Source organism: Mustela erminea, chromosome 7 (assembly GCF_009829155.1).
Source record: "Mustela erminea isolate mMusErm1 chromosome 7, mMusErm1.Pri, whole genome shotgun sequence".
Lineage (NCBI taxonomy): Eukaryota > Metazoa > Chordata > Mammalia > Carnivora > Mustelidae > Mustela > Mustela erminea.
In genome coordinates, this window is record NC_045620.1 from 16,362,723 (window position 1) to 16,434,811 (window position 72,089).

General features: G+C 46.3%; 1 long non-coding RNA gene across 2 annotated transcripts; it reads left to right on the forward strand.

Moving 5' to 3' along the window:
• Positions 1-544: 544 nt before the first annotated feature.
• Positions 545-36,160, forward strand: LOC116594943. Of its 2 annotated transcripts, XR_004287469.1 has the most exons (5): positions 545-650; positions 8,159-8,338; positions 31,300-31,418; positions 33,965-34,151; positions 36,081-36,160. It is a non-coding gene; the product is annotated as an uncharacterized LOC116594943 (long non-coding RNA). The 2 variants fall into 2 exon arrangements; XR_004287470.1 differs by lacking the exon at positions 8,159-8,338.
• The last annotated feature ends 35,929 nt before the right edge of the window (positions 36,161-72,089 follow it).

The window sequence follows — 72,089 nt, forward strand, 5'->3', positions numbered from 1 at the left end:
TTTTAAGTATTATTTATTTATTTGACAGAGAGCCAGATAGAGGGGGAACACAAGCAGGGGGAGTGGGAGAGGAAGAAGCAGATTTTCTGCAGAGCAGGGAACCCAACATGGGACTCAGTCCCAGGACTCCAGGATCATGACCTGAGCTGAAGGCAGACGTTAACGGACCGAGCCACCCAGGCGCCTCTCCATTTGTTTTCTTGTATTTCTTGGCTTCTTTGGGGTTAGGTAGAGCCAGGTGACTAGTTCTGGCCAATAAAATATGAGTGGGAGTCATGCGTGTCACTTCTGAGGTAGTGGTCTAGTTCTTCCCTTGCCATACGAATACAGACGCCCATGTCCCAGATGGTGCAGCTACAAGATGGTAGAGACTCTGTCAGTCTGCGTGACTGTGTTGAGCAGAGCTCCTCACAGGCTTATCTTGGCTATTATGAACAAGAAATAAAATTGTCTGGTGTAAAGGTATTGATTTTTGAGCGTTTTGTTTCTTACGCAGCAAAGCTTCGTGGATCATGACTAATATACTCCCATTTTTTTCAGGTAAGAAAACTGAGCCTCAGAGAGGGGAGGTGACATGCTCAAAGTCATTGGAGCTACGGTGAGAGCTGGGATTCCGCCCCTGATGGTCTCATGGGGTCATGCGGACGAAGGTAAAAGTCCATTGAAAATTGTAAACTGCTGGGTAAGAAGAGATATCTGAGGGTTTGTTTTTTTCCCAAAGGTCTGGTCTAGGGGTTCCATGGCCCACATTGCAGGGTGGAAGTTGGGGTACAGAGATACTACCAGGACCTGCTGGTCTGGAGAATCTTGTGCTCCCTTGTGAGTCTGGGGTTCTTGCTTCCTAGAGACTCGTGAGTGGCAGTTGATAGTTATCAACATTTAGGGTGAATGCTAGCCTACTTCCCAGCCCTCCTTTCTGTTTCCACCGTGGGGCTCTTTTCTCCCAAATGACATAAGATCTAAGTTTTTTGGGTCAGTTAGTCCTGCTCTTTACTAGCCGTTATGTCCACTGGACCTGATGCTCAGGGGTCACCCAGTCTACATGGGAGCACATTCTGCATTTCCAAACCAGACCAGAGGTGAGTCAGACTGTCCAAACTGGACCTCACACCCCTTTTGCCTCCACTCCCCCCACTCCCATAACATAGATGCCAGTCCAACCAAATCTCAAAAGTGATGTGCCTTTTAGGCAGAGGAAATAGCTTGAGCAAAGGCAGGGAGATATCAGAAAACTTGGTGTAGCAGAGATAATGGTTATGAGCCAGTAATTTTTTAAAAATATTTTATTTATTTATTTATTTGACAGAGATCACATGTAGGCAAGAGAGGCAGACAGGGAGAGAGGAGGAAGCAGGCTCCCTGCTGAGCAGAGAGCCTGATACGGGGCTCGATCCCAGGACCCTGGGATCATGACCTGAGCCGAAGGCAGAGGCTTTAACCCACTGAGCCACCCAGGTGCCCCGAGCCAGTAATTTTTAACTTTCCTTGATTTTACAGGGAAGAATTCTGGCCTGCTTGGTCAGCTCCTGAGTTCACCTTTGTTGTTTAGAATCCAGGTGAAGTAGGAAATGGACAGAAGCCACTAAAGCTGTGAGAGGGTTAAGGTGGTTGACTCAGTAAAGAGCTAATATGGGAACACATGGAAGGGGCAAGAAATAGAAAACCCTCACGGTCTGGAGGTTGAGAGTGAGTGAAGGAAAGAGAGTTTCAGGGAGATGCTACGTGGGAGATATTGAAAGCGGCAGTAAAGAGGAGGTTTTGAAGATGTTGGTTATCTATTAAGAATACATGTCTCCTTTTGAAGTTCTTAGAGAGGCTGAGTAAATACTTGAAGTACTTTACATTACTTTTTGGGTTGCTGGACTGTTTCTTTCACTAGGACACTGCGGAGAGTGGACCAGATAGCCCACATCTGTACTTGGGTTACATGGCACGTGGGATTGGACCTGTGAGCAGCCAATGTCAGGATCATGGATGGGGGCGGTGCTCAGGACAGAGAATGTCAGTATGTGAAGCTGTAGGGGGTGCCAGAACTCTTCAGAGCAGCACTAAACCTATTTGTATTCCTGCAGGCCTCTAGGTCACCCAGGTTCTGCCTGCTGCTGTATGCTTGACCATTGTATGTGGTAGTCATAGTAATAATATTTGCTCATATTTGCCATGAACTTACCACATACCCGTAAGATTTCTAAAAGCTTTACCCATGTTTTCTCTGTAATCCTCACAACTACCCAATGAAGCAGGTATTATTATCATCTGCATTTTATAAATGAAGGAATCGAGGCATGGAGAGGCTAAGTGATTTACCCCAGGTTACACCACTTGGAATTGGTGGAGCCTGTGTTTGAGTCCAGGTAGTTTAACTCTTAATAATTATGATAAGGTTCAAAGCAATTGTTTTTAGAGGGAGGCAGGCTTTGGAAGTCTCTGCAGTATATTTCCTATCTTTTATCCTCTTCCTTCCTCTCCCCTCCCCTCTCTCTCTTTTGTAAAGGACTTACCATAGCATTATGTGAATTTATTGGATTTATAATATGGTTTACAGAGGCAACAGTTTTAGTTAAAGAAAATTGGCTTCCTTTTCAAAATGTCATGTTTCTCATTTTCTCTCAGGATCTTGGGCTTTTTTCAAGCTCCCCTCAGCTCCTAAGTCATTCAGAAGCCTGCTTCACAATTAGAATGCTAGAAACCCTCCACCGGCCAATTTAGGTTTTGCGATTTGTTCAATAGGACACTTAAAATCAACCCAGGAGTTGATTGTGAAGGAGAGGAATGAGTGGGAGCTGGGGGGGGGGGAGAGGAAAAGAAGCAAGTGTGAGGTAGCTGGGTGTCCACAGAGATGAGGGCCTCCATTCTTTGTCCATAAATGATTCAGCCATCTATTTACATACCCTTCCAGAGGTACAGACATCCTCATTTAGCTGTCTGTCCACTCCTCCATCCCTCCATCCGTCCGTCCATCAGTGAGATCCTGGTATATCCTTCACCCATCCATCCTGGCTTTGGGCTCATTCTGTAGCACCTCGGTTGAGTGATGCTCATACTAGTTCTCAGGAATCTATTTGGAATGGCTGATCCACTACCATTTGTTGAACACCCTCCACATGCTGAGAATTGTCCTAGAGAGCGTTTAAGCAGGAAGGTGTGTTTGTGTTCCCGGCATTCCCAACAACCCTACAGAAGTGAAGCTCAGCAGAATTAAATATTTTTCACAAGCTCACACAGCTAATGAGAATCAAAACAGAAACAGAGAAGGTGGAGGCGGGAGGACTGGGAACTGGCCCAAGCTTTGCTTCTGCCATGGGCTGGGTTTTGGGGAGCTGACTTAGAGAGGATGGGAACGTAGGAAGTTCCGCCAAGTGGGTTATGCACTAGTATCCAGAGGTATGTCAGTCAGCTGTTGCCGCATAACAAATCACCCCCCAGTTCTCACTCCTGTCTCTCAGGAAATTTTGAGGATTTGAAGGTTATTTTCTAGGAGCCAGGAACAGAGGCCAGGATCTCTCCTTGGGCAAAGCTAAATTCTTTACCACATGAGACTGAAGTTTGAGAAGTGTGTAGGAAGAAGGGTCGAAGGGAGGTGGCATCTTGTTGCTTTGATCCTGAGATGTCTTTTTCTTTGGGTAAACTCAGGAAAAGATGGCATATTAACAGCTTCTCCATCCAGGGTTCGTACACTTTCCCCTCCTGTTCCTTATTCTCCTCCTCCAAAGCAGAGTTCCAAGACTTGTTCTTTGCTCTGGACCTCTCCCGGGCAACAGTCAGGTGAGACCTATGGACCTCTGCTCAGTAAAAAAGAGTTTTTAAATGCATAACAAATACACAGGATTCCAAAGGAAACCAATTATATTGAAAGATAGTTATCTAGGGGCGCCTGGGTGGTTCAGTCAGCTAAGTATCTGACTCTTGATCTCAGCTTGGGTCATGATCTCAGGGCTGTAAATTTAAGCTCCACATTAAGCTCCACGCTGGGTGTGGAGCCTACTTAGAAAGAAAGATAGTTACCTAATTATTAAGAAAACCATTTTTTGATAAGCATTCTCTATTAACACTTCACCTATCAACCTAGTGGAGAGTTTAAAGTAGTGTTGGATGTAAGTATTTCAAAATACCTGAAATACATAGCAACTGTTAGGTGATATGAAAAAAATCCATGGTTTTAATTGGTGAAATCCCAGGTTCTTCTAATACTACTATGGCTTGTTGCCTATATTCATAAATGGAAGAAAATATTAAACTTCAGAGGTTAGTGGGAGAAAAAGTAATAAGTTCATAAATCACTGAATTCTCTCCATCGACCTGTAGAACCCAGGCAAAGAATTCCTGCTTCAAAGTCATGCATGATATGAGCTTATTTTTAATTGGATACTGAATGAAAATTCAATTCATTTTGAGAAACTTTTGAGAAGTTTGCAAGAGTCATTGAGATGATGAGAGGTACCCTGGAGTTGTGCACAACTTGAACTGGGACTTGGTGTATTGGTGCCTGGTGGATTTATCGATAAGTAGGATGGGGGGTGTTAATGGTCTATCATCCCCTCTTCTGGAAAGCTGTATTGTGTGACATGGCTCAAAGGTGGGCATGATTTTCCTATTATCAGTAATGACATTTAAATTTATTCAACCCAAAAGCACTGGCCCAATGCCAGGGTGAGGATGGAAGAAAAATAAATGAAAATTAAGAAAAGCTGAAAGAAAACCAACTGTGCACAGCCTTTGGGAAATCCATTTGTAGCCACCCAGAGTTCGTGAGTCCATCTGGACAAAGCCGAAATTTCCACACTTTTCAAGACAGAAAAAGAATGGACGAGACCCAAGAGCAAGGCTAATGTTTTAAGAAAAGGCATTTCCAGCATGACCCACAAAGATTTTGATTATGATAATCATTTTTTTTTGCATAATTTTCACTGGCACTGTCAAGCTTCCACTCACAGAAGGGCTTTCCTCTATGTTCCTTTTTAGGGGATAGGAAGGCAGACGTTGGCTGTCAGTTGGATGCCAGTGCTGCCAGAGCAGAGCGTTTCCTCAGGAGCTCAGGGGCCAGGAACCCTTTCGATATTTTTATGTAATTGGCACCAACCCCTGTCCTGCAGATGATGGACAGGGTCCTTAGGGACCCAGTCAGGATGGAAGCCTAGTGGTGAAGTTGGGGAACATTCTTAAGGGACCACTTTAAATTGTCGGAAGTTTGACAATGCAGAGGTGAGAGGGAGAGACCTTCCTCTCTCTCTGCTTAGGCCAACTTGCCGCCCAACTTGTTGCCCATCTGACTGCCTGCACACTAACATTTGAGTCACTGGAGGCTTCCTGAAAACCCAGAAATGGATGGCAGGGAGCCCTCTGGGGCATCAAGCCAATTTACACTGCCCTGCTGCAGGGCTGAGCCCACCACCCTCCAGTTCAACTGGAGGAGAACTGAAAGTGCATGGTACCCTTTGAAGGTTGGGTTGCTCCTTGAATGCATTGTGTCCAAGATGGAACTCAGCCCCATAAATATTCCATCTGTGCATCCTACCAGTTTTTCCTCCTAATCATCTTTGAAATCTGCTTCTCTCTGTGTCCACTAACCACTCCCTGATTCCAGCCGCCATCATCCCTCTCCAAGTGTTTAGATTCTGAGTAACTGCAGTGAGCTTGTCACTGATCTCTGTCCCCCTCTGCCCATTGTACTGATTTTCCCATGACCCTTTATAAGCAAAGGAGAGAAAAATGCAATGTTGAGTAGCCACTACAGTTTAATTCTTGAATTAATCAATTCACTTAATATTTGTTGAATACCTTCAATGTCCTACAAGCTCTTTTTGGAGCCTGTCCTCCTGGGACATATGGTCACCCTGTCTCTGGTGGCATTAAGTGTTAATCTGCAGCCATCACAAATTTCAGTGCCTCCGTTCTTAGTAAAGGGTGATAATCAAAGCATAAATCATTTTACTTTCTCAGTGTAGTGATGAAATATTTAAAACAGGATGAAGGATTTGGAAAGTAAGAAAACCAAGAAACTACCACCTCAAACTAACACACTTGAATATTTGATCATTTTATATATACATGTATATATTTTAAGGTTTTTATTTATTTCTTTTGAGAGAGAGAGAGACAGAGTACATGAGTAGAGGGGAGTGGGAGAGGGAGAAGCCGACTCTCCATTGAGCAGGGAGCCTGATGTGGGACTTGATCCCAGGACTCTGGGATCATGACCTGAGCCACCAAGCCACCAAGCCGACACACACACACACACACACACACACACACACACACACACACACATATATATATTTTTTTTTTTTTTGAGAGAGAGCACATGTGCACACAAGTGTGGGGGCCAGAGGTAAAGGGAGAGAGAAAATCCCAAGCAGGCTCCTTGCCCAGCACAGAGCCTGCAGGGCGTGATCTCATGACCCTGAGATCACAATCTGAGCTGAAGAAGAGTCAGAAGCTTAACTGACTGAGCCACCTAGGCGCCCTGCTTTAAATTTTTCTTTTTTAAAAAATTTTATTTATTTATTTATTTATTTGACAGAGAGAGATCACAAGTAGGCAGAGAGGCAGGCAGAGAGAGGGGGAAGCAGGCTCCCCGCTGAGCAGAGAGCCCAATGCGGGGCTCGATCCCAGGACCCTGGGATCATGATCTGAGCCGAAGGCAGAGGCTTTAACCCACTGAGGGACCCAGGCACCCCTTGAATTTTTCTTAAAAAGATAAGTAAAATGCTATGTGCAGTGCCGCAAGTGCCCCTTTGTGCCCCTACTCAATCCTGTTCTCCCGTCCTCCAGGTAATCCTGTCTTCTGTTGACATGTTCTTCCTGTTCATGTTTTAATCTCTCTTTGCCTTTGTGAATTTAAAAAATTAACATGAGTGATACCATGCTGTAAATATTTTGAAGCTTAATTTAAAAATTCAAACATTGGGGGCGTCTGGGTGGCTCAGTCAGTTAAACATCTGCTTTCGGCTCTGGTCATGATCTCAGGGTCCTGGGACTGAGCCCCAGGTCGGGCTCCCTGCTCAGTGGGGAGCCTGCCTCTCCCTCTCCCTTTGCCCCTCCCATTGCTTGTGCTCTCACTCTCAAATGAGTACATAAAATCTTTTAGAAATCTAAACATTTAGTTTTAGAAATTCATCAATGCGGATGACATAGGCCAAGTGCATACATTTTAACGGCGCTGCGGTATCCCAGCCTGTGACTTCGTCACACGTTTCTCTACTGAGGGATATTTAGGTTGTCCATACTTGTGTTTCTGGAGACAAACAAAGCTGCAGTAAACATCTTTATACCTCTCTCCTTGAGCACAGACACAGGATATTTAGGTCTCAGTCTTTACCAGATACTGACAGATGGCTTTCTGAAGAGGCTATCTTGTCATGTGGTAGGGAAGTTCTAAGATTGGGAATCAGGTGAACCTTGTTCTAGTCTAATTCTGGCATCCACTCACAGTGTGACTTCTGGCTTCCCCTCTTTGTTCTCAGTTTCCCCCTCATTAAGATGAAGGTCTAGACTAGCAGATTTCCACAGTTCCTTCTCCTGAGCTGGTTAAAAAAGATGTTTTGTGGAACTATCTGCTCTCCTAGAAACAAATGTCCCAGAGGTGGGTTTGCTCTAAGCCCTAGAGATGGGTTGATTGTGGAAGGCAGTTGACATTTCCGAGCCCCTACCAAGTGTTTTGGGCACTTTAATTTTTCATTTCCTTGACCCAAGAGATTAAATGGTTTGTTTAAGACCACAGAGCTGGGAATGATCAGAACTAGACTTGAACCCAGGACTACGGGATTCCAGAGCCTGAGTTCTGCTTCTGCTCTGCCACAGGGCAAGTTCCTTCCCAATACCCCCATCTGGGTTGTTGGAATGGTGTTCTTCTTGGGGGTCCATGGGCAGGCCATCGATGCCAAGGGGCCCCAGCCTTCCACCCTGCCTCAGGAATGTAGAGCTGAGCCTGTAGTATGAAGAGGGTGCAAGAAAGAGCCCCCCTTTGGAGGGAAGAGAAGAAGAAAGTGGGATTGAGCCAGAGGCTGAGGACCCCACGAAAGCATGAACTCTGAAGGCATTTATCCTCTGACCACAGCCAACGAGCCAGTGAGGAACAGGCATCAATAAGAAGCAAATTAAACACCAGCTCCAGTTAATTAGTAAGCACAGCTGCTTGCTTTCCTGCATTCAATTTCAGACTCACATTATGAATTGCCTCCCTGGAGAAACCACCCCCTCCTTCGCCAAAGAAGGCCTTGATCCAATAAACCAACTTTTAACGGAACAGCATCTTTCAATCGAAGGATGATGGCAACTTATCTCTGGGTCCTAGCTCTGTGGTGACATGAATTCTCTGAGCTGCTCAATCTCACTCAAGGTTAGTAATTAAGGCATAATTGAAATGAAATTAATTGCAATAAATGTGTAATTAGCACAGCCATTGATTAAGGGCATTTGAAATACAGTCTGTGCATGAGACATTGATTGCCATGCTTTTTTTTTTGATAAATGTAACTGCAATGATATCTTTTGTTACTCCAGAAGGTCTTTTTTGTGTAATGAATTTCCACAGGAAGGACTGGCCTTGAAGCCATCTGACTTCCTGAAATTCAGAGATATATAGAGATTATTCCAGGCCCCAGATGTGTTGAGTACAAGCTCTTTTGCCTAGATTTTGTATAGGATCTGTTTCAGGGTGGCCCCCTGGCCCATAGGCATCTTTGTTCAAATTAGAAATAGGCCCTCCATACTTTGGGTAGACCCAGCTTATGCCAGGTACATAGCTTGGCCAATGAAGTATGGGCTGGATTTCAGTGCTCACTGTTCCATTCAGCCGAGCACCTTTGTGCAGTGAACACCTTTTACATCCATACATAGCGGACTTGGTATCCTTATCCATATAGAGGGAGATGACAGGAAGGCAGAACCAGACCTCACTGGCATGAAACGTCTCTTATGAGCAAAGCCTACAGATGCCTTCCTCTCCCAGGCCGCCTTAACTGGTTAGATGTTATGTAGAAATTGCCATCTGAAATTATTTGACTCTAACAGTAGCCAGAGGGAAGATAGTGGGACTGGTCTAGGTAAGGCCTGGGGTTGGGGTGGGGTGGGGTAGAATCTGGGCACAGGACTAAGTTGTGGGCAGGTGGTAGCAGTTTTGGGCAACCTTTCCTAATTACACTATTGGAGGAGACATGTTGACTTGAGGACGATCAGGTTGGACAGTGCAGGGGTCAGATGTGGCAGAGGGATGGACAGGGTCTGCCAGAGGAGTTGGTGAACAATAGGACTGGGTTTCCCTGGGGTCCCACACTGGGTCTGGGATAGTAGGGTCCAGGTCTGAGTTAGTTAGGGAGAATATAGTACATTAGGGCAGCTGATCTACTCCAGGCCCTGCCCTTATATTGGGCTGAACCTAGGCTGGGTGACAAGGAGCTGAAGGTCATGTCTGCAGCTCCGTGATGACCATTCCTCCCCAGCTTTCTGGGTCTGAGGGGGAATGGCTGGTCTTGAGCCATCCTAAGGCCTTCCCTCTGTGACTGAATGTCTGATATTCATATTGAGGAGTTTACTCATTCATTCAGCTTTACTTTTTCATTCACATACTCTGTAAATACTTAGTGGATGACTTCTATGTGCATGTGCTATGCTAGCTGCTAGGAATATAGTTGTGACCTAATCCCTCATGGAGTTCAAGGTTGAATGGGACAGTCAGGTTTTCAATAATCAGATGTACATATCCCCCTAATTATAAGGTGGAACCAGGTGTGCTGGATGCTTTCCATTTGCCTCTCCAGATCCATGCTCCACCTTCTTCCCTCCACCCTCCTCTGTGCCCGGGAGGCTGATCATTGCATTTCTGGCTCTTCTGTTGTCTGCTTTTAGAGGCTCCGCCAACAGGGGCCTGGCTAGAGACTAGAGGGAGGGAAATGAGGTATTTTTTCCCTTACATCTCTGGGACTTGGCTGTGTCATTATTGAATGGCATAGCTCTCCACCCACCTCTCAGGTTCTGGTACAGCTTCCTCCCCAGGAGGCCATGGTGTTGATACTCCACTGTTTTTGGATTTGTAACACTGCATGCACCTCTGTGTTTCCTTCCCCTTGACCTGTCTTTGTCAATGATCTCTTTAAAATCTTGGGTTACCTAGCCCAGCTGTGCCATGTTTCTCCACAGGGACTGACTAGGATGGTAGGAGTACAGGGTAATATGAGAAGGGACTGAGGGGATCACTGGCTTGATCTGGGTTTTGTGTGTGTGTGTGAAGGAATGCTTCTTTGCAATTAAAATTGAAATCGGAAAGAGGAATAAGTGTTAGGCAGATGTAAGAAAGTGGGAGATAAAAGGAATTTCCCTGCAGAAAAAGAGGAGGTGCAAAGGCCCCGAGGTAGGAGGAGAGAGTGAAATGTCTTTGAGGCCTGAGGGGAGGCTGAGTTCCTGTTGTCATTTGTTGCCTCTTCTGGCCAAGATCGGAGGCAGCTGTGATCCCTGAAGCTTGCAACAGCCTTCCAGAAGCCATGGGTCTTTTAGACACAAGAATCTTTCATTTTCAGGGCTATATTCCCCATCTGGGGCTTGGCCTAAGTCCCGGTGGCATGGCCTTGAGGTCTTTCAGCCATTTCCTACAGCAAGAGAGTCTCTCTTTCCTGAAGTTTACTTACACCTTTTGATGTGCCTCTTGGATAGGAGAGGAGCTTCCTGCCTCCCTAAGGAGGCAGTGAACTATGTGTAGTTGACCCCCTGGAACAAGACTTAGCTAGAAATGAATCCTCTCTACTTGACCTGCTGCAAGGTAGATATTTTGCAGCTCATTTTCTCACCTGTAAAATAGGGTTAATGAAACCTGATTAAACAAGGCATCTCTCAGCTCTCCCTTCCACTCCTGGCCCGATTCAGGACTTCAGAACCTGGGTCTCTCTTGGCCCAATATCTCCTACCTTCACCTTTTAGCTTGTATGACTCCCTTTTGCAGTTTTCAGCCAGGTTGCTCCTTCTGAAATGTAGGTTTGATCTCATAACACCCGTAATCATAATCCCTCAGTGTTTCCCCAGGCTCCCAGCAGCTGGCCATCAGATATGCTGGGAAAATTTTTATTTTTTTAAAATTGTGTTAAAAACACATAAGATAAAATTTAACATCTTAACCATTTTTAAGTATACAGTTCATAATGTTAATTATATTTACATTGTTGTGCAGTATAAATACAGAACTTTCTCATCTTGAGAAGCCAAAACTGTGAACATTAAACAACTCTCTAGTCCCCCTACCCAGACCCTAGCAGCCACATTCTGCTTTCTTTCTCTGTGAATCTGATTACTTTTAACTACCTCATATAAGTGGAAATATACCATATTTGTGTTTCTGTGACTGGGTTATGTTACTTATTTTAATAATTTTACTAAGTATGTTACTTATTTTAACATCCTATCCTCCAGATGGATATTTTCATCCATGTTGGAGCCTGTGTCAGAATTTCTTTCCTTTTTAAGGCTGAATAATATTCCACTGTATGTATAGATCATGTTGTCATGATATCCTTCCATTCATTAGTGGACACTTAGGTGGTTTCTGCTTCTTGGGTGTTGTGAATAATGCTATGAGCATGAGTGTGTAAATGCCTCTTTGAGACCCTACATTCAATTGTTTGGGATATATACCCACAAGTAGGATTTTTGGATCACATGGTCATTCTATTTTTAATTTTTTGAGGGATGGCCATACTGTTGGAAAGGCCTGAAGAATTGTGGATGCCTGGGTCCACCCTGGGAGATGCTGGCTCAAAAGGTCTAGAGGTGATATGGGGTGGGGAGAGAGTGGGTTGAGAATCAAGTCTAAATTCCTGAACGTGGCATACAAAATCCTTAATGGTCCATCTCCCAGCCTCTGCCACTGTCTTCTCTTCTTATGTATGCCTGAGAAATACCCATATTCTTGTTTCCTGGACACAGCAAAGCACTTCAATCCCCTAGGCCTTTGCACATGTTCTACCTTCCACCCAGAGTTCCCTCTCTCTCTTCTGTGCCTGGAACACCTCAGATCATCTGGCAAAATTCAGCTTAGCTGTTAGTCACCTCCATTAGGAAAGCCCTTCCCTTCCTGGTCTTGGCTGCTCACAGCTGACAGCCAAGCTAAGTCCCACAGAGGAAGGAGCAGAACCAGCTTGGTTCTGTAAGGTCCACACAAAGAGCCATTTCTCTATCCTCATCAGCAGATTTGGAACAAAGTTTGAAACATACACATATGCCATTGTTGCCATGGTTACTGTAAAGGCATTCTAAATGTAGATGATTACATAATCAGCTGGAATAACTCTTTTGGAGAATAAAAAGTTCTGACCTCCTCTTGCAATGAACCCAAAAACTGTGGGTGGTGACTCTACATAGAGTCCTTAGGGAATGATGCATTTGGTCTGTGGGCAACAAGAAGAATTACCTTCATAGTGCCCCATGCCACCATCCAGGATGAAGCTTTCATTCTGTAGATGGCAAAATTGAGGCCCAGAGAGAAGAAGTGACTTTCTTAGAGTTCCCCAGAGAGCTGGAACATGAGCCGGGAGAAGCTCCAGGTTACTAGGGGCTGGTGCCCATAGGGGCGGGAGTCTTGAACTTGATACGAGGCAGACTTGAATACAAACCATGGTTCTTGGAGCCTCGGTTTTTAAACTTGGGCTATTACTTGTATTAGTAAGTATAATTAATGCTGGTTGCTATAACAAACAACTCCAAAATCTCAGTGACTTTTCAACAATAAAAGTTTTGGTTTTTGCTTATGACATAGAGCAGTTGGGCATTTGATAGGTGAGATCCCATGTGATCATTGAGGAATCCAGGCTCTTTTCATCTCTTGGCTTTTCCATCTCCAGGGATCATAAAGAACAGATGACAAAAGGCCTCCTTCTGCAAGGTGGACAGTTGGTGACAAGAGTGGTGGATGCATAGGAAGGGACAAGGGAAGAAGCTAGTCACTAGCCAGGATTGATACATCCATCTTGAGGTCTGTTTATTACTTCAGCCAAATTTAGCCTAGTTGAATATGAAGACTGACGATCTCTGGAGCAGAGCAAGGGGATGATTACCAAGGACCTATTAAAGCCTTCCACTTCCACATGGCTCCATCTCCGGAGGCCGTGTTAGAATGCATCTTTTAGGGAGGCCACAAGTTATGGGGAAACATCAGAAACCTTGAAATCACACAGACCTGAATTTTATCTTTGTCTCGTGTTTTCTTAGCCTTGGGATCTCCGGCAAGTTATTTACCTTCTCAGAGCCTCTGTTTCTTTTTTAATTAATGACTCCATGCCCAGTGTGGAGCCCAATACAGGACTCGAACTCAGGACCCTGAGATTGAGACCTAGGCTGAGATGAAGAGTTGGCTGCTTAACTGGCTGAGTCACCTAGGTGTCCCTTTGAGCTTCTGTTTCTGTATCAAAACAGGGCATAATTAATAAAGATGCAAAAATTAAATGGGCCATATAGAGAACAGTATTTGTCTATAGTAGGTGCTCAACAAATATGTTCTTTATTAGGACCTATTGGCCCTTCAAAACTGTGACTCCTTATTCCTCCATACTGTGTTCTCATGTCCTGCATCTTCACCATTTCTTACCTTCATCCCGATAGCTGTGCCTTGGGCATATTCCGTAAGAGAAGTTCCACCTTCTTAGCATCTGCCAACACTCCAAGCTCTATTCTAGAATGCTGTCAACCCCAACAGGTCAGAGTTGGATAGGCTAGTGGGCAGCCCTTAGAATCCACACAGCCAAATCATGCAGTGTGTTGGAGGCCATGAGGTGGCTGGATTTTATTCTAAGTGCAGTCCACTGAAGGATGTTACAAGCAGAGGGAAGAATGATTTAACTTATATTTTAAAAGACATGCTTGTGGGTTTGTTTTTGTTTTTCCTCTGCTCCTTAGAGAATGAATTGTAGAGGTACAGGCTAGAAGCAGAGAGATCTGATTGTGTGGGAGTAGTTGGGATGGAGAGAGGTAGACAGATTGAAGAAATATTTAGGAGAGGGAATCAATGGACCTTGAGGCTGGGAAGCCTCCCAGAACACAAGGAGTTGAAAGAGATCAGAGGGCCTATGAAGGATATGGAGGGTATGAAAGAGAGATTGGAAACACAGAACATTGTTATTTTTCAGCAAGACACACAATAGCAGCAGTATCTAAAGGTACAGTTACAGGAAACTCCACAGAGCTAAAGGGAGATTTAAATCTACAGATAGAAAGCCTTCCTATATAAATAAGAAAAAGAAGCCATCCCATAGTCACTGCCAGGAGAGATTTTAAATTTCAAGGATAAAGAAACAATCTTACAAGCATACTTGAAGGTAAACATTTTAAAAAGAAATGAAGGGAGAAAAATCAGACTGACTTGACTGCAAATTTCTTCAAAGCATTACATGCAGGAGAAAAAAATCAGAGTCAAAGCCTTGAAGGAAGTTACCCCAAAATTCTGTGCCCGGGCAAGAGGTCATTTATATTGGAAGACAATTTAGAGATATTGTTAGGTATGCAGGGACAGAGATTATACCGCTTGTATATTTCTTTTCTGGGGGAAAAAAGGCTGGAAAATACATTTCAAAATAGCAAGGTATGAAGCAAACACCTTAAGAATGGAAAATTCAACAGCTAGTAATGGGGTGCCTGGGTGCCCCAGTCGATTAAGCATCTGCCTTTGGCTCAGGCCATGATCCCAGGGTCTTGGGATTGAGCCCCACCTCAGGCGCCCTGCTCAGTGGGGAGCCTGCTTCTCCCTCTCCCTCTGCCTGCTTCTTTGCCTATTTGTGCTCTCTATCTCTCTGTCAAAAAAGAAAATCTTTAAAAAAATGAAAGAATGGAAAGTTCGGGCTCTCAGTGGTGGGCCGTAGGAAAGTTTAAACCTTGCGTAAATCTAAATATACCTTTTAAAAAAGATTTTATTTATTTATTTGAGAGAGAGAGAGAGAGAATGAGTGAGAAGAGGGGGAGAGGGAGAAGCGGACTCTGAGCTGAGTGCAGAGCCTGAATAGGGGTTTGATCCCATGACCCTGAGATCATGTCCTGATGAGCCTATATCAAAAGTGGGATGTTCAGCTGACTAAGCTGACTCAGAAGCCCCTAGATATATCTTTAAATGAAAAGCAAATGTCATAAAGAACTCTAGAAAGAATGAAAATAATAGTTAATGGTAAGTGACCTACTTCCTATATGGCAGGCACTAAATGGTCCCCCATATTAATTCATTTAATTCTCATATCTTTACAAGGTGGGCATTTTTAGAAACTCTATTTCAAAAATGAGGAACATGAATATAGAGAAATTAAGTAATTCTCCCAAGATTATACACACATGAACCCAGGAAACCTGACTCCAGAGCTTGTACTCCTTCCTATATATACTGGAGGGAGAGGGCGATAAAATTAAAAGTAGCTATGGGGTGAATCTTGCAGATCTGTGTAAATAAAGATTTGTATAAGAGGAAGTTCAGGTAGAAGTTCAATCAAGTTATCTTCCTACAACAAATACATAATAATCTTGAAAGAAAAAAATTTTTTTTAAAAGTTTTTATTATTTAACTTAGGAGTTCTGCCTCTATCATCATGTCCTAAGAAATAATCAGTAATATGCCCAAAGGATATTTTGTACAAGGATATTTATTGCAGTGGTATTTAATACAAAGAAAAGTTGGAAAGCAACACAAATGACCCAACAATTTATAATTAGTTCAATTCAGTAACTTTTGTTTTAATTCAATAAATTTTGATGCTGAACATTCCTATGGTAGAAAAACATGCAGCCATTTAAACTATACTGTGGAGGAAGATCTAGAGACATGTGCTAGCATATAGATTCACACCCAAATTAACAGTGCATTAAATAAGATGGAAGTTTCTCTTTCATGTAGTGGTCTGGAGATGATTAGTCCAGGTTTTGCAGTGGCTCTGCTCTGTGAGGCCAGTAAGAGACCCAGCCTTCCTCTATCTTGTTGTTCTGCCCTATCTAGATATGGTCCAAGGCAGTCCACACGTCACCCTTATTCTCTGAGAAGTAGGTCAAAGTGACAAAAGAGAGCAATGGAGGGCATGTCCCTTTCTGTGCTACATTTGGGAATAGTATATGCATCCCTTCCATTGGCTAGAACTCAGTAACATGGCTACCTCTAGCTGCAAGGGAGTCTGGGAAATGTAGTTTAAAAAAATTACTGACTTGGGCGCCTGGGTGGCTCAGTTGGTTGAACAACTGCATTCGGCTCGGGTCATGATCCTGGAGTCCTGGGATTGGGTCCCGCATTGGACTCCCAGCTCCATGGGGAGTCTGCTTCTCCCTCTTTCTCCCCTCTCATGCTCTCTCTCTCTCTCAAATAAATAAATATTTTTAAAATTTTAAAAAATAAAAATAAAAAAATTATTGACAGTCAGGGGCACCTGTGTAGCTTAGTCTGTTAAGGATCTGCCTTTGGCTCAGGTCATGATCCCAGGTCCTGGGTTTGAGCCTTATGTTGGGCTCTCTGCTCAACAGGGAACCTGCTTCTCCATCTGCCTGCTGCCCCCCCTGCATGTGCTCTCTCTCTCTCTGTGTGTCAAGTAAATAAATAAAAACTTAAAACAAATACTGATAATCATTAAAAAGTTTGGAGGACAAAAAAAAAAAAAAAAAAAAAAGGGAGTGCCTGGCTGGCTTAGTTGGAGGAACATGCGACTCTTGATCTCTTGGGGTCATGAGTTTAAGCCCCATGTTGGATGTGAGATTACTTAAGTGAAAATAAAACTTAAAAAAAGCTTGGAGGATTCCATTCATAAAAGGAGAATGGCAGAGTGGATATTGGAGAACACATTGCACCTTTTGACTCAGCACAGAAAACATTTTTACAACATAGAAAATGAGAAAGCAGGAAACAAAACAGGATCAGTGTACTCATACAAACAATTCCTTTCTCCCTCTACGTAAACAGTGGTTATCTTCAAGAGCTGGGATTGTAGATGATTTAAATTTTCTTCTTTGTGCTTTTATTGTATCTCCCAATTTTCTACGAATTAACTTTCCCCCCCATAATCAGAAGAACTCCCCATGTATACCTTAAAAGAAGTAATTTAGGAGACAAAGCAGCGTGTGTTTTGTGTCTGCAGCCACCTCTCCTTTCTTCTCTGACTTTCCTCTGCTGGGCCTTTTTTGTTGATGGATTTCTCATTTCTCAGGCAAAGGGATGGCGTCGTCTATTCTGTGACCCATGTAGGAAAGCCCAGAGTGGGTTGTCAGTGAGTTTATTTTAGTGTGATGCAGGCAGCTTTCTGCCAGGAATACAGGCAGCCTCCAACATGTCTTTCTCCTTCAGGGGGATAAGGAAGAGCATTCTCTGGTTCTCAGAAAGCAAGGGCTTTTGCACGGGGATGGGCAAAAAAGGGAGTGTTCAGCAAAGAGTGGAGGATGGGGCAGGAACCAGGAAGTAGGAAGCGCTAGGAGGCTTCATGGCCTTCCTGCTTCCTGGAGCCTGTGACGTGAGGGGTTTAGGCAAGACCTGCTTCTCCCTGGGGTCTGGCTTCATAGCTGATTTTCCCAAGAGTGGGGACAGTCCTGACTCCTCCTCAAAGCTTTGTTGGATTAGTTGTCAGCTTGGCCTTTGGTTTAATGACCATGTCACAAGACTCCACAAAACCCAGGGAGAGCCTCCTGTGTGCCCGGCGTTGTTCTGGCTGATAGGAGTTTGCCTTTTATGAACTGGTGATTGGAGCCCCATGCTTTGGTTTCCTCACCTGGGAAGTGGGACAGTACAACCTCTCCTTCACAGAATGGATAAGAGGATTAACTGAGCTGAGGCTGAGGAAGTGCCTAGCCTGTGTTTAGTGCAGACGAAGACTCTGGATTAGTTTGCTGGGGCGCCTAAGAAAGGACCACAACTTGGGTGATTTAAATATCAGCGTGTCTCACAGCTCTGAGGGCTGGAAGCCTGAGATCAAGGTGTCAGCAGGATTGGTTTCTTCTGAATCTGTGAGGGAGAATCTATTCCAGGTCTTTCTCCCTTGGTGTGGGGATGCCGCCTTCTCGCTGTGGCTCTTCTGATTGTCTTCCCTCTGTGCCTCTGTGTTCAGATGTCCCCTTCTTAGAAGAACACCGGTCCTACTGGGTTGAGACCCAGCTGAAAGACTGCATCTCACCTGGATTACTTCTGTGAAGACACTATTTCCAAATAAGGTCATATTCTAAGGTAGTTGGGGCTTAGGACTTTGGCATACGAGTTTTGGAGGGAAGGACAGACTCAGTCTGGAGCACGCACCTCTAGCATCTACAGTAGGACGCTGGAAATATTGGTCATTATTATCGCCAGGATCTTTGTGAGCTTTGACAAGTCATCCTGCCCCAGGCCATCTCCAGTTGCCATGGCACTGATGTCCTGGAAAGGGGACAGCGAGGTCTTTCTTGTCTGAGCCACGATGGTGACATTCCTGTCTGTCTCCTAGGGCTCCATCCTAGACACCTCAATGTGACAACAGTCTCTGCAGCGCTGGCCAGCTTCTCCCCTACGGGGCCACTCCTGTTCAGCTCCTTCTCCCTCCTTGTAAGAGTTTGAAAAATTCATTTATTATACCCATTTATTTAACAACCACTACTGGTACACTCATGAAGTGCCAGAATTACTCTGGGCATTTTACAAATATTAACTCATTTAATCCTCCTAACAACCTATTATTACCTCCTAGATGAGGAAACAGAGGCCCAGAGAAGTTACATAACTTGCCGAGATTTCATGATGAGCATGTGGTAGAGCTTGGATTTGAAACTGGGTGGAGCTGTGTTCTGAATAGCTACACTGTGAAAAGGAAGTAACGTGGCAGGACTACAAACTTGAGAAATGTGAACTTGGATCCCAGCTAATAGGTTGTAGAAATTTCCATTGCTGCCTGTTTCATCTGTAACTTTTCTGAGAAGAACAGATTCACTCATCCCCCAGTTTTCTTGATCACATTTGGTTATGTCATTCCAGGCCTCCGCTGATTGGGCTGGGGTGGACATGTGACTTAAGGGTGCCCCGTCTGTCGGCTGGGACCCATGACTTGGATGGCTGGTCATATTGCATTCTCAGACATTTGGCTAAGAGGCTTGAGCAGTGAGGATGGGACCTGAAACCTTTGGTCAAAAGGCATTTTTGGTCTGGAATGGTCCTTTTAGGTCATATACACACCAGAGTTAGAAGGCAGTGGAGGGCACTTGTAGGCAAATGGAGGAATGCTTTCAGAGCCAGAGAGAATGGAATAGGGCAAAGAGAACCTTATACTAGAGTCGAGGTTGTCCCCAAGACAGGGAAGTACGCACACATGTGCGCATGCACACACACACACACACACACACACACACGCAAAGTTGGTGCTTCTTTACATTGGGCAGGCACCCCATACCCTCAAGTTCCTGTGAGTGTTGGTTGCTAATACCTCCTAATTTTTCCCCCTCCAGAGAAACCCTTGACCTAATAGCCATGTTGGTTAGTTCTCCACCCCCAGCCACCAGCTGCCAATGACTGACTTACATGGGGTCAAAAAAGCCAGGTTCCTTTACTCAAGAGGGAACCAACTTTGTGTTTCCATTCATGCTGTTGAGCTCCCTCAGAGATTAGGCTGAAGCTGGTCTCCACCTAAGATGACATCCTTGCTTAGCTTTCTTCTTTATTCTTCCTTGTCCTGCTTCCTTCTCTCTTTTTCTCCTGAGGGCCACCTCAACAAGTCACTTGCACAAAAATCCCCATCTCAAGGGCAAGATGGGTTTCCAAGAAACAAAGACAGATACTCTCGCTCTGAACTGTTGTCCATAAGATTTAGTTTTGGTGTGTTTCCTATCCTAGCATGCTGGGTAATCCACTCTCTTTATAATAACTCCTCTTTGCTTGAGTTAACATGAGGTGTCTGCTTCTTGCAGCAAAACAAGTCCAAATTGTGTGAACTTGGTAAAGTTGCTCAACCATTCTCAATTTCACTCCATCAGGAAAATGATACCCATGATTCTTTTGACTTCTGTGCTTGCTTTGGTGATATAATAAGAGAATGCACATGGCAGCTGCCAACATTGTGATGGGCTTGGAGTGGGCACCCTGTTAATGACTTCCCTTTTCCTTCACAATACTTTCTTCCTCCCTTGTTCACATCAATTCAGGGGGAGCACAAAGAGAAATGATGCCAGACAATATATATCATATATCAGTATGACTTTCAAAGCAACATGGAAATGTGGGACTTCAGAGAGGTATGAGTTTAGAGTCCCAAAGACCCAAGTTTCAGCTCTTTAGCCCATTGCTTTTCAATTATAATGGGATCTAAGTCATCAGGGGATCTTGTTCTTGCACAGACTCTGATTCAGGAGGTCTGGGCAGAGCCCGAGATGCTGCCTTGTAACAGGTCCAGGTAATGCCTGTGCTGCTGGGCTTCGGAATAGCATGACTTTGAGCAGCGGGTCTCTAGTTGGTCCTTTGGTTCCAGAGTGATTTTTTTTTTCCTTCCCCAAACAGAAAACCTGAATGGCAGGCTCTTCCCTTTTTACTTTTATTTTGTACATCCCTTGAGATGTAGTTCCTGCCCATAAGGAGATCTCAGTGGTTGAGGCGGCCAGGAAAGCTGTCAGTTGTGAGGAAGAGCTAAGTGTAGGGCTTGTGGAGGCTGGTGAGGGGCACTCGTTTCTGGAGAGGATGTCAGGGAAGTTTCCTTGGAAGAGATGAGCTGTTAGTCTATCACTCCACATAGATACTTCCTGATTCCTACCTTCCTGCTTTTTTAAGCAAGGACCACGCACTAAAATCCCAGTGCTGTTGTGACAGCTTCCCTCCTGTTGTCTGCTCTCTGGCTTCTACGTAGAGTGCAGGTTCTCCGGTTTCTTCACAAGTCTATCCACAGCTGAGCCTATTGTAGCCCTTAGCCTCATCTTGGGCCTCCTAGCTACCTATGTGTTAGAGATCCTAGCCTTCCTGTCCCTGATCTGGAGCCTGTTTTGACCCCGTGGCTGTAATGAGAGGTTCAGGCAGTTCGAGATACTAGGAAAAAAAATCTGTATTATTTCCACAACATTTAATGCAATTCCTCCTTTCATTATAATCCTGGCCAAGTCCTTACAAACATTCCCCTTTCCAAACTGAGATTGGTTTTCCTTATTCATTGGCTGCCAGCAGCTTAGGTAGGTTTCTTCCATCTGCTCCGTTTGGCTTTTCCATTCGCCTTTCTTTACCCCTCTTTTCCCCTCAGGGATCACAGAGTGAAGGTGTTGTCTCAGGCTGCTGTTGGCCTGAATAGGGGGAGGGAAGTCTGCTGGTTGCTAAGCCATCTTGGGTTGGCATATCTGGGAGATTTCACTTACAGTCTGGAAGTAACGACACAGAACAGTCCCTTAATTGATTAATCCTTTCCTTAACTTATGTTAAGTGCCAGACCCTGTTCTAGGTGCCACACACACAGCACACAGATGGGGGTTGTTGTCCTAACCCGACAGTCTAGCTGGGCCTCTTATCTTTCCTTATCAATGGGGCACCCAACACATACACATTCTTCTCATCTTCAGCCTCCTGAGTGACCCAGTGGCCTTTGTCTCAGGCCCAAGGAAAGTAAAGGAAATTCCTAGAAACACACCTCATGCCTGTTAGCATGGCTACTATAAAAAAGATAAGAAACAAGAAGTGTTGATAAGGATGCGGAAAGAAGGGAACCCTTGTATGTATACTCTTGGTGGGAATGAAAATTGATGAAGCCACCTTGAAAAACAGGGAGGTTCCTCAAAAAAAATTTTTTTTGTAAATATAAGTAGAACCAGCATATGATCCAGTAATCCCACTTCTGGGTATATATCCAAAGGAATTGAAATCAAGATCTCGAAGAGGTAACTGTACTCCCAGATTTATTGTATTATTATTCACAGTAGCCAAGATATGAAAACAGGCTAATATCTGCCAGAGGCTGAATGGATAAAGAAGCTGTGAGATCTCTTTTCTCTCTCTCTCTCTCTCCATTTGTATATACCAAAAGTGTGTGTGTATGTATGCATACATATGTATATAGATATACATATATATTTATGTTTTCAGCCTTAAAAAGGAAGGAGATCATCACAAAAACTGAAATCTTTCCATTTGCAGCAACATGGATAGAACTAGAGGGTATTATGCTGAGTGAAATAAGTCAATCAGAAAAAGACAATTATCATATGATCTCACTGATACGAGGAATTTGAGAAACAAGACAGAGGATCATGGGGAAGGGAGGGAAAAATGAAACAAGATGAAACCAGAGAGGGAGACAAACCGTAAGAGACTCTTACTCTCAGGAAACAAACTGAGGCTTGCTGGAGGGGAGGGGGGTGGGAGGGATAGGGTGACTGGGTGGTGGACATTGGGGAGGGTATGTGCTATGGTGAGTGCTCTGAATTGTGTAAGACTGATGAATCACAGACCTGTACCCCTGAAACAAATAATACGTTATATGTTAATTAAAAAAAGATTTAAGATTTTTTTTTTAAAGATTTTATTTATTTATTTGACAGAGAACGCAAGTAGGCAGAGAGGCAGGCAGAGAGAGAGGAGGAAGCAGGCTCCCTGCTGAGCAGAGAGCCCGATGCGGGACTCGATCCCAGGACCCTGAGATCATGACCTGAGCCGAAGGCAGCGGCTTAACCCACTGAGCCACCCAGGCGCCCAAGATTTTTTTTTTTTAAAGGAAGGAAATCCTGCCATTTTTGACAACATGGATGAACCTGGAGGATATTATGCTAAGTGAAATACACAAGACAGAGAAAGAAATATTGTATGATCTCATTTATATGTGGAATATAAAATAGCCAAATTCTTAGAAGTAAAAAATAGAATGCTAGTTGCCAAGGGTGGGGAAAGGAGGAAATGGGGAGATGTTGGTCAAAGGATACAAAGTTTCAGTCATGCGGGTTCTGGAGATCTAATGTGCAGTACTATGGCAACACTATATTGTGTACTTGAAATTTGTTAAGTAGGTCTTAAGTGGTCTCACCACACACCAAAGAGAAGAAAATGGTAACCCTCTGAAGTGATGTGTATGTAATTAGCTGAATGTGGGGTTGTTCCACAATGTATATGTGTATCGGCACATCAAGTTGTGCACCTTAAATATATACAGTTTTAATTTGTCAATTATACTTCAGTAAAGCTGTTTAAAAAAAGAACTAACCCACTTTGGAAACTTTTAAATCTGGAGACATTTAAAAAAAGATTTTATTTATTTATTTGAGAGAGAGCGAGAGCACAAGTGAGGGGAGAGGGGCAGAGGGGGAGAGAGTAGAAGACTCCCTGATGAGCACTCCCCCCCAACCCCCACCCCTAGGCTTGGTGCCGAGATCCTGGGATCATGACCTGAGCTGAAGGCAGCTGCTTGACCGACTGAGCCACCCAGGCATCCCAAGAGGCATTTTGAGCACAAGTAAAGTGGGAACCACAGGAAGGGTTTAGTACCATTGGTCAAAGAAGCCCAAATGCTGGGGACTTATTTGATGTGGGAGAGGGGACAAGTCTTCTGGAAGATCCGGCCCCTCGGAGAGTGAGCGCCCTTGATAGGTGGCAGTGAATTCGATCTGGGCAGGGCGTGCTGGTAGACAGAATTCCATGCACGGCCAGGAGAGGCTCTTGCCTGCAAACTGATGGTGAATACAGACAATGCTCCAATCCCTGTGGAAAATGACTGCACTCAGCTCCCTAAATTCTGTGTTTCTCCATATTTATATATGCTGTTACCCAGTGAATACCTGATTAAGGAATGCAGCTGCCAAATGAATACATTTGTTGCTCATCAAATGGCACCATAAAGCCAGCGATGATGGGGCTTATTAAAAACCTTCTTTCACTCAGTGAAAAATCCCCCACATGTCCCAGCCAGTCTCCATATCGCAGCTAATGAAATGGGTAACCAATACACAAAGAGATGTATTCAAGAGCAAATTAACTGCCTCAGGAATATGCATCATAAAGATTGCAGCCTGGAAAATAAATAGACAGTGTATTGGACAAATTGGCCTCGTGTTTAAGTGTTGATGGGTTGGAAATATTGGTTTAGCTTCTTGATAGAAGCAGGCAGTATGGGATCCTGGAAGGCAAACATTAGCAGTGAAAAATCAGGCTGGGGACCTTCTAATTAGCTAGAACTGGGAAAGGCATGAGGAGTGTGAAACATTTATTGAGCCATTCTTGAGAACCAGCCAGGCCCCGTGCTGGCCCTTTATGTGTGTTGCCAGTTAGTCCCTTTGTCGCCCAAAAAGGTAGGGGCCTGTATTTTTGGCCTCACCTATCTGTGACCATATAATGAGATTGCATAAAGAGATTTTGTTTTTGCTGTCTGTGCAAACTATTAGCACAAGCTTCTATCAGGTTCTTTAAAAAAACACCCCCTTTAAATTGCCCCTGGGTATTCCCAGCTCCCTGAGCCTTTGCTCATGATTGAAAAAAAAAAAAAAAAAAAAAAAAGATTTCTCTTTGTTTCTTCTGCTCCAAATTCTGGTCCTGCTATCCCACTGCCTACTCTGCCTTGATTTCTCTCTGGGAAGCTTCCAGACCAAAGGGAAGCAGCAACCTGCAGGCTGAATGACCATTCCTGCTGTGACTCCTTCTCTAGGACTGGAGGTTGGGTCTTAACACTCTCATCCCAGTCTGTAGATGCAGGAACACACACACACACACACACACACAGGCTGAAGAGAAGGTGGTAGTGGGGGTTTCCAGTCACGTGGATTTGGGTCACGTGATTAGGGACAGGTCCCCTGACTCCCTTGAACCCCTTTTGCTCCACAGGGGAGGTAGATGATACTGGCCTTCCTCAAAGGCCAGTCTGGAGGAGCTGATGAAATAATGTGAATTTTATATCCAGAAGATTCTGGAGGTCTCATCTGCTGCGTGATTTTCACAGGCCTTTCTTCTTTCAAGAAGAGAAAGCTGAAGAGTGAGTTGAAGGGAAGTTCAGTGCAGCTGTGGGGCCTGTGTACAAGGGACTGAATGAGTTGATTTAATGTGCAGGGAGGCCACAAGGACACAACCTCGGTAGTTCCTGCAGCTGGGACTCACAAACTCTGCCCTTGGCTCAGGCAGTGTGTTCTTGATTCTCTTAATTATTTTATATTAATATGTTTAGTATTATTATATTTCATTCATTTAAGCCTGATTTTTATGGTTTTTATTTATTTACTTGAGAAAGGAGAGAGAACACAAGCAGGGGGAGTGACAGAGGGAGAGGGGGAAGCAGACTCCCCGCTGAGCAGGGAGCCCGATGCAGGCCTTGATTCCAGGTCTCCTGGGATCATGACACGAGTTGAAGGCAGATGCCCAACCCACTGAGCCACCCAGGCGCCCCTATGATTATTTTAAAAGAAAAACTAGTGAATTGTTTGGACATACCCTTGGTCCATTCCAGGCAAATTAGCAGTCAATTTCCATTTTAATTTAAATTTCCATTTAAATTTCTATTTCAGGTTAATAGACTCTGAAGGCCTGTAAGTCTGTCTGCCCCATTTGTTTACTGGTATGTCTTAGATTGTCCCCCACACGTAGAAAAGGGTGTGCATGCAAGTAGTTTTTCTGGGAGGAAGCCAGTGGGACAGGGAAGGGAATGGATAGGCTGCCTTACTGCCTTCCTGAGCTGGTTACTGCCATTGGCCGCTGGGAACTTCTGGTTGTCAGTTTAGAACATTCAGCATGGTTATCCCACCTGAGGGGTTAGAGAGGTGGGGTGTTTATCTGCTAATGTTGGCTACTTTCGCTAGTTGTTGGTTGAAAGCTGTTTCTGGGGACATTTATTCCCAGCACTTCTAGCTTGCACATAGGGAAGCCACCACCTTGTACAGGAATGGTGAATGCCAAGGGGATGCGTGTAAACACTGATGGTTATCTGCACAAACTTAACAAATCTGGGATCCACAGAACATCGTACATTTGCAGTGATGTGTTTCTGTATTTGCCTCAGACTATGAGCTCTCTGAGGATAGAGGTGTCTCTTGTTTTCATCCTCACTATCCTGGCTCAGAACAAGGAGTCAGCAAACATCTGCTGATTGACCGACTGACCGATTGACTAACTGACTGAGGGAATAAGTGATTGAAGACTTGAAAACACAACAAGACAGAGATTACAGACTCAAATGCCTACAAGAGTGTGGAGTTCATGAGTCCAAGAGGCAAATATAGATCCTGCTTTTGAGGAGCTCACAGCTCAGAAGAAGCTGACCCTTCTCCATGACAACATAAGCTGGGGGTCAGTAGCATTGCTTTACTTCCTGGGTATGGAGATTGACTACATTTCCCAGACTCCCTTGAAATTAGACCAGATCATATGACTGAGTTCTGACCAATGGATTGTTGGCAGAAGTTATATAGGACCAGTTCCCAGCATGCTTCATAAAAATTTCCTGTGCAATTTTCAACATTCTCTCTCTTTTACTATCCACTGGATAAATGGAGAGAGCTCTAAGCACTGAGGAGAGAGTGGAGCCACAAATGGGAAGGATCCTGGGTCTCTGAATGACTACTCAGAGGAGAAATTTCCACAACTCCCAAATGACTTGTCTTGTATCCTGATGTCACCAACACTGGGGTTGTTTCTTACATCAATTCCCTGGTCTGACTGAAACAGTACCTTGAGGGGAAGTGTTGGCAGAATGTCTTGGGAACTCCTCAGCCTTCTGAGAGAATGGCTCTCTGCTGGGTGCAGGACCAGATTCCTACTCAGAGCTCATTAAGGACGCTGTAGGCTCTCTACCAAGGGCATGAGAAGTATAGAGCTGGGGAATTGGCCAGATCTGCTTCCACATACGCTAAATTAAACCCAGTCAAATGGATTTTGTGATGCTCCTTGAGGAGGACAGAAAAAACTTCAGGCAGCAATACTTGTCCCAAATTGTCAGTCAGAGTTGCATTTTCCATTCTCTAGAGATTCTCAATATGATATATCTCAACAGTGTAGGGTCGATTCTATTCCTTCTGGGGTAACTAAAGACCACGAGGTACTTAAAGCAAATTGTACTTCTGAGAGTGGCTTTTCTTGCTCACTGTGTGAACAGTTGACAGTGGCACTGAACTTCACAAGGTAGGCAAAGATCACTGAGTTCGCAGCTCCGCCATCAACTTCTCTCCTGCCCTGGGAGACCTGGGACAGAGAGTGTCTATTCTCTTGGTGCGTGTCTGCTGCTGAAGGAAAGGGGAAGTGGGTCAGTCCCCCATCATTTGAGGCATATGTGTCCAACCTCTTAGCTGGATGTTTACATCATCTAGAAGTAGGGAAACCTAGAGGACAATTCAGAGAATATGGTCCTGCTTTCCCCAAGGATCGTATGATAAGATTCAGAATCCGAGTGAGGCTCACTGTCAAAATGAAGGCTCTCCAAGCCCCACACATGTATGGGGGCTGGAGAACAGGCATGGGCATCAAGGCATTTCCTGAGAGTGGGAAGCTGACTCACTCTAAGGTTGCGATGGACCCCTATAATGTTACAGTTTCTCTGTATTTCTGTTAAAGATTTAAATTCTATAGAGGAAATCCAGTTATAGAAAGCATGAGACAGCACAGAGCATTCCCAGAGACATTTAGTCTCATAGGGACCCCGAAAATTTCTTAAGGAGTTGCACATTTTTTGCTGATGCTACTGCTGGACAAGAGAAGGTAGTTTTTGCCATTTTCATGACTTTTGTTAGAGTCTCCCGGGGGTGCTCCTAAACCCTCTGATTATTCTGGACACTCTGGCAACAAACCAGCAAAGCACAGCTGTAGTGCCCTTCTGAGCGATGGCTGTGAGCCCGGGAGACTCAGAGGTGATGTTTCTAGACATAGCGTCACTCAGCTGGTCCAGGCCTTCATGTTGTCTGGGGTCTATTCCTGGGTGGGAATTGGCCTAGTACTGCTTGCTTCTTCCCCCAGCAGGCAAATGGTCCATCCTTTAGGGCCTTGCAGATTGTGGCAGCTCCTTGGCGAGGCACCTCAGTGTCTCTTAAAATTAAGGAATCCCTTAAAAAAAAAAAATCCCTAAAAATAATAAAAAGTAAAAATAAAAATGAAGTAATCCCAAGGCAGTATTTGAGCCTAGATGTGAAAGTGTTCTGGTCAGTGATGGCTCCTGCCCATGGTGGGAAAGGGAGGATTTGCAGGGATGTGGGTGACCAGGATTGTGAGAGGAAGCCCCCATCTGGAAACTCTGAATAATTAGGGATAATAATTTCAGAAGAGCAGCCAAAACCAAATTCTGAACGGAGAGGCACTGGATTAGTTTGCTGAATGCATCAAAAACAATGTTTCAAGATCTTAATTTTTCACCAAGGTGTTCTCACACTTCACTGATTGGTTATCTGGGCTGGGCCATCAGGAGGCACTCACCTCTCTGTAAACAGATTAATTTCTGCATGTGGGTTAAGGTGGAGCTTTCAGAACAGAGAAAATAAAATCAGAGTATAGATCACCATGGGAGGGAGAAGAAGGTTTTAAAAGGAGGTGTTTTGCTCCCTCTTTAAATGCTTGTTAGTGTGACATCGAGAGGCTATTTAACTCTTAAGGCATTTATAAAGTATTTTCAGTGTGTAAGGCATTGGAGGGATGGATGAAAACACAAGTAAGTTATGAGTCTCCCTTTCAAAGGAGTTACAAACTAGGGAGAGTAATAATGGGTAGTATTCATCGGATGCTGTACAGTTTGCAAGGCTTTTGGGGGTGAATATTATGATGGCATTGGCTACACGTGATATTCAACATTTGGTGTTTTTCCTGAGTGCATCATGAAATTAAAGCTTGTCAGAGAAGAGACTAAATTTGAACTTGGATCCTTAATCTGAATCTCTTGACTAGCCAAAGAGACAGACATGCATGGTCAGGTGATGTGAGGTGAGGGATCGTATGAGTCTTAGAGGAGAGGAAGGAGTCTCAAAGATGCAGGAATGTTTAAAGACAGGGGCGGTGTATTGGTCTGCTTGGGATCCTTAAGCAATGCCAAAATCATGGTTAAACTGCTCTACATGGGAAAATGAGAAAGATTATTTTTTTAGATCTTTTGAGGAGGGAAAGAGCAAGCAGGAGGAGGAGGAGGAGGCCAAGGAGGGGAGGGTGTAGGAGAGAGAAACCTTCAAGATGGCTTCCATTTGGTCCATTAGGTATGATAGGGTAACTGCAGTGACCTTTAAAATCAGCTATGCCTAAATGGAGTTTCAGTTGTTTGCTGTTTTGTAATATGTGCCTTCTGGCCATGGCCTTCCAACATCTTTGGCAAACTGTTTCATATTCTTGCGTTTATCAGTGGGATCTTGGAAATCGAGAATGGGATTGGTTTTACCTGTGGATCGACTTGGTGTAGAACAAAGATGGTGTGTACTGAAGCAGGAATGCAGAGGCTGAAGTGAGCATCCATTCACCCATCTTATCTATCCATCCATCCATCCATCCATCATCCATCACCCTTCCATCCATAATCATACATCACCCATCATCCGTCCATCTATCCATCCCTCATCCATATATCATCCATCATCCGTCCGTCAGTCTGTCCATCCATCCATCCACCCATCCACTAACTTGTTTATTCAACAAATATTCATTGAGCATCTACCATGTACTTGGCTTTGCTCTAGGTACTGGACGTACTGTAATAAACCACACAGACAGATACCTGCCTCTCAGGTGTATCCAATCATGAAGGGCCATAGTAAAGTAACTGAAGAGATTACCAAGATAATTTCAGACTATGATAAACACTATGAAGACCACAAGACAGAGTGATGTTATAGAACAGTGGCTCTCGAAGTATTGCTCCTGGACTAATAGCATTAACACACCCTGAAAACTTGGGAGAACTATAAATTCTCAGGACCCACTCAAACCCATTGAATTAGCAGCTGTGGGGACTGGGGCACAGCAATGTGTGTTTCAAGCCCTCCAGGTGAATTTGATGCATGCTCAAGTTTGGGATCCACTGGTGTAGAAAGTGACTGTGGTTGTCTGAGGTAGGGTAGTCAAGGAAGGCTTCTCAGAAGAGGTGACATTTGAGTTGAGATCCCAGCAACAAGATTGTTAGCTATATAAGCTTAGAGATGTGTGTTCCAGGCAGAGAGAATAACAACCAAAAAGGCCCTGAAATAGGAACAAGGCTGGGCATCTCAAGGGACTGGGGGGGAAAAAAAAGACCAGTATGGTTGGAGTTTGGTGTAGAGTCTGCAAATTAATGATGACAGACAGTGCTAGGAACTTTCTGGTTGCTCTTCGGATATTCATTCTCTTTTTTATAGAAATGTGGTCTTTTCACATTTGCATTGGAGGATACATGTTGGGATCCTTTTCTGAAGTAAAGAAATTAATTTAAATCTTACTAGTAATACATATATAAAACTTCCTTGTAAATGGATTTCTTGGCTTCTTATGAAGCTGCAGGTTGTCTTGGGAAGATCACGGTGGGGTTTGGGATCTAATTCTCTCACACTCTGTTCACTGCTCCTCTCTGAGTCTCATTTTCCCATCTCAGGTCAGAAGGGAGAGCTGGTCTGTCTCCTGAGTCAGAAGAAGACTGCTGACGTCTCCTTGAGGGGCAGTCTGGTTCTTCTGCAGCTCCCTAGACTCCTTTCCTCTTCCTGGTTTGACCTTGGACGTATGTGCCCAGGGCAGGGCAGGAGGAAAGAGGCAAATGGGTTCCCTTGGAATTACCATCTATGTCAAATGATGTTTTAGAAATCCGCTGTGAATATACAGTAGTGCTGGGAGCTGAAGTCCGTGCTCTTCATGGCAGTTTCCTTTATACCTGTTGCTCTGCTGCTGAATCCAACAGTTTTACTTCTTGCAAACAGACATCTTTTGAAAAGAATAGTAAACGAGCTGTGAAATCAGGAGCAGGGCATTTGGACTTGACTCTGGAAGACTGGGGAGAGTGGGAGGGAACAGACCTGGACCTTCTCCAGGGAGGCTGTGAAGTGCAATGGGAAGACGCCGGGGTGAAACTCTTAACTTAGGTGCATTGCCAGGTCTCTCTGAGCCTCTGTTTCCCCATCTGCAAAATGGGAATGATGCCTTTTATACTGTATTAAGTAAGATGACATTGCCAAGTATCTGGCACACAGTAGGTGCTCAATAAATGTCTGTGCTTGTCTTCCAATCGTCCCCCGGGAGTGGGGAAATGTCCCTCCTCCCTACAGGCAAGCCCCTCTTGGCCTCCAAATCTCGGGGTTTGTTTGCTTGTGTAGTAATTAGGCACAGCAGCTGGGAGTATCCAAACCTGCAGTGTTATCTTTTCCCTGAGCTGCTTCAGCTGATAGAGGGTTTGGTGGTAGATGACAGCTTGTTTATCCAGGGAGGCTGCAAAATATTCTGTTGCGCGAACACATAGCAAAGCTCATTTGTCTTGTCTTTTGTCTCCACAGCTACATAGTTCAGGAGGGACACTCTCCTCCTGCTTTACCAACTGCTCCCTCTTCTGAGCATGCTCACAGACCTTCCAGCCACCCTGGGCCCTCCCTTTCACCATGTTGCCTCCATGAAGGTATCTACCATGATGGCTCCATGATCATTCTCAACTTGGACTTGAGCTTTACACTGGACACCATCACCTGGATGTCCACAGGCCTGACTGTGCCCTTCTCACCACCTCCCTTCCCATACTTGCTCCTCTTTCTTTGGATCTCAGCCTTCTCCGGATCTCAGCACTGCCACCTACACCCCGAGCCTGAAGCCTGGGAGTCCAGGTTGGGTATCTTGTTCTTTCTTGCCGCCTCATCCGTACGCCCATCGGGTCCTGCCCAGATTCTCTCTCAAATCTCTCTTCTGACTGTCCTTGCACTCAGCCCCAGCTACCCCTCTGTGGAGGGCTCCCCTCCTTCTGCATGGCTACAGGCAGGGGTCTGGTTCTGGAGCACACATGGGGCTGGATCAGCCCCCACTCCCAGGCCTGCAGTCCAGAGGGCAGGTGGAGGGAGGGATCTGTGATCATCCCCAGAGGCTGTGGCTAGGGGGCCAGAAAATGAGCTCAGGATTTCCAGAAAAGCAAATAAACCAAACCCAGCATTCTGGCCTTCAATTCTGGTGCCAGCACAGATTAGCCGTGTGATTTCAGACAGTGTTTAAAATCTCTTTGGAGCCCAGCTTCTTTATTTCTGAAAAGGGGCCAATCATTCCTACCTCAAAAAGTTGCTATGAAGTTCAGATGGAACTGTGGATGTGGTAGATGGAAGAGGTCTGTTGGTATCAGGCTCTTCTCCCTGTCCTTCACTTTGAACAGTACTTTGTAGTTCTCAGACCCCTTTCTTAGATCATTGGTTCATTCATTCATTCAGTCGTTCATCCCATGCATTGATTATGTACCCGCTATGATCTGGGACTGTGCTAGGTACTGGGGTGTAATGGAGACAAGGCAGGCTTAGTCCCACCTTCCCTGGAGTTTACATTTTTGGTGGGGAAGGTAGGTTTGTTACCCAAACCGGTAACAAACAAGTAATATAATATCAGGCAGTGTCAAGGGCATGATGAAAAATCAAGCAAGGTAAGAAAGAAGTGACGGGGACTGGAAAGTCTAGGAGCTGAGATCTGTTGGAAAGAGTCAATAAACAGCCAAAGAATAATTAAAATAATTTACTGACAGTGGGAAGTGCTGTGAGGAAGTGAGCATGGTTATGTGATGCCACAGGCAGGTTGACAGAATTAAATATCAGAAGTGGATAGGAAGTTACTTGTAAGATGGTAAATGCCATTCAATGACCCATTCTTTCCCCCAGCAGCTCTCTTTCCTGTACCTTTAATTTCCTCCTCCCGTGGGTCCTTCCCACCAGCATATACACACATAAGTCCCTTTGTGCTTAGAACACGCCTCTCTGCCTTAAATTCCGCGCCTTCCCCCAGCTATGATCCTACCTCATCCCCTCCAGAGAAAACCTTTCTAAAGAGTTGTCTGCACTTCCAATCTCCACGTCCACTTACTCAGTCCTTCTACTATATTGGTTTGGCTTCTGTCCCTAGAAGGGCTCCAGAAATCACTTTCTCCGAAGAGTCACTGATTGCCTCTGTGGTCACTGTATCCTTTGAGTTCTCACATCCTGCCTCTTGTCCATATTCAATTTCATTCTCTCTCTAGCTTCCAAGACATACATTGCCTCTTCAAGTTTGTTTTCCCTACCTCCTCTTCTGCCTTCTCAGGGTTCTTTGCTGACTTCTCTCCCTCTGCTGGTTCCTTAAATGTTGGGGTATCCCAAGACTCTACCCGGGTCCCCTTCTCTTCTCTCCCTATACGTTATCTCTGGGTAAGGGCTCACACCTCCCAAATTCCTGTCTTCAGCCCAGGTTGCTCACCTGAACTCCTGGCCTATGTCCTTCATTCATTCTTAGATGCTTCCACTTAGAAGTCCCATGAGCATCTTGAACTCAACAATTCTAGATTGCTATTCAATATCATTTTCCTGCACTAACCCTGCTCTTCCAATCTTCCCATGTCAATGGGTTTCACTACTCTCCATCCTTCACATAAGCCAGAGCCTTGGAATTCACCCTTTTCCCTTGAGCCCTCCCTCAGCCCCATATCTGCTTGCCATCAAGTCTTGTGGATTTTGCCCACTGAATACTCTTGTAAGTGTCCCCTCTGCCACCACTTCCTCTGCCCCCTCCCTAGCCCAGGCCTCCAGCATCTCTTGTCCGGACCACTGCAGGGTCTCCTCCCTGTCTGTCTCCACCTTTGTCCCCTCTGATCCCTCCTTCCCACAGCAAGCACCCAGAGCTAGGACTCTAACATGCAGCCCTGCGGTGCTCACTCTCCTCTCTAAAACCCTGCAGGCTCCTCGTTGCTTGTAGGATAAAAACCAGACCCTCTTCCATTGTACCCAGGCCCTGTGGGCTTAGTCGCTATCTCTCTTTCTGCCTTCATCCCTGGTCTGTCTTCTCTATACTGTGTCCAGTCACACTAAGCTCAGTCCGGGTCCTTAGACCTGCCAAGCTCACTGTCTTGCCTAGGACCTTTCCAGTGCTCTTCCTTCCCAGTCTCTCCCCATCTGGCTGAACTGAGGGGCCATGGTAGACAAGCCACTCCAACTCCTCCTCTTGCAGAGGAGTGTCCTGAAGCCCAGAGAGGAAGACGGATTCACGCAAGGCCACCCAGCAAGTCTGGTTACTTCATCCCAAGCAGAACATCTCCCCTCTTAGCTATGATCAGAAAGAGACTTGGCATCAGCATGGACCCTTCCGTAAAGATTCTGGCTCTTTCTGCTGCTGAAATCGGAAAGATGAATGAGTGGTAAGTTTTTCTGGGAAGGGGTTGGAAATAATGCAGGATCTCTTTGCCTTTGCCTTGGACTTCTGAGGCTGAGGTCCTGGTGTCACATTGGCTTTTTCTGCTACCATTCCAGACCCATTATAGTGCTGCCTCAGCTTTTCCCCACGTTGCCTCTGATACAGATCGTCACCTGCAGACACCCCTGTTTGCTTTCTCTCACTGGAGGTAGCTTGAATTTCTCGGTGGCTGTTGGCACAGCCTGACCGGGAGTAGGTCTGGCTAAATATTTGAGACTGAGAGTGAGTACACAGATAAGTGTCAAATCCTTGAATGCTGGCTGAGCTGAGATGGGGTTGATGCCAGGCCAGGGTCAGTCAGTGAGCCCTTGGCCACAGACTGGGCTATTAATCAGGTCATAGACTCAGCCCTGACCCTGGCAACAGACTGAACCCTGATCTTGGCTGCAGACTGGATCCTGATCCTGGACCCAGACACAGCTCTGACCCTGATTGCAGACTTAGCTTTGATTCTGGTAATGGACTGAGCACTGATCCTCATCTAAGACTGAGCCCTGACTCTAGTCCTACACTGAGCCTTGATTCTGGTCCCAGACTGAGCATGAAACTATTTCTAGACTGAGCCCTGATCCTGGTCTCAGGCTGTGCCATGACCATGGACTAAGCCCTACCTGCCTCAGACTAGACCTGCAGCTGGGGGTTCATGGTGAGAGTGAAGCCAACTCAGGGCAAACATGACCCTTTAGAGGAAGGGCAGGAATGTTTTTTTTCCTGGGAAAAACAGAACAGGCTCAGGCTCTGATGTTGTTACACTCATGGATTTGAAGGGTCACAAGCCACAAAGGAGCCAGACACAAAGTACTGCTGCAAAATCACATCTGGCAGAGCTTCCCACCCAGTTTAGTTCCCAAATAATGGAGAGGTTATTCCTGCAGATATCCATCAGGCTGAGACTGAGAGCATTTCAATGAGAAGGTGCTTTAATGACTCTTCAGGATTTGGGGGCCTAATGAAGCACACATCAGAGGACGATTTAATCTTTCCCTCATAAAACCCTCACAATAAGATCAACTTCAGAATCCAAATTCATCCTGACATAAAAATGTGAGATCAAGACAGTCCCGGATCACTGATAATTGTCTGGGGCTAATTGCTGTGGTCTTGGGGGAGTGCTGGAGCCTTGGGAGAAGCCAAGGGAGTATGGGTGTGGTAGAGAGCATCCAGGGCATGCTGGGCTGTCTCCTTCCAGGCTCTTGGAAGGAGGACAGTGATACTGGAAGATAAGAGAGAATAGGTAAGTGTGGCGCAGTGGAAGGTCCTCCTTCCTGTGGTTTTATAAAGTGGACCCTTTCTCCCCAAATCCCTCTCCAAGTGAGATAGTGGTCAGCAGATGTCCCACAATTACCTGACCATCCAGGAGCCATGAAAGAGTCAGGAAACCCCTGCTTCCAGGCCAGAAATGTAACAGATAGAGCTTATGAGAGCTCCTAGGGAGAAAACCAAAAGGAGGCTGGATAGAATAATCAAGGCATGTGCGGAATGGGTCATCATCCTCAGAACTGGCTCTCCAACTCGCTGAGGGTAGAAGGAGGGCACTCTGAGCACAGGCTCCTCTTCTCCCTTCCCATACCTTGCTCCTCGCTGCGGTCTCCCACATCATGAGGCCCAACCCACCATGGAAGCAGCGTCACTTTCTTCTCTCGAATGCGGAGTTTTGCCCATGTCTTTGGTTGCAGCGATTTTCGTTCAGAAGTGGACTTTGACTTGAATAAATAGAGCCTGCCCATTGATTCCAAAACATTTTGTAATGTAGAAATATATTCTCTAATAGTTAGGTGGTAAAAGAAAAAAACTAGAAGTTGTGACAAGCAAACTCAACCAAGGCCTGGTCAGTGCATAATATAATCATTTATACTAAATTTATGTCCCTTAGGTACCGTGGAGCCAGAAAAAGTATGAGATAAAGTGATGGCACCCTCCTCTCATTTTCTCTTTCTACTAAAAGAAGACAGCATTCTAGGAGTGCCTGGGTGGCTTAGTCAGTTAAGTGTCTGCCTTTGGCTCAGGTCATGACCCAGGGTCCTGGGATCAAGCCCAGTGTTGGGCTCCCTGCTCTGTGGGGAGTCTGCTCTCCCTCTCTCTCTGCCCCTCCCCTAGCTCCTGCTCGCTCACTCTCAAATAAAATCTTAAAAAATTAAAAACAGCATTCTTAAGTAAGACACAGGTGCATTAATGGAAAAAATTAACAGATTTTTCTATTCAATTTTTTTTAAACTTGAAGCCTTCTATATGGTGAAACACAAAGTCAATTTCAAACAAAGAATAGGAGGGAATACTTGTAGCATATTCAACCAAGCTCTGCTATACCAAACATGTGAAGAATTTCTGCAGATCCGTAATGAAAACACAGAGATACCACAGAAAATCAGGCCAAGGGTATGGCCAGGTAACTTCTAGAGGAACAACTCTAGTGGCGGCCGTGGAGGTGGGGTTGGTCAGTCTCCCCTTCAGGAGAACTTCCGATGGGGGAGAAAAGGCTGATTGACAGCCGTAAGCTAGAGCATCTTTGGATCCACCATGGCAGTCATGCTGGGTCATGCTTTCCCAAGGCTGTTCCCAGCCAGTGACAGAACACAGTGGGGTCCTTGACCCAGGCCACCTTGGAAACTCGCCACTGGTCTGCTTGAGGCTTTCTCGGAGCAGCGTTGGGATCTGAGAGTCATCCCTCACGATGCTCCTTCCCCCTCTCTTTTCACAAGTGGGACACCTGTCTGTGGCTCCGAAGGCTCTCCTGTCTCCTCCGGCTCCCCACCTCCCTCTGTCCTACGTGGCGTTTCCCCCAGCAAGGCTCTTCCTCGTTCCTCCTGTCCTGCCATCTGCTTCTCAGAGGACCCGATGTGCACAACGACAGACCCACATGTAAAGAATTATTGAATCATTATATTGTTGCCTGAACCTAATAGAACACTGTATGCTAATTATACTAGAATTAAAACAAAAATCAATTCAGCCTTATAATTAAAGGAGCACAAATTGTGATGTGATGCTGTTTGGCCCATATCAAACTGAGGAAGGTTTTTATTTTTTATTATTTTTAAAAGATTTATTTGTTTTGGAGAGAGAGCGAGAGCACCAGCATGAGTGGGGGACGGGGGGCAGAGCGAGAGGGAGAGAAAATCCTCAGGCAGACTCCCTGCTGAGCACAGAGCCCCATGTGGGGCTCAGCCCCAGAACCCCAAGATGATGACCTGAGCCGAAATCAAGAGCTGGGTGCCCCTATTTTTTATGCTTTTTAAAGTAATTTTTACACCCAGCATGGGGCTCAGACTCCTGACCCTGCTCTCAGGAGTTATGTGTTCTACCAACTGAGCCAGCCAGGCGCCTTTGACAAATATTCTTAAGAGCTCATGAATTCCTTATTTAGTGAGGGGAGAACCAAATGAACCTTCCTCTCATACTGTGCTTGTGCCGGAGTATGAAGTAGATTCACTGTTCAGCATTTCACTTCTAGGGATCGCCGCTGTAGGACACAGGCATATCTATATACAAAAAATGTAGATGCGCGTGGTGGCATCATTGACATTAGTCAGAAACTGGAAAATAACCGAAATGCCCATTAATTAGGAACACTTACATCGGTTATGCGGCACCCACACACTATAACTTCCAGCTTTTTGAAAGAAAGCGGTCAAGTATATGACAGGAAAGAAAAGATGTGTGTGATGCCAAGTTCAGTAGAGAAGAAGCAGAACCGAAGATTATATTGTGTAATGCCCTTTGACTAGGCAAACCCTCCATTAAATGAGTTTGTATACATACAGATGGGGGAATCGGTGCAAACATCTGGAAAAGTAGACACCGAATTGCTAAGGTCGTTTGTCTTCGGGGAGGAGGCTGGGATTGGGTTTAGCTATTAAAGGGGCCCTTGCTTTTTGCTCCATTTCCTTCTTTATCATTTACATGTTTCAGAGTGAGCATGGATTATTATTTTTTAATTAAAGTGAGCAATGCGTAAGAAGAAAAAGAAGACCCCAGAGTGTAACTGCCAAAATGAGGATTGACCCTTTTCGGAGGCTGTGTCCACGCTCTGATCATCTGTTCCGAGTGTTTGGACTCTCCTGGGAATGGCCTTTAGTGGCTGTTAACAATGTCAAAATTTGTTCTCCTTCCTGTCTTTCTCCTTTAAGGTTACTTTTACAGACCTGTTAGCAGGAAGTGGCCTGGCTCCTCTGGGTCCTTGCCTAACGAACCACACCTGACTCTAAATGTCTTCTTACTCTTTCCAAAAACCTATGCCGCCCTCACCTCTCAATCCCCTGACCTGAAGGCCAAATGTGCTATTGCTAAAGAGACTGTAAGGACACACCCAGGCTCTCTGGCCTTAGTTCCCCTTCACCTGTAGGAAAGCCTTGGACTAAATGGCCTCAGGGTCAGGCTAATGTTTTAGGGTTCAAGGGGGCTGGCACAGAGTTGCCATCCTTGGCACAGTCTGGACAGCGGAGCTGTCACAGAAGCCCAGCCACCGTTCTCAGTCTGACCTTCCTCCAGCTCTTCCAGCCTCGCCTCACAGCCCCCATCACCCAGTGTTAGCCTCTTGTCTGGGTGAATGTGTCGCTGTGTCTGTGCCCTCCATCTCTTCCAGTTGCCCAAGCTGCCCACACTTCTAAGGTCCCATACTCATTCTCTTACGATCTCCTCTGATCAACTCATTTGGATCCCCACTGCATTTTTTCTCTAGGTTGTATGGTCTTCAGAAGCCAAAATAACCACTTTTCCTGGCTTCCAGTATGATCCAGTCCTTCACATACACTGGGGAAAAAGACCCTGAACCAATAGTTATAGACTCACAAACCCTGAGACCAACCCAAAATATGAGGGCCTCTAACGTGATACATCCTTGAATATTTCCCTTACTCTGGACCCTCTGACAAAGACAGTTTTGTCCTTGGCTCCTGCTGTTGCAATCTGTGAAGATACTTTTGTGAATGTGATAATCATGTGAGAAAGTTGCTGTTTTCACGTCATGCATCAACTAATGCAGACCCAGTGAGCTAGGTGATTTTGCAGTCGTTTTCCTTGAAATAATTGCTGTGTTTTGTATTTGGTGAGCCAGTCCTTCTGAAGCCTGACTCTCTTGTGCTCTCTGCAAGAAAAAAATTTTTTTTTCCTTTTCTAAATACTTCCGTTTCTGAGTCTTCCTTTGACAGATGGGATAACTTAATACATTAATTCGTGTTGTGTTCTTGCATTCCCTATTCTAAGGTGAAGAGGCTTTTGTCTTTCCTGCTGAGGAAGGCTTGTGTTGTAGGATGAAAGAAGTTGCCCAAAGAAGGGCCTCTTCCCTGATTTTGTTATTGTGAAAAACCTAGGCTTACTGAGTACAGGGGGTTATGCCAAGTGGGGAGGGAGAGAAGCCTTTGGTGAGGATAAAATAGAACCAAGTGGACAGAACTAGACAGTGGGTGGGTAGGGAGAGAGACAGATAGGAAGAGAGAGGGAAAATCCCCAAAGAGCAGGAAAGACATGGTGTTTGGGATTCTGTAAGGAGAAGGGAATTCCTGGAGGTAACAGGATCAAGAGGGGATGACTATGAAGGGGTTTTAAGGAGGCTGAGTCCCTGGCATTGGGGGTCCCAGTCTGGGCAGTTTCTTGAGCCCAGCATGGCATGGAGGCAGCATTGCTATCGGTCAACAAGGCACTTCCAAGTTTCCTTGGGGTTCAAGGACTTGGACAATATCCCTAACAAAGGCAGCCAGTGTGGACCTATGACAACTGGGCATCTCCAGAGTTGGCTCTATGTAAGATCTTTGACCTTCACAGGATCCCTTCACAAGAAGGGAACCCCAAGTATGAATTTCCTGCTAACTCTGTAAGCTGAGACCCGAGATCAGTTTAGAGAAAATAAAATTATTGACATTTGTTGCCTTTCTGAGCTTAACACCCACTACCACCTCTAGTGTTTAGCACCATCTGTCTTGTATGGTCCTCCAACCTGTTCCTTACTCTCCCCCCAGTTTTTGCCCTCCTCACACTCCGCTATCTTCAGGACACTGCTTTGTCTATCCTACTCCTGATAGCAGGACACACCTTCACATTCTAATTGTCTACCCTGGGGCCTTGTACCCAGTAGGTGCTCAAGAAATATGGATTGAAATGAATTAAGTTGCACTGAGTTGTATGTGACAACCCCCCACCCCCACCCCCGGCCCCGTCTTCCAGCCCTACTGCCTGCTTTGTGTCTGGTTCACATTTAACACATGTTTGCAGGACGGAGGAAGATGACTGGGGTGTTCCAAGGTGACCACTTTGGAGGACATAAGATGTACCTGAATGTGTAAGTTCGGGTGTGTTTGTTCAAAAGCATGTTAGTGACCTGGTTTAGTCACAGGAGACTGGCGAGCAAGGGGCCTGTGCATCTGTGAAACGAGCCATTTTATGCCAGCCCTTGCCTAGGAGCCCATGCTGCTTGATCAATTAACCCCACGCCCTTGTCTTCCATCTGTGCTTGGATAGGGATGCGCAGCTCTGCTGTGAGCGCAGAAGGTAATATCCATCCTTCGAATGGGCTGCGTGTGCATGGTAATTGATGGGTTTCTGGGATCCAGAGAGAGGGAGAGAAAGAGTGGGAGAGGGATCTGAAATCAATTGCTTGCTGTCTGCACTGAGTGGTCAGCCCCACTCACTGCTTGGGAGGAGAGGGGCCATCAGCTGCGGCCTCTCACAAGGGACACCAGCCAGCCAGACGGATGGGGCCTGCCAAGGGCCATCGGGAGGGCTTGTCCTCTATCCTCAGCCTCTGCTCCCCACTCCTGGCAAAGAAATGAGTCCTGATTTGTGCCTAGGGCCACCCAGACACCTGTCGAATGGTAAAAAGAAGCTGTTTTAAAAGATGCTGTCTGGCTAGCATGAGTGTGCCAGCCTCCATGTGAATTATTTTTTAAACTTGTTTTTAAACAAATGAGGGTTTTGGCTACCTGAGTCCATCATCCTAGGGCGCATCACTGGGCATCCTTAAGGGTAGTCTCTGTAATACTCCGCCTGGGCTCATAACCTGGCTCCTCCACTTGTCAGCTGTGAGCTCTTGAGCTTACTCAGTCTCCCCGGGACTCAGTTTCTCCATCTGTAAACTGGGAATAATATTAATTCTTAACGTATAGACCCTTGCAGATGATTAACTGAGACTTTCCATGGGATGATGTTTGCTCAGTGCTGATTCCTCTGTTAGATCCAGTGGGGGTGTTGGCGTGTTAAGTAAATGATTCTGGAAATGTTTGGTCTCTGATTATTTAGTGTCTGTCTCCTTCCCTCGACTAACAGCTCCATGAGGGTTATTGCTGTGGCCCTCTTGTTTACTGCTGGAGCCACAGACCTTGGCACTGGGTATGATTCAGAGAGGCACTCAATAAATATGTTTCAGGGAAATGAGAAGAAAGATGTTGTCGTCATGAATTGGGGGCCCAGGGAGGCCTGGGACAGCCCTGAAGGTTTGGGGGTGCTATGAACTAGGTAGAGGTGTCTGGCTGTTGCTCTGCTGGAATGAAACCCTAGAACAGGGTTCAAGGAGCCAGTCAGAGATGCGGTGTGTAGACAGGTGATCTGGAAGCTTTCTCACTTGGATGTATGGGCAACAAGGCCCAGACCAGCTCAGCGTAAGCATCAGTTTTTGGCTGGGGCAGAGCATCTACAGGAACGGACACCATTGAGGGCAGGTCCGTGTCAGACAGGGAACAGACTAGCTGCAGGCTGCACCGACTCCCAAGACGACCAGCGAGGGCTTCTGGATAGTCCCACCAGCTTTGGAGTCATACAAATATGGGTGCAGATCCCCGTCTCACCATTGTGCCCTGGGCCAATTATTTAACTCCTCAACCTCAGTCTCCTCATCTGGAAGAGAGGAACTGTACAGCCAGCCCCACAAAGAGGGGCAACTGAAGTGGAGAAATGCACTTAAAATGTCGAGCACAGTGCATAGTAGATGCTTAATAAACCCTGGTTCCCCCCCCGCCCCGCCTCTTGCAGATCATTGAAAGGCAGTAAACTCCGTTTTTTTGGTTCCATTCGAAAGAAACAGTACTTTGCAGACGTCTTTATTTGGTGAGTGATGGACCCCACAAATTCGCTGTGGGAATTCAGTGATTATTTTTGAATATGTGGAGTTTTTAGGTTCCTGCAGCTTCTTTGACTAGAAAGTAAGCCGACACCAGCTTCTGACAGTCCCTGTAATTACCTTGCAGTGAATCAAGCTGAGGTTTGTCTCTGTGCCTGAGGTTGGTGTGGGCTTCACTGCCCGTCACCCTCCACACCCACATTGGAAGGTGGCAACTAATTATGATTTATGGAGCTGTCTGCGTGGAGCTGGCCTGTGTGCTCGGGGTAGGGCGGTATAGGTGGCCCCCTTCCCTGTCAGACAGCAGTCAGGAGATTCCGAGATGGCATGGCCCCCATTATTGAAGGGCCCAGCAACTTTGTTATTAAAAATAAATAAAGTCTAGGGATCTGCACTAATGCTGGGCGGCTGACAAACCTATAATTCTCACGGCAGAGGCAAGATGTATTTTTCTTTCAGAGTTTTGTTAAGAAGTGATTTTCAAGGGGGTGCTCTGTACACTGAAGCTGTGAATCAGAGATATCTTTTTTACTCTGTGGGGGCAGAGGAGGGAGTCCAGACAGGTTCTATAACGAATGGGGCTGTGTGTGTGCTGAGGTTGTTAACCCTTATCAGACTAACAGGGGATTCTCCATACCAGCTCCCTGACCTCAAGAGACAGTGTCCATCCATCCGTCCATTGAACCATCGATCTGTCCATTCACTAATCGATCTACCCATCCATTCATCTAGTGATTCCACCAAAGTATTTATCCAACACCTGTTTCAAGGTTCTGGAGAGGATGGGACCAAGAACAGCGACAGCAGCGGCTAATGGACTCGGGGTGGCTAACATGGTGTGCTAACTAGAGGCCAGGCTCTATGCACTTCATTTGATCTTCTCAACAACTTGCTGAGTTAGGGATGACTCTTACCATCGTTTTACAGGTGAGGAAAAAAGACACTCATAAAGGTTATGCGATTTACCCTTCGTTTCAGTCTAATACACGGTAGATTAAGGAGTAAAATCCAGTGAAGTTGATTCCAGGGTCCTTGCTCTGACCCACAAAATCCCACTGCCTCCCAGTGTCTCCCTATGGTCTGGGCTCTACCTCCCGGCCAGGCATCTCTAGAACGGGTTCATAGACGTTGTTTCGGTTTGTCACTAGAGACTCCGTCTCTGCTTTGGGCTCCTTTTGATCAATTCAGTGGGCTTCAGAGATTGGGGTTTCATGAACATTCTCTCATTATGTAATAAAAACATTACTGTAGTAATAATGATAGTAACCATAATAACAGCGAGCATGTATTGGGCTATTGCCTTTTTATAGGTAAGCTCTTGTCTAAGTGCTTTACAAGTTGTAACTACTTTCATCCTCATGTCAACCCTATGATGTGTCTTCATCAAATCCCCAGGATTAGTCTTATTTTATAGCAAGGAAACTGAGGCATAGGGAAGTTAAGCAATTGGCCATCTTTCTGGAAATCTTCCTGTAACACTCGGGAATGCACTAGGCTGCCAATAATGGAAACTCTGTCACTTGCTTGAAGGATTATTATTATGTTTTTTTAAATCTCACATAACAAGATGTCCAAAAGTCACACTAGTCCAGGGCTAGTGTGGCAGACCTATGGTACCATCAAGGACTCAGGTCTGAATTTCCATTCCTCTGTTCTTTTTTTTTTTAAAGATTTTATTTATTTAGTTGACACAGAGAGAGAGAGAGATATCACAAGCAGGCAGAGAGGCAGGCAGAGAGAAGGGAAACAGGCTTCCTGCTAAGCAGAGAGCTGGATGCGGGGCTCGATCCCAGGACCCTGAGATCATGACCTGACCCGAAGGCAGCGACTTAACCCACCAAGCCACCCACGTGCCCCCCCCCCCATTCCTCTGTTCTTAACATGTTGGTACTTTTGTTGAGCTTGTTAACCTGTGGTTACAAGATGGCTGTTCTATTTCTATTCTCACCTCTGGGTTCTCAGGCATAAAGAAAGGGGAGATATGAAAATAAAAGCTTTCCCAGAAATTGTCAGTAAGTTTCCATTTATATTTCATTGGCCAGAACTGTGTCACAGGTACACCTCAAGCTACAAGAGAGGCTGGGAAATTGAGTCACCCTCACTCACTCCTTTCTAGCCTTTATAGCAGAGGAAGGTAGGAAAGAAAGGGTTGGGGTTGGGTATTGGGTGACCTAACCTCCAGTGTCAACCTCGTTCCCTCACCGATTTTTGTTGTAGTCATTGGGTCTCCTTACTCTCTTTTGATCTGCAACTTTTCCCTTACATTTTTTTATTTTTCTTGACATTGATGTTTTAAAGAGCCCAGGGTAGTTGCCTTTCAAAGCATTTCACATCATTTATTGCTCAAACCTTTAAAAGGCAATTGAGATATAGTCTACATACCATAGAATTCACTGTTTAAAAAACATATGATTCAGGAAAACAATGTGGAAGTTCCTCAAAAAATTAAACATTAAATTACCATGTGACCTAGAATTCCCACTTCGGAGTATATGTCCCAGACTACTGAAAGGAAAGACTTGAACAGATATTTGTACAAAAATGTTCATAGCAATATTCCCAATAACCAAGATGTGGAAACAACCAAAATTTCCATTGATAGATGATCGGATAAACAAAATGCAGAATAGCCACACAATGGAATATTGTTCAGCCTTACAAAGGGAGGAAATTCTGACACTTGCTACAACATGGATAAACCTTGAAGACATGATGTTAAGTTGGATAAATCAGACATAAAAAGACAAGGGGCACCTGGGTGGCTCAGTGGGTTAAAGCCTCTGCCTTCGCCTAAGGTCATGATCCCAGGGTCCTGGGATCGAGCCCCACATTGGGCTCTCTGCTCGGCAGGGAGCCTGCTTCCTCCTCTCTCTCTGCCTGCCTCTCTGCCTAGTTGTGATTTCTCTCTGTCAAATAAATAAAATATTAAAAATAAGACAAATACTGTATGATTGCACTCATACAGAGTACCTAGAGTAGTCAAATTCATAGAGACACAAAGTAAAATGGTGGTTGCTAGGGGCAACTTTTAAGAACCAGGATTTTTTTTTTAACCAACAAAATCTGAATTTCTCATTTTTCTTTAAAAACTGGAAGATCCAGGGGCACCAGGGTGGCTCAGTGGGTTAAGCCGCTGCCTTCGGCTCAGGTCATGATCTCGTGTCCCGGGATCGAGTCCCGCATCGGGCTCTCTGCTCGGCAGGGAGCCTGCTTCCTCCTCTCTCTCTCTCTCTGCCTGCCTCTCTGCCTACTTGTGATCTCTCTCTCTGTCAAATAAATAAATAAAATCTTAAAAAAAAAAAAACAAACAAAAAAACAAACAAACAAAAAAAAACGGGAAGATCCAGCCTTGCTGGGTCAACATTCCCATGGGGAACAAGGGGCTGGAGGGGAGTAGTGATTGTTTCCTTTAGTCAGGGCACTTGCTTTCCAGTTTACCACAGTCCTCACCACTCTCTATTGTGAACCCTGCTTGATTCACACATTTACATCGCCTGTGGGCATCTGAGTGTGCAACATCAGGTTTGACTCAAGTGTTGGCAGTAATAGACTGTTGGGTTTCAGAGCCTGGAAGCATGAAGACCACATGAGTTATTGTTGAATAGTCCAACGGCTCGGACTTGGGTTGAGGCTGTGGGAATGGAGAGGAAAGGGTAGATATGAGGGAGACTCCAATCATAAAAAGTCATCTTCTGGAAGCCAGTAGGCCTGAGGGGTCACAGGATGAGTCCAAAGTCTTCTAAGCATTGTGGCCTGGATAGGGAGAGTGATGGGGTGGCGGGGGTGGGGCGGGGGGCAGGCATTGGAAGGCAAGGAGATTTTAAGGGTGTGAGGAAACACGGCATTGGGACCTACCTAATCCCCATCCCCCATCCTCCTCCCAAAGAAAACCCCCTCCGAGGCTGCCCGAGCTCTGTTCCTTTCCCAGAGTGGTCCAGCCATGCTCAGCAGGATTCCTTTACGTTCTCTTCATGTGCTCTGGACTTTTGCAAATGCTTAGGTCACCGGGAGTGATGCCAGGAATCTTGGACTTTTCCACAGCTTCGATTATTGTGTTGCAACCCAGACAAGCCATTGCCCTTCGAATTTCTTCTCTGCCATGTCCACCTGGCAGATGCCAAGAGGCTCAGGTGTGGCTTGGGGGCTGAGCTTTGGCGCCTGTCCACAGCACGGCTCACTGCAGGTTTCCCCGCCAGCACTTGCCTTACCATCCCTGGGAGCGGGTCCATTGCTTACAGTTGAGGGAATTTTCCTTCTGTTATTTCCTTCATTATTGCCTCTCCTCCATCTGTCCTGTTCACTCTTTCTAGAATTCCAAATGGGAGCTTATGGAGCCTCCAGGACTCATTCTATATTTCTCCTCTCTTGTCTCATCATATTTATTTTTTTGTCCCTTTCTTCTGAGTTTGGGGGAAACTGCTCACACTGATCTTCCAAATGACTAATCTGGATTTTGGCAGCATCCAAACCATTGTTTGGCCTCCACTACATTTAGATATTCTGATGATCGTATTTGCTTTTCCTGCTGAAAGTACTTTCTGACTTCGGAGCTTTTTGTTTCATTGATGCAGTCTTCGTTTTATTTAGTCTTGCCTTGTTTTTGTTTTATTCTGGAACAGTCTTAGATTTACAGTCAAGGTGCAGAGCTGTTACAGAGTGTTCCCACAGACCCTTCACCCGGGTTTTCCCCTGTGCTGACATCTTGTGATGTGTGTTTGGATCTCATTGCATCTGTTCAAGAGGGAGTTCCTCAAGGTTTCTCAAATGCAGATGCGGGAAAACGTTGGCAGAGACTCTGTAGGATTGGGATGTTGTTTTTTTTCCCCCTCAAAATGTTTTTTTTTACGGTGGGTGATATTTCTTTATTTTCTTATTCTTTGAGAGATTTATGTTTGCCCAAGACTGAGATGGATTCTGTCAGATATTGTGAAGGTCTCTCTCTGCTCAAATATTTCCCAAAGAGAGGCACTCTAGTTACGTGTGTGTGTGTGTGTGTGTGTGTGTGTGTGTGTGTAGTAGGGCGGAAGCACTTAAAGGGGTGTCCTCCCATCTGGGTGGATCCTTCCCTATCTCCATGCTAGTTTGACCTTAGCTGAGACGACAGCCCTCATCCCCGATGGGCTCTACTGCCTGCTCTAATACCCCCGCTGTGGCAGTGGCCCCACTCGGTTTGACCCACCAGCTACACGTTCACAATGTTTGGGTTAACTCTGCTTAGTCTGGGTCTCCCCAGATCCTGAGAGAATAATTTAAGTGCAGCTACTTTCCTAGAGAGCCGATTGCGGGACCCTTCAGACCTGGGGAGTGACGAAGCGAGCGAGGGAGGAAAAGGCAGCGGGAACCAGGCGCAGCCCCAGGCTGGCTGCCTCCGGGGACACCTGCGGCTCCTCCCCAGCAGGGAACTCTGGGAGCCCGGGGAGAGCAGGTGCCTCAGATCTATCTCACCTCAGACGGGAGGGAGCTGGGGCATTTTTTTTTTTTTTTAAAGATTTTGTTTATTTATTTGACAGACAGAAACCACAAGTAGGCAGAGAGGCAAGCAGAGAGAGAGGAGGAAGCAGGCTCCCTGCCGAGCAGAGAGCCCGATGCAGGGCTTGATCCCAGGACCCTGGGATCATGACCTGAGCCAAAGGCAGAGGCTTGAACCCACTGAGCCACCCAGGCGCCCCACATTTTTTTATAAAGCCTACTTCCCGGGGCCTGCTACTTCCGGTTCACTTCACAGAGTTGGCCCTGTGGTCAGAGAGAGTTCTCAGCGGGTGCTGGTGGCCGGAGGGCAGGCTGGCATCCAGGGAAGTAAGTGCGTGCTGAGATGCATGTGGGCCTGAGAGCCTCTGGGCTCGGGGCCTCCTCGACACTTGTTGCTGTCCCCACACCTCTCACGAAGTTCAGATCTGCCCCTTGCCATGTGTCTCTCACCTTTTTTTTCCCCCAGTTCCTCACTCTCTGAGCTTTTACTACTTTTTGGTGGGAGGACAAAGCAGTCCCCCTGGTCTAGCAGAGATCTATACTGCCTGTTTTCTGGATGGGCTCTTCCCTTGCCTATTTTGAATTGTGAGTGGGCCAGTGTTCTCCTCAGTCCTCAATCTGGTGCCACCTACACCACATCCCATGGGCCTTCCACGTGACTTCGGCATGTTGAGAATACCCGTCCTTGCTTTCTAACGTGGAGATAGTCTTCCCTTTTATCAAACTTCTAGACTTCTTTATTCATTTCAAAACTTCTAGACATTCTTTATTCATTTCTATTGGTAGGAAGGAGGAAAGAGATTTAAATATGTAGGCTCAGATTGGCATCTCAAAATGCAAGTATGACTTATTCCCACAAGATATTCTGAAACGCATTATCTTGGGGGCATTTGAACTTATGCGTATTTAATTTAATAACAGTTGTAAAAAATGGCAGGAAGAAGCAGCTGCATTATTCACTTGGTTCAAAGACCATTTGTGTTTCCCCAACATTAACTTCCTGTACTTAAACTGACAAACCCTAGATAAATGCAATAATTTCCTCACATTTCACCACGATCAGCTCTTTACTTCTAACAGCAACAATTGTATTTCTCATTAACTTGTCCACTGCTGATCCTTGGAGTGTTTGAATCTTTAAAAAAAAATTGTAAGAAACTGTCATAGCTCCTGTAAGAGACTGAAGAGGTAAAGAAATAAGCCATTGTGGTTTTCTCCTGGAGATAAGCATGCTTCTTGGGTCTGGAGCCAAAATTTCATCCTGCTTCCTTCTCTGTCATTGGTTCCAAATCTCACATAAGCTATTTGTAGTTGATGTTGCTCAGGCATGCGATGGGCAGACTCGGGGAGGCTTTAGGGGGAAGCTTAAGAGAAGATTGTGGGTTCTAGAAGGTCTGGAGTGCAAAGAGGAAAGCTGGGATTTAAAATCAAGAGTTCTGGAATGACTTTGTATGATTTCACGTGACTTTAGCATCATTGGCGGAGTTGATGAATCTCAGACTGACATTCTAACATTTCCCTAGTTTTCTATCAGAGTGGAAAGTTGCCATTTCTCAAATGTTTTCAAAAGTGGCCAGCTGTTGGCCAGGCCCGTTTCCTCTTCTTTCTGGGCACATAGCTAGCTCATGTTTCCCAACTTCTCCAGCAGGTGGGGGTGGCCCTAAGCTTCTTCTAGTTGGTGGAATGTGTTTGGAGTGATGGGGTGTCACTTCCAGGACAGGCCCCTACATGCCTCCCAGCTGTGTTGTCCATACTTGCTCCATCTATGCCATATGGGAAGCACGGAGGTCTTGGAAGCTACATGTTGGAGATGGCTCCTCTCCACAAGAGAAAAGGAGCCTGGGTTCCTGAATCATCACTCGGAGGAGAGCCATCTGCTGAGCCCAGACTCCTCTTTAATCGTTATGTGAAGAGAAATACATTTATATTAGGTCTGAGCTACTATGTATAAATATTTTACGGCAGCTAGTATTATCTCAACTAATACACCCAGGGTCTGGAGACAGACCAGAGAACACTGGGATTAGGGCCGTCCCCTCCTCTCCATCTGAGTCTGCTTCTTGAGATACCCAAACTGGGATAGTGGGTTTGAGGAGTGATCTGACAAAGCCAGTGTTAGGATGAGACTCTGGAGCCAGATCCCTTGCCACCCAGCTGGCCATGAGGATTGCATCCTTGGTGGGAAGTCAAGTACAGAGAGCTCCTGAAATGGGCAGCAGGGGAAACGGGAAACATTTCACCAGTGGTGAGCTGGGTTGGTGCGCTGAAGACTGGGAAGCATTGGGCAGCACGAGGTATCAGGCATTCGAGAAGTGGGGCACAAGGTCTCTGTAAACTTAGAGGGATGGGGCAGCTATTGCTAAGCTCAGCTGACGCATTGAAAAAAAGAAAAAGGAAGACTAGGAGTGATTAATGGGCGTTAAAATGGAAGCGTGTAAGCCAGAGGCCCTTGTCAGTCATAAGGGAAGGAGCTCTCATCTTCTAAAGGCTGAAGGCAGAGAAAGCCAAGGCTGGACCCTGCACTTCATCTTGAGAGTAGAAGAAGATGTATTTCAAACCTAGTTCCATCCACTGGCCTCTGGTGAGGCCCTGGTTAGAGAAGAATGTGACCGTGAGGCGTGTGACAGGAACATTCGATCTGATGCACCCTGATCTTGAGTCCCAGATTCCCTGAATCACCTGAGTGTGCGCAAGTGGCCACCAGCCCTGCTGCTGTGTCTGAAGGGGATACAGAGGCCTCCCTCCTGCAAGGCCTCCTGCTCGGCCTCTTGCTCGTCCAAAGATCGTCCCCTCCCTCCCTCTCGGCCAGAGCTAACACCAGTGTTAAGTCTCAACAGGCCTGGTGAGGGAGGAAATGGGATATACCCCAGAGGGGCCACAGGACCTGGTTGCCTGCGGGAGCCCTGCCAGTGCCCAGGGGACCGAGACCTAGCAGGCTGGGTCCTGGGAGAGAACTGCAGAGCTGTGGACCAGGGGCAAGCCAGTTGGGAACACTGTGCTGGGACATGGGATCTAGTGCCACAGTGTGGGCCCTGCGTACTGTGCAGGCAAGCTGCCAGCAGGGCTTCTGGAAATACACGGGAAGAGCCCATGGGCTGTGGAGAGTGCTCTGGTGTGCTGTCCAGATCCCCACACTGGACCGAAGGACTTCCTTCCCTGGGGACACTGCTGGCTCTCAGTCCTCTGCAGCACCGCATGGGCTGTGGTCTCTGTGGGAGACGGGATGGATGGGAGTCACGTCTCCTGCCGGAGCAGCCACACTGACATGCATATATGGAAGCCAGAGCCCCTTCCCCTGCTCAGGCCAACTCAGAAGGGCCCACTTTGGGTGGAGCACCCCATGGAGTCGCTGACACTTTGGTCACAGGGCAGCTTCTCCTCTGCCCAGTCTTGCTGCCTTCCTTGGGGAGAAATCCCAGGAGTGTTTGCTGGTCTCTGTCTGAGTCTGCTTCCTGGGGACTCCACCTGCTACAACTTCTGGGAAAGGTCTCTCGGTGTAGACTCACGTAATGCCCCTGGGTAAATCCAACACAGCTGGTCTTCCTCTAGTGCCGGAACAGGTCAGTGGTGCAAGGGTCCTGCACGAAGAAAGACATATCCTGAAACCCTGGGATCCCTATCCATGCGGAGAGATGTCCACACCTTGGAAGACTTGAGGGGACCCAAGCCAAGCTAGGGAGTGGCAGATTCATACCAACGCATGCCTATTCTGGAGCCTCTGCTCACTGGGTGAGAGGTTGCCAGAGGTGGTTTGAAGTCATACTGACATGGTTTACATCCCTGCATGCACGTGTGCACCCCTGCACTCATCTGTGACTCCTTGTCCTGGTGAGCACTGTACACGAGGCTCGGTGCTCAGCCCTGGGGCTCAGGAGAGGACTGGGACTGAGAGCCTGTCCCCAGAGATCTCGCTGTCAGGGGAGGAGACAGGCATAGTCATAGGGCCAGGGTGGCATGATAAGGATAATTTGGGGCGCTCTTGAGCCTGGAAAGCAGAGGGACCACATTGCCTGCATCTTCCCGGAGGAAGGGATGGCCAAGCGTGCTTTGAAGGGTGAATAGGAGTGATAGGTTGGGAAATGGAAGGTCGGAGGAAATGACACCTTCAAAAGCTGAAGAAGAAAGATGGATTGCCTCGCATGAGACTGGGCCATGGTGAGGCAGACAGGTGGCTGGAGGGTGGGCAGGAGAGTGTCGGGCTGCGCTGTTAGGATTTTATCCTACGCACAGTGGGGCCCAGGTGACGTTTGGAGGATGCGACAAGGGAGTTCAACACAATATAAAGAAGGGACAATGAGACGTTGAGGACCAGGTAAGAGGCTCCCGGGGCTGGTGAGGTTAGGGAGAGATGGGCAGGACAGAGAGGGAAGGCAGTGGATGTGTTCAGGAGGCAGAACTGACAGCTTGATTTTGCCGCATGTGGCGGGAGAGGGTCAAGGCTGGGGTCCTTTTGTTGTTTCTTTCTTGGGAGTCGACATGAGGACAGGAGAAGCGGAGAAGTGATCAAAGGAGACACAGGTACATTTGCCAGAGAGAGTGAGGGGCTAACCCCTCTGGAAAGACCCAGGTTTGCAGTACAGAATGGACTCAGCAGGCTGTGAACACGTGGTGGGAGCTGGGCCCTCCCACGGGTCTCGTCTTAGCACCATGTTTGTGTTTGTGTGGCCCGGCATAAAATCAGACACTCTGGGTGTCCTGGCGTGCTGTGCATCCACTTGAATGTCACTTCTTGTGTGAACCCCTTGTGGGGTTTGTACTTTTCCTTTGTGAATTCCATTGTTAGATTTGGCCCACCGCTCCAACCTGGCAAGATCTTCCTAAAGCCTGATTCTGTCATTCAACGAGTGTGGGAGAAAATTAATCCTAGCAGTTCAAGGCTGAATCCTAGGATCTCGAGCAACTCTTCATCCCCTTTTAGAACAGTTTGACTGCTCAAGGTTGGGGTGGGTGGGGAGCACACAGGGGACCACTGAGGTCAATGTCTTGTTCTGTAACAATTCTGCGAAAAGTTGGATTTTTATGTGTGTGTGTGATATAGGACCAAAGCCTAACAGAGAAGACAGAGAGAGAGAGGGGGTAGAAGGGGGAGGGACGAAAAAGAGAGAGGAAGAAAGATGAAGCGGTCAGGTAAGATGCCCAGTGCCCAATCATGTTCACTCATCACTTCTCTCAAGTTCTGGGCAAAGATTCAGGTCAGTGGTCATTTTCCAGACCAGTTCTTGTTGCTCAGCCTCCATGCGGCCTGCTCCACGTTCACCTGAGCCAACGCTCACTGCTGTTTCCACCTTAGAGGATCTGTGATGGACCTTGGGCTCCCAGGTGAACCTAGCTACCGCCCGCCCTCTCAGAGCTCCCGGGCAGGTGGGAGAGGCGCCTGGTGACGCAGAGCTCTGCCTCGGCCACCCCCTGCTGTGTGATGGGAGCCCAGCTCCTAGAGACAGTGGGATCCAGACCAGGCACTGACTTCCTGTGGACTTCTTGTTCTTTGGGCCTCAGTTTCACCAGCAATGAAATGGACATTATCTGTGCTTCATGTATACCTGAGGATTAAACCATATACTGGAGGTAAGCAAGCAAGCACCAGATGCATGTATCCAGAGGATGGGGGCGGGTGGCGGGCAGATAGGCCTGCCAGAGTCCTAGCAACACAAAGTTTCTAGGAGCCCTTGGGGAGATGTGTTCCAGATCCACAGGTCTGGCTTGGAGGTGATGGACCAAACCAGAGGGGAGCTTCTGAGCCCAGCGCAGTGTCTACCATTAAGCAGATCCCTGGTCCCACTCATGGACCATTCCAAAGCTTTCTGGAAAGGTCTCTATACTAAGACCACTAGGAAATCCTATGAGTCCGTAGCTTTCATGCCCTAAGCATGAAAGGAGATGGTTCTCTCTGCAGATGCCAGCCGCCTCTCCACGTCAGATGTCCCCCAGAGCCAGGTGGGGTCCGCCATAGCTCTTGGCAGCAGCAGAAGGCATTTCATCCAGCCTGATACCAGAAGAGGGGATTGGCAGAAACGGCAAGACAGCCAAGAACACCGTCCAGGGATGCTTAGAAAGGTTCTGGAGAAAGTTAAGGTGTGCGGGGCTCTCTAAGGGCTGGCCGGGGAGTCAGGGCAAGATGGATACTTGCTGTTCTTTTTGAGATCTGTGCGGTTTTTTTTTTTTATCATAATAAAATACATCTAAAATGAATCATTTTGAAGTGTACAAATCGGTGGCATTAAGTACACACACGATGTTGTACCAGTCTACCTCTATCTAGTTCCAAAACCTTTTCATCATCCCGAATGGAAACCCCACTGGAAGTCACTTCTCCCTCCGCACCCCCAGCCCCTGACAACCCCTGATCTGCTTCCCTCTCCAGGTTTTCCTCTTCTGGAGATTTCGTATCAGTGCGATCATGCATATACGGACTTTCTGTCTGGCTTCTTCCATTTAGCGTCGTGTTTTCTCGAGGCTGGCATGAATCAGGACTTCGTCCCGCTTTCGTCTCCTGCAGCAGGGAGCCTCCTCCACCGGAGAGACGGAAGTCAGTTCCACTCCCTTTCCCTTTCCCAAATTTACGACCCCTGTTGGAGCTCCAGGCTCCTCTCAGAGTGAAGGGAAGTGCCCCTGGGCCGGGGCTGGTGCCTGGTGGGTGCCCAGAAGTTGGGTGGTGGCATAGCAGACAGAGGGCGTGTGGAATTCGGGTCCCCCAGCTGGCACTAGCCCCCAGTGCTGCCAGGGGGCAGCATGTGTCCGAGGAGCTGCCGTTCTGAGGCCGCCTGGCTCCCAGCACACTCACCACGTTTCCGTCGTGCCTGTTTCAGATGCTCAGCTCCAGCCATACAAATTGTCTGGGCTTAATTTCCGAGAAATCATTGTCAAGAATTGCTGAACCAGTTTAATTCTAAAGCACATATTTATACGGGACTTCAAAATTCACATCCCTGCACGCCCTTTCAAATGGGAGGGAGAGAAGGTTTAATCAGGAATAAGATTAGGTCTGAGCAGGGAGGGTGGTGAGCAGAGCGGCGGGCGTAGCTAAAGCAGGAAGGTGTGTGTTTAGTGAACATCCCTTGGGCGGCCAGGGCTGAGGGCTGGGACTCCCTTGGGGCTCAGATCCATGGACAAGCTAGTTTGAGAAAAGGATGTAGAAGAGGTGCCCAGGGCTGTGTGTCTCACGGGACATCTGGGGCTTCAAGGTGAAGCGGTCTGTTTTGTTTCTGTTGACTGGCCCCTGCCACTGGAGAAGTCAGCCTGCCACCTTCTCTTCCTGCTACCTAGTGGGGGATACCTTCTTCCGGTCTCCTCTGCCCCCACGTGGGTGCCTGCCCTCTGCTTAGGCTGAAGGGGGTTAGGTAAGGCTGGTCACATGGCAGGAGGCAGTTGGAGCCTCTACCCTAGAAGTCGGGAAGATGCTTGCTAATGGAGGCCCCCTGCCCCACTCTGCTGGCTCAACTTCCCCAGCTGCGGGAGGTCTGTGTGTGGAGCTCCTTCCCAGGGAGGTATGGACACACCCTGTAGTGAGGCCTAGGAGACACAGGGCCACTCAGCCCCTGATTCAGCATGGTAGGCACAGGATGAAAGTATCCACATGATACTCTTTGATGCACAAGGGAAGAAGCCTTGGGCATTGAGATAGCAGAGCTTGTCATCAGACTCAAGGTGGGACCATGGCAAGTGCCTGCCCCTCCCTGGGCCTCAGTGCTCTCATCTGTAAACTGACTGTGTTGGACCCATTCAGATTCAGAGACAGACATGACTGAGCAGCTTGTATGTGCCAAACCCAATGCTAAGTTCTCATGATTTTATGATGTTCTTTAACTTTTAAAACAGACCCTCCCGGCAAGGCTTATCATCCCCATTTTACAAAAGAGGGAGTGAGGGCTTAGAGAGGGATGTCACGGGGGTGGCAGGAACTGTGGGCCTCACATGCCCATCGTGGTCCTGAGGCAGCTGGGGCCTGATCCCCAGGCCTGTGAGCATACACCGTATAGGGACACCCCCTGGTGTGTATCCTGCCCGGGGACCGCAGAGTGAATCAGATTTGGGCCATGGAGACTCTGGGCACTGTGACTTCCAAAGGGTCATCTCAGAAGGAAATCTTTACTACGAGTCACCTTTATTCACAGTGCCTGGTACAAAGTTACCAGACTTCTTTTAACGACTTTATTATTTATTTATTTACTGGATGCACAGAGTGCAAGTAGGCAGAGCAGCAGGCAGAGGAAGAGCGAGAAGCAGACTCTCCGCTAAGCAGGGAGCCTGATGCGGGGCTGGATCCCAGGACCCTGGGATCATGACCTGAGCCGAAGGCAGCCGCTTAAGCGACTGAGCCGCCCAGGCGTCCCTAAAGTTACCAAACTTCTAAGGAAAAGAAAAAATAAATCCACATGATACTCTTTGATGCACAAGGCAGTAGAGCTTCATGAACACAGGCTTCTGGGTTCTGAGAGGCCTCTGTCAAAATCTCAGCTCTGCCGCTTACTGGCAGTGTGACCTTGAGCTCATTGCTCAACCTCTCTGTGTGTGGGGGTTCGCCTCTGTGACATGGAGATGGTAATAGTGATTTCACCACTTCGTAGGAATTTGGTGGGATAGTGCCCTGTCACTTTACTGCACATAACGCTGAATGGGAAGTCTGTCATTTGTAACTAACCCCAAATGAAATCCAGAACACACAGTAAAACCTTGTCACACTTGTAACAGCCCATCTTGAAGACACCAGAACTGGAGTTTGGGGTGTCTGTAATTCATTCTGGGCTTTTCGAGGTATTGGCCATAGGAATGAAGAGTGGGCTCCCTTGTTCTGCTCAGCAACCTTCAACTTTATTTATTAAGCCCAGCTTTGTGTTTAATCTTTCTTTTTGTGGCGACACAGCAAAACACCATAATTTTCTAATACTACACGGTGCCAACCTCTTGGAGGATTTCAAGACAGATCCTAATAGCCAGCAGTCTCTGCATTGTAACAGTCAGATGCAAGAATCCTTGAAAGGCATGCAACTCTCTAAAGCTGAGAACTGAAGCGGGTTTTCTCTAAACATTTATTACAAATACAAGCATTATGTGCATTCAGCACAGCCCAAAGAGAGACTAAGCAGTTGGTCCTTTATACTGCAGTTGAAATCTGGCCTGATCTGGCAACCCTTTTTAGAATCACACACTGAATAAAGTTCCCAAGATGGGTGGGGAAGTGTGACAGTTTCTGTTTGCAGCACGGGTTTGTGGGGAGTGGGGGTGTCTGCCTGCATAGGCTATAGGCACATGGGTCTCCAGGAGCCAACACACTGCAAGTGTTCCTCATTCTGGTTTGATGATGAAGGTGAGGTTGAGAATAAGGATTGCTACACGAATGTTTCCTTTTCAACAAATTAAAAGGTCTCCAAGGTCAAATACAACTGTCAGAAACTCAATTCCAAACAACATTGTTTTTTATTTGTTTTGTTTTGTTTTGTTTTAAGTGAATTTGTGGGCTCTTGGAGCTAGAAGTCCATGGTCTGACTTCAGGCATGGCTTGATCCCGAAGAGTCTCAGGTTGGATACCCTAGAAGCAGAGCTTGCAATGGGGATTCTTGTGCATGTTATTTATTGAGGGAGTACTCTCAGGAGGAATGGCAAGGGAGTGCATCTATAAGCAAGACATGAGCCAATGAAGAATGTGGCTTCAGCTGGAGTCTAGCTGCAGCCTGATCCCATGAAGAGTTCTGGAGCATGAAAACCATCACAGAATGGGCCCATTCTCAGGCAAGATGCTTGGCCTTTTATACTCCCCTATTAGGCAGGCATTGGCTCTGTGCCTACTTCTGGAATGAGAAGCATAACCTCCTCAGAATTTCTTGGCAAAATGAGTCTTTTTGGGCCAAGGGCAGTGCTATAAAAGGAAGGTTCAAGTACGAGCTGTTTGCAGTTTTAGACAGCACCTATGATGGATACACTGGTCTGATAGAGGGGCTCTGACCAGCAGACAGTGACACGGGGTCTTATCTCTCACCCCATTCCTGAGGTCTCCTTCTTGGCTCCATTCTCGAATAGGGTGGGGACAAGATGATCAGAGAAGGCCCTAGGCTCTGTCTTCCAGGCAGCTTCTAAAGGAAAAGAGGCCTGATCTCTGTGGGTATTAAACATTTAGTTTCCTGGATTAGCTCTGCATAATTTCTTGTTTGCTGCTCTGGTGGGGAAGGTGGTCAGTGGGCTGTAATTAACTTCATAGTAAGGCTCTCCGCCATGGGTTTATATTTCTAGAAGAGAAAGGGATTCTGAGTAGGCAAAAACCCAGCAGTGATGCCCGGCCAGGCTCTGAAATCCCATTTAAAGTCAGAAGGGCATTTGGGATGGCAGGGAAAGCATTCCACAGCTGTAGGGTGCTATGTATTTCCACACATTGGGAGGAGCTGAGGTGGGCTAGGCTGATGGAGGAGGCAGGTTGGGAGCCAGCAGATGGGGAGGACTGAGATGACTAGGTGGGCTTTTTGGATGAACAGAGGAATACAAACTTTATCCTGAAAATTATGGTTTGGTTTCAGGCTTTTCAGAGTCTGTACTGGACTCTTCCTCTTATGCTACTCTTGGGCTCTAGGGTCTGGTATCAAGCCACCAGTAGGGCTCGAGATTGTAGGCCCAAACCCAGACAACTACCAATATCAGTTAACCAGGAGCAAAATTCAGTAGCAGCACTGCTGGGCGCGGTCACATGAATTGGGAGGTAGGTGGGCATCACCTATGCCATGAGGCCATAGTCCATTTTGAACATGTCTCAGTCCAGAGATGGGGTGGGAGGATGTTGACCAAGTCTGAGCAGCTGGTTCCAAATGGACTGGGATCAAAGTCAGCTTTGTCTTAAGGGGAATCTGTTGTTCTATTCAGGGAAACTGAGGCAGGAACTCAGTGGTGGTATCAGGCCAGCAAACAACAGGCAGCAGTTGAAGATTACAGCTGTCCTCAGGGAGCAAGGATTCCAACCCTTCTTCCATGGGGAGCTGAAGTTGCCAGGTGTCAGGAAGGGAGATACATGAGTTCAGCCTATTTTCGCTGCTATAACAAAAAATCCTAATCATTTTAGTAACCGAATACAAGTGTTTTCTCCTTAGGGATACTCTGGTTCCTTCAACCTTGTGCCTCCACCATTCACCAGGGTCTGCATCCAGGGGAAAAAAATCCACCTGTTTCTTTTTTTTTTTTTTTTTAAAGATTTTATTTATTTATTTGACAGAGAGAAATCACAAGTAGATGGAGAGGCAGGCAGAGAGAGAGAGAGAGAGAGGGAAGCAGGCTCCCTGCCGAGCAGAGAGCCCGATGCGGGACTCGATCCCAGGACCCTGAGATCATGACCTGAGCCGAAGGCAGCGGCTTAACCCACTGAGCCACCCAGGCGCCCAATCCACCTGTTTCTTAATTGCCTGGCCTAGTGAGAGACGCAGATCACTTTTGCTCATCCTCGATTGGTGAGAATTGGTCACATGACCTCACCTAGCTGCAAGGGTAACTGGGAAATGTAGTTCCTGGTTGGGACACACAGAAGGAGAGTGTGCATTTTGGTGAACAGCAGGTCGTCCCTACCATACAGACTCACCAGACACTCCATCCTCCCTGAGTGCGGCTGGCAGTGGGATCTTTGCTCTGCGCACAAGCATTTGTCCCTGTTGCGAGCCAGGCCCTACAATGGTCTGAATGGATTTGAACTTTTGCCAACCTAACAGTCTGTGGGATTGGACCAAAACGATAAGGACTCAGTGAAACATGGAGCCTTGCAAAGTACACAGGAAAAATAAACTAATGCATGAAATGGCAATTTCCTGGGTGGGACCTGGGTTCCGGGAAAAGCTTCTGAGTACACAGGGTTGGAGATAAAGCTGGTTTCTCTCCTGCACCCTCCGTTTGTGGTTGGGCTGTGTTTGATCATCTTGATTTCTGTTTGGAATCAAGGACCTTCTCCCACCCGTTTATCCCTGGCCTTCTCCTGGATCCGCACTGAATGTGTGTGTAAGGCCAAATGCATAGCCTGAGGACACTCTCTCAGCAGCTCCTCGTAATGATCTAAATATAGACACCTCACCTCCCGTGCAGAGCAAGGAGGAGAGAGACAGCTTTGCAGACTCCTTGCTGCTGCATCCTCGGCAGGGGTGGAGGACAGGGTTTGAGTCCTGGCCTCAGTGCTTACATACTCTGTGATTCCTGCTGAATCCCAGGACCTTTAGTGCTGTTCCTTCATCTGTAAAATGGGAACAGCTGCTGTTGCCATGGCAAAACCAGATAAGTCCAGAGGAGTTTTACAAACTGTAAAGTGCTGTGATAACTGTAGGGTTTGTGGCCAGGGTCCCTGGGCAGTTTAAAGCCCAGGATCTGGAGCCAGGCTGTCTGGATTCACATCCTGACTCTGCCACTTCCTGTGACTTTGGCAAGTGACTGTACATCTCTGGAACGCAGTTTTTTTTATTTATAAAATGAGATAATAGTTCCTGCCTCATGAGGGAGTTGTGGGATGTCAAGTGAGCTAAGGGATGTAACACTCTCAGCCCCATGTTTGGCCTCTGGCTCCTGCTCACTAAACGCTGGTGGCTCTTCCGGCTCCACACACAGCTCTGATTTTCCATCCACCGGATCTTTCTCCTTTTGTTTCATCCGGCTGCAATGCCTTGTCCCTTCTTTTTTTTTTTTTTTTTTTTTTTTAAAGATTTTATTTATTTGACAGACAGAGATCACAAGTAGGCAGACAGGCAGGTGGGGGGGGGGGAGGCAGGCTCCCCGCAGAGCAGAGAGCCCGATGTGGGACTCGATCCCAGGATCCTGAGATCATGACCTGAGCCGAAGGCAGCGGCTTAACCCACTGAGCCACCCAGGCGCCCCATGCCTTGTCCCTTCTTTGCAGGTGTGGTTCCTACTCACCCTATGGAGGCTCAAGCCAAAATGCCTATTCTTCTTGAAATCCTGCTCTGATCCCAGAGTGACAGGTGGCACCAATCCAGTGAGGGCTGGTGCTTCTGGCAGTTCTGCAACGTGGCGGAACAGCCAGCTGCCACCAGGAGAAACTCTCCTACAGTGTCTGAAACTCCTGTCTCTCCTGTATCCACTAGGAGGCTTGGGTACATGTCTCCTCTCTCTTACTAGGCAGGGAGTGTGTTATGGGCCCGGTGAGAGTTTGAATTATGCTTGCTGCTATAACAAATAAGTCCCAATATTGCAGCAGTTTAACACATCACGAGTTTATTATCCCAAGCACAGGGCATTTGATAGAGTGCCGCATGGTGTTTTGAAGGAATGAAAAGAATGAACAAACGGATGGCCAAAGACATCCTTAGGAGAGAAGACCTTTTTGGAACTTTATAACACCTGTGGGAAAGAGATTTACTGAGCGACTGCTATGAGCTCAGAGTCAGGGGAGGGTAGGAATGAGGACAGAGACCAGGAGGGTCCTGGCTCCCAGGCTAGCAAGATGACAGGGAAAAGGGAAGGAGGCTGTCGTGGACCAACTGGATCACAGGCTTTAGCTTATGTCCTTCTTATTCGTTCTGTACTTGTTAAAGCCTTCACCAGTCACTTTGGGGTCCTTGTCCCATTCACTTGGCTCCCCTTGGATTTCAGCCCCAGGCACGGACATTCCCATGCACGCCGACTGTCCCCCATGCATGCCAACCGTCCCCCCTGCATGCTGACTGTCCCGCAGCCCTGTCCCCCTGCTTGTCTTGCCCCTCTCCTGCTTCAGCTGTACAATTCCTCAGTCCACATACAGGTGCGGTCCTGAATGCGGGGGACTCAGCCAGTGGGGACTGGAAACTGGTGGATGAATGCCTGACGTTCTTCCTGTGGATAGTTCTGGGAGGCATCCTGTGCCTTTCCTAGAGTCTCTCACAAAGCTGAGCCCTATGGCCTCGGGCACCAACTGGGAAACATGCCTTTTATTGGCCTCCCCTTCTCTGTGTCTTGCTAGCTCCCCGGGATTGCCTCTCCAAGGACCTTTGTCCTTGCGTCAGGCCCTGGTTTCAGGGGCCCAGACAGGTCCCCTGCATTTTCCAGATGAGCAGACCAGGACTCTAGGAGGCTCTTAACCTAGAACCACACACTGGCGAGAGGCTAAGCTAGGATGGAAACCCAGGTGTGTTTGATCCAAATCTGGGCGCTTCCTCTCCCCAACAAGACTAATCGCAGAAATAATTGTGTGTACATACGCTGCGAGTAATGTGCTAACAGAAGAGGTAAAAACTGAAGTTGCTGTTCTGAAACTTCTGCTTCCTTCTGTAGGCACACGGACACACGTGTGCTGCAGATACGGGGAGAGGGGGGGGGAGGGGTGGGGAGGGGGAGAGTCGCCGAAGAAGAGAGCAGGAGAAAAGCACAGAGAGGGAGCAAGAGGTCTTGTCCATTTGCAAACCTCTCCCACCTCTCCTAATCTTCATTTTTTGAAGTAAATAAAATGCAAGGCAAGTAAAACAAGCAGTTACTTCAACAGTTACGTTATGTTACGTTACCTTATGTTATGTTATGTTGTTTTGTTGGTTCATGCCCACTTCTCAAATGCATGTTTGTTTCTAGAAAGTCTGTTACCATGTTTCTTTTTGCCAGGGCGGGTGGGGGGCAGGTTGGGGATACAGAGAAGAGAACTGAATATTCCCCGAGTTGGGTATGAGTATCATCATAGCCTTTTAAAATACTAATTATAGAAAAATTTATACAGAACATGAAAAAAAAAACCATGAAAATAATAGTACAATAAGCCCTCATCAACCCATCACTCAGTTTCACAATTACTGAGCAGAGAAAACTCTACCTGTAACAACTTAACCACCCTAACAATCTTATCCTCTGGGTACTCTTTGTACCCCCATTTGGCAGATGAGGAAGCCGAGGCCTGAGAGGTTATCCAGGCAACCAGACTCCAGAGTCTGTGCTCTTAACGTCCAGGCTGCCTGGGGCTAGCTCAGGCTACCTAGCCCAGACCTCCTGAGTCGGACTCTCTGGGGTTGGAGTCCCGCACACAGCCTGTGTTTCCGTAAGCCCTCCCTGAGGGTCTGCTGCAGAGCATTTGTCTCCAGGATTTTTGCTTCCTTCCAGAGTGCTCTGTGGATGCTTGCATGCAAGCCAGGCTGGGAATGGCGTCTCTCTCTCCCCCCTCCCTCTCCCAGCCTCACGTTCCGTGTTTACTTAGACACTCCATGCCTGGAGTCCTGCAGACGACACTAATCCTCTAAAACACCATCTTTATGACCACACAATAGCCGCCCTGTGTCCAGTAAACTGTCCGCACCCCAGTGCTTTGTGTAGATGCTGCCCACATGCACTGCAGGCTCCTAGAGCCTGTGAAGATTGTGAGTCTCGGAACGCAGGTTTCTGGGGTCTTCCTGGCCTGCTGTCTCTCGCTGCTGTGATTTACCTATGCAGGTGTGAGGGGCAGCGCCTGTTAGAAATACACACCAGGCAGGTTCTTCTTTTGCACTATAAAAATGGATAAGTCTGCCACCCATAAAGGCATATTTATTGCCAAGAATTCATTATACATGCATGAAAAACCAACTAATTTCACTACCCGGCAGTAACTTTCTGCCCGAGGCTGGATTCAGGATTGGAATTCAGGTTTAGGGGTTGGCCGCTGAGATGAGCCTAAAAGGTGGAACCCGTAACCAGGGCCGAGGGTCTGGAGGTCCAAGGCTGGGCTGCAAGCCTGGCCTGATGTGGCTAGTGGCGATTAGCTTCTGGGCAGCTCTAGACTCTCAGCCCATTTCTCATCTGTAAAATGGGGACAACCATATCTACAGCACAAAGTTCTCCTGGCAATTAAAATAATACCATATTCCATCAAACCAAAGCCCCTGACTATTAACTGCAAGTTGCACTTTTACCTGATGCATTATGAAGAAAGAAAAAAAATACTGCCAACAAATCTAGATTCCATTAGAATTTTTGTTTTATATGTATTGAAAGATCTCTTTTAAACTCATATAGACACAGATTTCATCATGTGTCACATGTTTGTGCACATTAAAAGGAAAATACAAGCAAATCAAATGGGTGATGCTCTTCCTAAAACTTTTCCACCTTCAGAGTTGAATTTCTCTGAATCGCTTTTTGACTCCATCTTTGATGTCTGTATTTTTCCATATAATCTTGTCCTCTGCTACCCAAGAGGGTTCATGATGCCGTGATTCTTGGAAGAGTGCTTTCAACTCTGCCCTCAAGATTTTTTTTTCCCCCCGATCTGCCCATTCTGCGAATTTTGATGGTAGGATTTTTAGAATTTACCAGGAGGTATTAAGGGAAGGTTTGCAGACAAAAGCTAGGACTCGCTTGTTCCTCAAGTGGCTGTTATTCATCGTGGTTCTCCAGAGAAACAAAACAAATAGAATATCTCTATCTGTCTAAATTGGTAGATTTGTTATAGGAATTGCCTTGCATGGCTGTGGAGGCAGAGAAGTCCCAAGATGTGCCATTTATAAGCTGGAGAAGCCGGAATTCAGTCCAGTTCCCAAGGTGAGACTTGGAGGGCCAAGCTCTAAGTCCCACTCTGTGTCTAAAGGCTGGAGAGTCAGGAACACCCAGGTCCAAGGGCAGGAGAAGATGGACGTCTTGGCTTAAGCAGAAAGCAAATTCCTCCTCCTGCTGCCTTTCGTTCTAGTCAAGCCCTTGGCAGATTGGGGGCTGCACACCTGCAAGGCATCAGGATGGAGAAAGGAGGCCTGTCTAGAATGAATCAAATGTGATAGATGGAGTGCACTTGGCATGAATCTGGCACAGAGGGACGGAGGAGAAGTTAGCGGGCCCTCCGTGTGCCAGGCTGTGTTAGTGCACTTGGACTCACATAACAAAATGCCGCAGACTGCGGGGGCTCAGACAACAGAAACTGCTTTTCTCACCATTCTGGAGACCAGAGCTTCAGATGTGGGCAGGACTGCTTCTTCTGAGGCCTCTCCTTTTGGCCTGCAGACTGGCCCTTCTGGGTCCCTCTCGTGACCTCGTTTTAACTTAATTGCCACTTTAAAAATGTTGCCTCTGAATAGAGTCACATTCTGAGGTCCTGGAGCTCAGGACATTGACATAGGAATGTGTGTGTGTGTGTGTGTGTGTGTGTGTGTGCGCGCGCGCGCGTGTGCGCACAGCTCAGCCCCTACCATAGGCCCAGCATGGGTGTGTTGCAAAAACAAGGTCTCCTTTCCACTGGGTAGTGACCAAATGGAGGAGGAGGTTTATCTGGATTTTGCTGATTAGGAAACTGAGGCCCTAAAAGATTAAGGCTGCACTTTAGGAGTAGGGAGAGCTGACTTTCAAATCCGGGAGAGACCTGTGCTGTGCCTTCCTTCTGGTTTCTCAGGTGGGACAGTGCTTTATGGAGCCCGAGGGGATGTCAGTCATGCCAAGCTTGGGGGTTAGAGGTGCAGCGAGGAGGGGGCCTGAATTCCTGTGCACCCCCCTGCCCCATCACATTGATCAGAGTTCTTCCAATAGCTGACTGAGCTCCTTGTACATTTTTGATTTGAAGAAAAGGCGCTGAACAGAAAAGTTTGAGCCTGTCTATATCATATAGTGTATTGGTTTCCTGGGCTGGCCCATAAATTACCCCAAACTGGGTGGCTTAATACAGAATTTATTTGTCATGACTTTGGAGGCTGGAAGTCTGAAATCAAGGTGTTGGCAGGAGCCTGTTCTCTCTGAAAGCTCTAGGGAAGGATCCTTCCTTGCCTTTTCCTGACTTCTGGAGGCTGTCAGCGCACCTTGCTTCTAGACGCATCCGTCCGTCTCTGTCTCTGTTGTCGCTTGCCCTTCTCCCAGTGTGTGTGTGTGTGTGTGTGTGTGTGTGTGTGTGTGTCTTCTTCTCTCTGATAAGGCCTCTACTCATATTGACTTCCGGGCCCCCTTAATCCAATGTGAACTTAAATCTGAACTAATTATTTCACAAAGACCTTATTTCCAAATAAAGTCACATTCCCGGGTACCTGGGGTTAATACTTGAACATCTCTTTTTTGGGGACACAGTTCAATCTAACACATGACTCAGTTAGGCAAGAACATGTATTATTGTGGAAGGTCATAGGACAGATGGAGGAGTTCTAGGCAGAGCCCAAAGATGATGTAAGGAAGCTGAGAACGGTCATAAGGGTCAGGCATGATGCGGTAGGGTCCAAGGGATATACTGGGGTGAATTTACTTTCTTGGGGGAACATGTACAATCTGTCACTTGGTGAGACAGTTGGGTCTGAGCTGCCCCCCTCCGTCTCTGCTTATTCCTCTGTACCACTCGCTCACTCACTCCCAAACCCCAACATTTGACAAGGAGAAGGCAGGGTGGACGGGGGTCAGTAAACACCAGGACCACCCTCTCCCTTTCTCCTTGCTGGTGAGGCAGAGCCTTTGAAGACAGCAGGGGGCTTTGCTTTGAATCTGAGGCATCACAGAGTTTAATTCGTTTATAGTCCTTGGTGGGGGGCTTCCAAAAATACCTTATCCTTAAGCGGTTTTCATTATGGATGTTAGTTGCTCAAACCTTGACTAATTCAGGTTAACTTAGATCCCGGTGGAGTTTGTCTTTTTTTTTTTCCTCCTGGCATACTCTGAAGTCAGGCTAAATAGAAATTCACAAAGAGGATGTGTGCCCCACGCTTCTCCCAGCATTATATCAGAACGGCCCTGGGAGAGTATTAATAGCCTGGAGTCATGGTACAAATGGTTATTTATATGTGTAGGTGATGGCTACACTACACCCTCCAGTAATTATTCACAATTAACAAGCACTTCAGTAAATGAACAAAATCTGTTCTTAATCCATCGAGGCAACCATTCTTTATCCAGGACTTATGTACCCGAAACTTCCGGTTAACCAGCCCTCCCACGCAGCTCGAGAACAAAGCTAATTAGAGATTATAATCATGACCTTCAGGCTCCTTCCAGAGGCTGAAGGGTACTTGAGTCATCGATAAAATATAATGTGCTCAGTAGAGTGTTGGTTGACAAGCATGATACAGTTGAGAATTGGGGACCTGTATGTACCTGTTAACTCTCAGTTAACTGGAAAAGTGAGGCAGCTTCTGTATACTGAGCTCCCACAGTGGAGAGTTGGGCTTTGGGGAGTCCCAGGGTGTCCTGGGGCAAAACAGTAAGAACTGGGCTGCTCTCTCCTGCTTGTCCATTCTAAGTTGTCGTCCTTGACTCGGGTTCCCTGTGTGAATGCAGTTCATGGAGAGTCTAAAACACCTGAACTGGGAGAAACCTCCAAGAGGATCCCATTAAATTCTTATATTTTACTTGAGGAAACTGAGCCCAGGGAGGTTGCTGGAGAGGTTCGACTTTGCCCAGAGCCCTGGCTCCTAGACCTGTGCGTGTTTGCTCTGTTACATCACAGTGTATTTGACATATAATTCAGTTGCTATATTGATTATCTCCGGGAGTGTGTGGACTGATTTTATGGCCAAAGACAGGATACAAAAAACAGATCCTGTCTTTTTTTTTTTTTTTTTTAAATAACAAAGAACATTAACCACAACCTTATATGTTCACTATATAGAAGTGTTGGCTGAGTCTGGATCCTTGAAGATAATTATGTGATGTGTGAAATTTCTCCCCACCCATGTGATATGGTGTACGTTTCCACTACTTTTTCCTTTTCTCACTCCCCCCATTCAGTCTGTTAGCAGTCCTGCCAGCACTATCTTTCGAATGTATCTGAAATCTGACTTCTGACCATTCCACAGCTAAAGCCCTGGTCCCAGCTTCTTCTCTCACTGGGATGACTTCCACACCCTTTTTATTAGAATCTCTGCTTCCATGTGTCTCATCACACTCAGTATGCAATATAACTACTTACCAGAGCCTTAAGATCTAGCAGGACTTAACCTCTGCCCACCTCTCTGTCCTCATCCCCTACCACTCCATACTCTCTCACTCTGTTCCTATCACCCTGGGCTTCCTAGGCTTCAAATGTGCCAAACTAATTCCTGCCACAGGACCTTTGCACAAGCTATTATCTCCATCTGGAATGCTCTTCACCCATATGGTTTCTTGGCTCATTCTTCAGTTTTATTCAGCTCTTTGCCCAAATCCCATTCCTTTAGAGAGGCTTTCCCAAATGCCATGTGTAAAATAATGCCTCCATCCTTTCATTTTTATTTCCTTATGCCACTTTAGTTTGTAAAAAAAAAAAAAAAAAAAATTAACACTGCCTTATTATAAATAACAATGCTATTTGTAAACATTTACTTTTTCTCTGTCATTTGTCTACCTGACCTTCTGGAATTTAGGCTCTGTGAGGACCAAAATAAATTAGCTTTTCTTTTTTACAACAGTGCCTGGCACATGGTGGGTACTCAGTAAATAACTGTTGAAGAATAAATAATCTAAAAATTTAGAACCAATCAGAGAGTTCAGTAAAAAACTGAAAAAAAAAACACCACAAAAACAAAAAACAAATTCTCGAAAACAAAACAAACCCTAGAAATTTCCGTAATTAGAAGGTGCATTTACATGATATAAATGCCTGAACATCACAGGTGCATATGAAAGCCTGCTTAAATAAATGGAGAGGTGGGACACCTGGGTGGCTCAGTGGGTTAAGCCTCTGCCTTTGGCTCCGGTCACAATCCCTTGGTCCTGGGATCGAGCCCCGCAATCACAGTTGGGCTCCCTGCTCAGTGGGGAGTCTCTTCTCTCTCTGCCTCTCCTTCTGCCCCTCTACCACCATTTGTGTGTGTGCATGCTCTCTCTCTCTCTCTCTCACTCTCAAGTAAGTAAGTAAGATCTTTAAAAAAATAAATGGAGAGGCATATTATGTTTTTGGATGAGAAGACTTACTATTGTAAGGAAAATAATTTCCCCCCAATTAGTTAGTGAATTGAATGCAATTTCAACCCAGTGCCCTTAGGAATTTATTGTGAAACTTGACAAAATTATTTAAAAACTCATCTGGAAAGATAAATAGGGGGAAACAGTCAAGGAAGTTTTGGGAAAATAATAAAAATGACAAGGAGATTTCAATGCAGTGTCCGGATTCTAATGTGTATTATAAAATTGGAATGATTAAGATAGTATATTCCTGCAGGAGGAATACACTGAACTATCCATGAAACAGGATAGTAATTCCAGAAAGAAAAAAAATGGTATATTAGAATTTACTCTAAGATTTGGATTATAATCCATGGAATAAATACTAATGAGTCCATACAAAACAAATCATTGTACTTATTGAGGGAGAAGGGACAGCTCTTCCTGGTGGAGGAATTTCAATTAATACATGTAGAAAGAAGGATGGAAGCAGGAAATTGCCAGTAGGCAAACATGGCAGGAAAAATTACTGCAGGCAAGTGCCATCGATCAATGCTGAAATTAGTGAGCAAAAGTATGGTGCGAAACAGATTATTTGCATGGTCCCACAGCATTTCCCCCACAAAATGCTCATTAATCACTAGTAGAAAAAGTAGTAACATTACAATGAAGAACCTGGCAGCACCTGCTTACCCAGGTGATCAAGCTTACTCCCTGTAATGAGACAGGTCGACATGTGCCACCCGAGAAGAGGCACAGCGTCACTTCTCTGCCCCAAATGCATAACTGCAGCCTAATCATGAGAAAATATCAAGCAAACCCAAATTAAGAGACACGCCACAAAAATAGCTGGACAGTATCCTTCAAAAATGTCAAGATCACAAAGACAAAAAAATCCCTGAAGAGTCCTCGGATTGAAGAACACTAAATAACAACATAGGATCTTGGATTGGATCCTGAGCTAGAAAAAGGATAGCCGTGGGTAAACTGGGGAAAATCAAATAAGGTCTAAAGAGTATTTAACTGTAGCGTGTGGATGTTAATTTTCTGGTTTCAGTAATTACACTATGGTTACGTAAATTCCTAATTTTAGGGGAAACTCGGTGAAGGGTATACGGGAGTTCTCGATTCTATTTCTGTAAATTTTCTGAAAGTTTTAAATTATTTCAAATTCAGGGATGCCTGGGTGGCTCAGTCGGTTAAGCTGCTGTCTTCGGCTCGGGTCATGATCCCAGAGTCCTGGGATGGAGTCCCACATCGGGCTCCTTGCTCAGCGGGGAGCCTGCTTCTCTCTCTACCTCTGCCTGACTGCCACTTTGCCTGCTTGTGTGCTCTCTCTCTCTCTCTCTGACAAATAAATAAATATAAATAAAACCTTTAAAAAAATTATTTCAAATTCAAAGCTAAAAATCGCTTACTATAGGAACCTGGGTGGCTTAGTCTATTAAGCATCTGACTCTTGATTTTGGCTCAGGTGGTGATCTCAGGGTCCTGAGACTGAACCCCACGTTGAGAGTTGAGCCCTGCATTGGATTCTCTCTCAGCAGGGAATCTGCTTGAAGATTTTTCTCCCTCTGTCCCTCTTCCCCGGTCAAATAAATAAATAAATAAATAAATCTTTAAAAAAAATAGTTTAAGAACAAAATAGAAGAGGTAATGGATTATTCAGTCAATTATAGTGAGACAATTAGTTAACCATTTGGAGAAACTATTTTTATTATATGTATATATGTTTTATATTTATAACAATGTAATTCATACCATTTACCAAAATAAATCCCATGTGGATTAAACTAAGCAACAAATAAGGACAGAAAGTTACATATTCATGGGGCACCTGGCTGGCTCAGTTGGAGGAGTATGAAACTCTTTTTTTTTTTTAAGATTATATTTATTTGTCATAGGGAGTGGGGAGAGAGCAAGCACAAGCAGGGGAAGGGGCAGGCAGAAAGAGAAGCAGGCACCCCGCTGAGCAAGGAACCCCCATCTGGGGCTCTATCCCAGGACTCAGGGCTCACCACCTGAGCCGAAGGCAGCCGCTTAACTGTCTGAGCTCCCCAGGCGCCCAGGAGAAGCTTGCAACTCTTGATCTTGGGATTGTGAGCTCGAGCCCCAGTTTGGGTGTAGAGATTACTTAAAATAAGTAAACATTAAAAAAAAAAAAAAAAAGATTACAGGGGCACCTGGGTGGCTCAGTTGTTAAGCCTCTGCCTTCAGCTCAGGTCATGATCCCCGGGGGCCCTGGGATCGAGCCCCACACCGGTCTCTCTGCTCAGTGGGGAGCCTGCTTCCCCCTCTCTCTGTCTCTGCCTACCTCTCTGCCTACTTGTAATCTCTGTCTGTCAAATAAATAAATAAAATCTTTTAAAAAAGAAAAGAAAGCATAGGCTCAAGAATCAGGCCAGGTTCAGATTCTCTCTTGTACATACCAGCTGTGTAACCCTAAGGGTTACTCAAGTTGTCTGTGCCACGGTGCCCCATCTACAAGATGGGATAAGAAGAGGAATGGACCTCATCATGAGGGTGTCATGAAGATTCAATTAGCTAAGATTTGAAATGCATTTGGAGGAACACCTGACACCTGGTAAGTGCCACATAAAAGTTTCCTAAATCGAATAGAAATTATACCTGGCCTTTCAAAATAGATCGTGAGAACAAAAATCACTTTACTCTCTGCATTAAGATTGGGAAATGTGGTATCATTTTTAGCTCCGTTAAGCCCTGACCAGCGCCTGGGAATCTCAGGGTCCTGAGACTGAACAAATTAAATTCTCCAGCCCCTGGGAATCAACCCATGCCCTCTGCCCTGGGCCTAGAGACCCAAAGCCTCATTCACACAGAAATCTTCTAAGCGATGCGATGGGCTGGAGATGGGAGAGGGAGGGGAAGGAGCAGAGGGCCCTGTGATCACATTAGAATTGAAGCAAATACAAGGAAGTGATTTCAGACAGATTTGCTAATGAATTATTAACCTTAGCGCCGTGACAGTATATCCGCGGAGTAAATCATGTTGGGCTAAATAACCCAAATTTACTTATAACTAAGAAGGAAACAAGAGACTACTCCTCAGTTGTAGAAAAACAATTCCCCATAGATCATGAAGCCTTTCACAAAGATGGTAACAGATTGCTCTCCCGCCGAGAAGAGAGATTGCCCGGCAGCAAGAGAGCTCATGGGGAGCTCTGGGGACTGTCGGACACACGTGATCCAGACCCAAGGTTTATATTCAGCTGGTTTCCCTGGTACAGCAAACCTCCTGGGGTCTGTTCTGATTGCTCCTGCCCATGCCATATTTCCTATTTAATATTTCTAATATCCCTTCTGTTTGGGACCACGGTTACTTGATTTTGAGGCTGTTTCCATGCACTGGTAGATAAGTGAAATTCAAGAGACACCAAAAATAAAAGTTGTTTTGAGTTGTCAGGTTCCCTTCCTGGTTGCTAGGCGACCACTTGGCTTCTGAACTTTGACCCAAGCTGGTGACCCTATCTTAACTTTTCTTTCTTTTTGGCACAGTTCTTCGGACGTGAATGCATGTTTAGCTTAATTCTCTTAAGTTAGGATGAATTGGGGTCTGGTCATTTCCTTAAGCAATAAAGATATTGTAGTGACTCTGCCTTTCTACCAAGTATGGATGAAAACATGCTA